This window comes from Lichenostomus cassidix, chromosome 1Aa (genome assembly GCF_008360975.1).
Source record: "Lichenostomus cassidix isolate B80296 chromosome 1Aa, HeHo_3.0, whole genome shotgun sequence".
NCBI lineage: Eukaryota > Metazoa > Chordata > Aves > Passeriformes > Meliphagidae > Lichenostomus > Lichenostomus cassidix.
In genome coordinates this window covers 6,409,726-6,471,217 of record NC_139480.1, presented here as the reverse complement: position 1 = coordinate 6,471,217, position 61,492 = coordinate 6,409,726, and the positions used below count along the sequence as shown (strand labels likewise).

At 43.7% G+C, this 61,492-nt stretch overlaps 3 protein-coding genes across 7 annotated transcripts; 1 reads left to right on the top strand and 2 right to left on the bottom strand.

The window, feature by feature from the left end:
- Positions 1–5,114: 5,114 nt before the first annotated feature.
- Positions 5,115–14,182, top strand: PHYH (phytanoyl-CoA 2-hydroxylase). The gene is made up of 9 exons (XM_085082936.1): positions 5,115–5,273; positions 7,467–7,522; positions 7,645–7,755; positions 7,875–8,040; positions 8,620–8,701; positions 9,688–9,869; positions 10,639–10,788; positions 11,785–11,916; positions 13,138–14,182. The coding sequence occupies exons 1-9, from the start codon at positions 5,175–5,177 to the stop codon at positions 13,189–13,191; spliced, it is 1,032 nt and encodes a 343-aa protein (XP_084939062.1). The 5' UTR covers positions 5,115–5,174; the 3' UTR covers positions 13,192–14,182.
- Positions 14,183–18,286: 4,104 nt separating this feature from the next.
- MCM10 (minichromosome maintenance 10 replication initiation factor) lies at positions 18,287–35,258 on the bottom strand. Of its 2 annotated transcripts, none has more exons than XM_085082863.1 (20): positions 35,177–35,258; positions 34,227–34,279; positions 33,115–33,435; positions 32,301–32,405; positions 31,603–31,737; positions 31,221–31,395; positions 30,359–30,524; positions 29,660–29,827; positions 28,151–28,267; positions 26,900–27,099; positions 25,857–25,957; positions 24,740–24,841; positions 24,524–24,641; positions 23,941–24,166; positions 22,931–23,090; positions 22,134–22,252; positions 21,157–21,270; positions 20,252–20,397; positions 19,999–20,041; positions 18,287–19,621 (listed from the first exon to the last, which is right to left on the bottom strand). In XM_085082863.1, exons 1-20 carry the CDS (start codon positions 35,251–35,253, stop codon positions 19,538–19,540), a joined length of 2,730 nt encoding a protein of 909 aa, XP_084938989.1. In that variant the 5' UTR covers positions 35,254–35,258; the 3' UTR covers positions 18,287–19,537. The 2 variants fall into 2 exon arrangements, with proteins under 2 accessions (XP_084938989.1, XP_084938997.1); XM_085082871.1 differs by lacking the exon at positions 35,177–35,258 and adding an exon at positions 35,132–35,171.
- Positions 35,259–37,018: 1,760 nt separating this feature from the next.
- OPTN (optineurin) lies at positions 37,019–53,523 on the bottom strand. Of its 4 annotated transcripts, none has more exons than XM_085082885.1 (14): positions 53,389–53,523; positions 52,547–52,723; positions 50,670–50,872; positions 48,351–48,506; positions 47,235–47,311; positions 45,057–45,191; positions 43,825–43,906; positions 42,456–42,571; positions 41,637–41,786; positions 40,574–40,667; positions 39,746–39,904; positions 38,950–39,080; positions 38,138–38,217; positions 37,019–37,979 (listed from the first exon to the last, which is right to left on the bottom strand). In XM_085082885.1, exons 2-14 carry the CDS (start codon positions 52,710–52,712, stop codon positions 37,858–37,860), a joined length of 1,671 nt encoding a protein of 556 aa, XP_084939011.1. In that variant the 5' UTR covers positions 52,713–52,723; positions 53,389–53,523; the 3' UTR covers positions 37,019–37,857. The 4 variants fall into 4 exon arrangements, with proteins under 4 accessions (XP_084939011.1, XP_084939031.1, XP_084939043.1 ...); XM_085082905.1 differs by having other exon boundaries at positions 45,057–45,188; XM_085082917.1 differs by having other exon boundaries at positions 48,351–48,503.
- Between the last annotated feature and the right edge of the window lie 7,969 nt (positions 53,524–61,492).

Below are 61,492 nucleotides of genomic sequence, written 5' to 3'. Positions count from 1 at the left end.
AAGTGCTCCTGTGCCTGCTGTCAGCAACAGGAGGGCTCATGGAATGGATGCTGAAGCCCCTCTTTCCCCTGGCATCAGCCACTCTGCTCAGACAGTCCCTGCCATCCTGAACTGCAGTGAACCAGCTCTGGTGAAGCTTCTCCCAGGTTGTGAAATTCGCTCCGTGATATTCAGACCAGGAAGGAGAAGATTTGGATAATCGTTACTGCAGCAAGAATTACAAAGGCTTCTGTCTATGAAAAATGAGTCACTGGGTCATTTCCAGTCTTGTGCATCATGCAAGGTTTAAATTTGCAGTCTTCCTCCTAATGGCATCTCTGGCAAAACTTGGCTCATCTTTTTTCTACTCAGTAGGGTTCTCAACAGACACCTTTTGCAAAGCTAGAATTTTTTTTTTTTATCCCTCCCTTGTGAGTAGCTTAAGCCACAGAGACCCTCATGCTCCTTTTCCTGGAAAAGACATCTGAGAATTGTGGGTTCACCACAAAACCTCAAAGCAGTAACCAAGTTTTTGACTTTGCTTTGAGAAGAAAAAAATAGGTTTTTCACGGCAGTTCTGAAAATAAAGCATCAAAAACGAGTTGTGCAAAAAAAAAATAGTGATTTAATTTTTTTTCCCCTGCTGTTTTGTGATGTTTGTTCTGTTCATTTTCTCTATGGTTGTGGGCAAGACTGAAACTACATAGGCTATTTTAGTTTAAAAAAACCCTTAGTCGATCAAATGGGTGCAGAACAGATGAGTACTTCTGCATGAAAGTGCTTGTTACAAAGATGTGTTGTATGTGAAACTGGCACGGGATGTGTCACTTCCCCTCCGGCAGAAGGTCCTGGGCGGTAGATGCTGGTGGGTTTTTTCACTTGTGATAATGGGTTCATTAGCCAGGTGTGAAACCAACACTTGTCCTTCCCTAGACGTGCTGCGAATGGTGGAAGATTCATCTCCAAGGGAAAGTGTCTGAAGGAGGCTGCTTATCTCTGGACTTTTGGAGGAAGATTTCCTGTCGCGGCCGCTGGAGGCAGCTACAACGAAATTCCCTTCGGGTGAACTGCTTGGAAAGCCTCTCCTGATGCTTCCTGATGGCTGCAATTTACATCCCAAAGCGCTTCCTGGTGCGCCCGCTGAGTGGGTAATGAGTTGGGAAGTCTTCTGTGAGCATCGCTTTTGTATACAAAGTTTCATTATTTGTTTTGCTAAACCAGAGATTGTAGATCACAGTGAGCTGTAGGAGGATATATTGTAAGGGACTGGCAAGTCCTAAGACCCTCGCTTTTTTAAGCAAGACGCTTAGAGATTCCTCTTAAATGAAGGGGTTTTTGAGATCCTGGTGTCAAAAAGGTGCGAGAAAGCAACAGTGCAGTTGTTTTTTGTTGCCATGTCCAGTCATTTATACAAACATCATGTACTTTGTTTGCATACTCAAGAACCTCTGTGCACCAGCTCCTGTCCCTGCTTGTAAAACTCCATTCAAGTTGTGAAAAGAGTGGAGAAAAAAATTATTTCTTTTAAAAGAAAGAATTTAATAACTGGAATGTTCACTAGCCTAATCAATACATTTGATAAGAAGCATATATTCTTGAAAGTTTGTAACAGTGGTTGCTCTTTACCATGTTGTTTTCCCCAGTGTTTTGCTTTCCCCCCTGCATCAGGGAAAAATAGCACTCTTAAAATCTGTGGCAGTATATAAAGCCAGAATAGTTTTGTCCTTTTTGTTAGGTATTATTTTGATTTCGTGTTTTGCTCTAAATTCAGAACTGAACCTTTTCTAACTAGGAGATAATGAAAATTAATGTGACTGCTGCAGTGAGAGGGCAGCAAGCCTGAGTGACCATGGGGGAGTGGGTGGGCACGATGGCTGATACTTAGTGTTTCCCTGATTTTTCACTTAAAGTTGGGTGAACAGTTGGGAAGAGTCACCTGAGTTCACTTCTGCATTCTGAGTACAAGATGTGATTGCAACCCCTGTGACTGGTGCTTGAAAAGGAAAGGTAATAACATACCCTCTTGTTCAGCCCTTTTATAGGTGTTTTTCCCAGATGGGTGGTCATGAGGGAGAATGGGATCTCTTTTGGGAGCTGTGGACATCAATAGGAACAACATGTCCAAGAGGGAGACTTTTCCTTGTCGGCTCACTGGCTGCTGAGGTTGGCTGGCACAGCAAGAGCCAACCACAAAGGAGAATATTGGTTTTTTTTACATTCTTTGCTCAGAGCACTGGTGGATCCAGCTGTCTCTGGAACCCTCAAAGGGATCTGTGTCTATGAGGAGTGGGTGGCCACCCACAGCTCAGAAGTTTGGGACAGCTGAAGAGAAGCCTGGGAGGACAGGGGTTGCCCAAAGTTTGGAATTCAGCAGAGGCCAGGAACTACAGCAAAGCCCAAGGCAGAGAAGTTGAGACCCTTGACCTTTTCCATGTCCTGTACCACTATGCCCCTTAATTTGTTCTCTGTTGAATCCATCTCTCCTTTTCCCTGCTAAGGTATCCACAGAAGGCCTTCTTGACTCCTCTGGTGTGCATTGGTGGTGGATTTTGTTGTTATTGTCTCATCAACATCTGTTTTCCCTGGCATCTCAGTTAAAAAAGCTAATTTTGCTGAGTTGGAGCAGCTGCCACTTCCCACCATAGTAAATTAAGCTTTCAGAAGACCTCATCTTTGGAATTACAGTTCTGATCATAATGTGGATTTTAATAGTCAATTGAGATGCTTATTAAATTATAACACTGTGCATTAGGAACGTTCCTATGCTGCTGGAGGAATCACAATCGTTTCGTTTTTATTAGTTTTGTGATTTAATGAACAGAAAACATTAAAACTAAAAGCCAAATGCAAACCATCTGTATAAAAATGTTCTATAAAATTCAGGAAACTGACAGACATAGCTGTAAAAGTACTTTGCAAAGACACAGCCTCTCTTAAATGCCATCCATTTTAATAAAATGATTAATGCCACCATCAGTTTTCTTAACAAAATTTCTCCCTTGTTTCTTTTCCTGAGTTCATGAGATTCAGCCTGTATTTCACTGATACATATCAATGGATTGGAAATTTTTCTCTGTGTACTGTTTAGATGCAAAGGATGTTTTTTCACGTGTCCACACTTCTGGTTTTAGGGGGTGTGGCTACACCACAGGCAGCCCCGTGTCACTGTGGTGCCAGCAATGCCTGAGATCGATCTTTTGCTGTGTTAAAGTTCGATCCATCAGCAGGAAGGTACAAACCCAGGGCAGTGACCTCAGCCACCCGCTGCTCCTGCCAAGGTAGGCTAGGCGAGGTGCCCTGAATTCTTTAGGGTGTGATAGAACACAACAGGGTGGTCCAGGGAGTTACTGGTATCAGGATTACCAGGCAAGCTCCCCAAGGAAGTGGCCACAGCACCAAGGCTGACAGCGTTCAAGGATCCTTTGGACAATGCTCTCAGGCCAACACTCTTTGGACAACAGGGTGGGATTCTTGGGCTTGTCCTGTGCAGGGCAAGGAGTTGACTGATGGTTCCTCTGGGTCCCTTCCAGCTCAGGGTGTTCTATGGTTCTATATATATTTATGTAAGAGTGTATTATGTGTGTATAGAAGCATCTTAGTTCTCAAACACCTAAATCAGTACAGTCAAAGCACCACTTTTTGTTCATTTTTTTTACGGTGTGAAAGACACCTATGCATTAGATGCTGTCAAACATACCCGTGGAAGAAATATCTACATTGCAAACAGGTCCATGCCAGGATAGGCATGAATAGTATTGTTGTGCTTCATCTTTTTGATGGGGCTTTTACCTAAACTTTGAAACAATGAGATTTATTGAGGTTCCTGTTTCAGCTTGGATTGTGGAAGCAATTGCAGCATAGATCTGAATTATATATAGGCCTTTCAGTGCAGTTATAATTAGGAGTTCAATAATAAACCTATTACTCTAGATGCTTTATTTTTTTCATTCTGTTCCACCTCACTCGAGTTTGATTTGAGGGACTTTTATTAACTGTATGTTTACCTATGACTAAGAGTTTTCCTATGGCTCAGGAGTCAAAGGTCTGATTTTGTTGGCAATGAAGGGCTGGGTGCTGTCACTGCTGCTGTCGTCCCTTCACAGTGCCTCCACTCTTGCCTCTGTGACTACACAAAATCGTTTAGAGTTTTTTCCTGGGTTCCCAAACCTGTTTGTCCCACTTCTGTGAACAGCCTATTTTGTTATGCCCCTGAAGGGAGTGACTCCACCAAGCACATGTGGAACCATAAAAGCCATAAACACGAGACCATAGCAGTTTGTAAACCTGCTGTGGTTTACTTAAATCATTGGGAGAATTGCCACCGAATTTTAAATGGAACCTCATTCCAGGATACAGGGTATGTACAGGAGCCCTTCCTACCATGCCTTGGCTTCTGTTCATCTGCAGCACTGACATGATGCTCAGTGTATTGACAGCTGAGTTTCTGAACCATCAACATGTCGCCCCAGATTCCAGCAAAACCTGCTGCAGAATGGGAGTTAAGCTTCCTGAAGCAGACGCAAGCAGAGTTTTGGTGCACACCCTGTCATCAGGAGGCTGCCTGGAGCTACAGCAGACTTGTGATGGTGTCTCCTTGGGAGCAAGGCCTGGACTGCTCATGAGCAAGGGTTTTATGGACTACCTGGCAGCTGAGAGAGCTATTTTCACACTGAGGCCGCAAAAATCTCTCCAAAGGGATTCATGGAGAGATGAGGTGAGCTCTGATAGTGTCCTTAGAGACAGGAGATAAGGCATCGATCCATGCCGGCCTCAGCCGAGTTCTGTGCCAAGCGCTGCTCTCTGTACGGGGCTGATGAAATCCCTAGTCACTGCTGGCAGAGAACGGGAAGAAGAGGGGAAGCGGGAGGACGAACGTAAAAAATTCCGCTCGGAAAATTCCGAGCTCTCCCCCGGCCGGCCTGGCCTCCCTCAGGCGCTGCCCACCGGGATGCTGCCGGCCCGCGGCTCCCGCCGCTCTGAGGGCGCTGCGGTCCCTCACGGTCACCTCACGGCCTGCCCGCCCGCCCCACCGCGCCTCCCGCCGGGATCCGGGCTCTGAGGGCGCTCGAGTCCGCCCCGGCTTCCCTCAGGCCCTTCCCTCCGCCGTGCCGCAGCTCCCGGCCGGCCCGCGGCTCTGAGCATGCGGCGGCCCAGCTCCGCCCCGGCCGGGACAGCGCCGAGGCCGCCCGGGCGCCATGGAGCGGCTCGGGGAGCGGCTCGGGGAGCGCTCGGCGGCCCGGCTGGACACTATCCTGCGGCACCTCTCTCCGCGGCCGGGAGCAGCCTCGGCTCCTGTATCCTTTCTGCTGTGGGGTCGGGAAGGGGAGGCAGCAGCACCTTGGCGCCCTGTGGGTCGGCGCTCCGCTTCCCCCGGCCCGGCGCTTCGCCCCTCGCTCCCCGCGCCCTTGCGGGTCCGTGGTTTGTCCTGCAGGAACACCAGCCGGGGCAGGACACAGGGAGAGTCCTGCCCTGTGTTGTGGTGTCGAGGGTAGCGCTTCCCTGTCAGCCCTGACGGGATTTTGAGGTCAGCACCCGATCTACCCCAAAAACACTCCCTGAGCTTCAGCCCAGCAAGCCGTGGGGAGCTGGGATGAGCATCTTGGCAGCCCCAAAGCACAACCCCCCAGCACTGCCCAGGGGCTTCCCTGCTGCAGGTTTTCCTCCTAGACGTTCAAAGGGTTAGGGGAGATAAACTCTGCATGACTTAAAAGTTACATAACAGACTTGACTGGTAGAGCAGCAGCAGGAAAAACATCAAGGTTTGGTTTGTGAGTGGGAACTGAGGTGGAAGTGTTGTAGGCTGCCAACATCAGGCAGAGGAAAACAGAGTAGAAGTTTTTGTGTTGATCTGTCCCATGGTTCCAAAAGTTCAGTGGAGACTGCTTGCTGAGAATATTTTTAAAGCTGCTGTCATAAACGTTACTTTAAAAAAAAACCAAAACTGCTGTTTCGCAGAGCAGAATGCTGTGAATTATAATAAATAGAAAAGGATGTGATCAAACAGGATGTAGGAGTCTTCAAATCAATTAAAAATATGACGACAGATGGATTGTTGTTGACTCAGACTGCCATCACAAGTAGGACCACAAAATTAGAAATAAATGCTAGGAAAAACACCCTGGTTATAAAAAAAAAGGAGGTAGGGAGAGGTGCTGCACAAGCTGTTTGTTTTTAAATCCAGATCTTGATGCAAATGGCTTTGGACAAAAACATGACTAAGCTGGGATGGAGCCAGGAAGGTATGTGGATAAAGTAAATGACAGAATCTAATAAGAATAGATTAATTTGATATATTGTACATCAGATCAATGGTTTTGTTTTAAACTCTGCGCCTCTTGGTTTCAGTTGTCCAAGCAACCCAGACTTGAGTGTTGCAAAGTGTCAAGAGCAAAACCAGTGAGAGGAAGAGGCACTGCAAAGCCTGGGAGGAAGGTGCTGAAATGAAGTCTGGCACCTGTTGGGCTTGTCTGCTGTCCCCCCATTTTGGGAAGTGGAGGTGCTGAGGAGGACACCACAGTTGGGGTTTAGTCAGTGCCTGTGTGTCCATCAGCTGTCAGTGGACATTTAGGAGCCTGAATGGTCAGGAGTCCCATTTTCACTGAAGTGGGTCATGAAATGTGGTGTGTGGAGCACTAGTGCCTTCAGCTGAGGAATTCCTTGCTTTGGAACCTGCTGTGGTGGTTGCCAGCTGGTTTCCCCATGTTCTTCTCCTTCTGTCTGTCTTCCATCCAGTTCCCAGCAACTTTTCCTCCTTCTGGCTCATATTTTCCACACATTTTTGCATGTGTTGTTCTTCTCCCACCGTATGTGACTACTGACCAGATAGTATCTAAGGTTCCTGGTGTGGGGACCACAGACACAGCTGCTGTGATGAAACCTATTTCTTATTCCTGAAGCATTTGTGCTTTTATGAGCAGTGGAGGTAAGTCAGTGGCTTTCATAAAACCCTGAAGTGAACATGCTTGTGCAGGCCAGAAGATCTGCATGAAAATGCTCTTTTTTGGTCATGAACTTTAATACCATGCACAAAGCTCTTGTGTAAGTGGCGTCTTTAGTGTGTGGGGTTTAATTGCCCTGTTGATGAGAATGTGTCTCTGCATAAGAGAAAAAAAATGGGTTTTTTTAAACCTGTTGAAATAAATTGAAGTGGAGCACAAGCCCAAAGCTCTCTTCTTTTCCTGCTGTCTCTTTCATTTGGGAGGGACCTGATCTCTGCTGTAACTGGAGAGAAGGTGAGAGTTTGCACCCCCACATTAGAATGTGAAACCTCAGGTTTTCCCCTATTAGTTTATTATTTTAGGGTTTGGGGTTTTTTAATTATTATTTTTAGAATACTTATTGTTTTAGAAGTCAAATAAACAAGAACATGAAGTGAGTGTCCCGTACAGCACCTCCCTTTAACAGCATTGTACAATCTAGGACTCATGCCTGTAGTTAATGTTCTAATCTATTTTGCTTGATTGTATATTCCTTAATTTCCATCCCAGATAAGTGTTCCTACATCAGCCCAAGTCAGTGTTGTTCCTCATTCAGGGAAGTTCTGGTAAGCTCCATCTTCCTTGTAGAGATAAAAGCAAAGCAACCTTCAGAGCTCAGTTCTTTTTTCCCCCAAGCACACATGTTGATCACTAGACACTGTTAATGTGTCCCTGCTCTCCATCCCAGCTACACCCTGGACAACAATCTCCTGACCACTGAGCAGAGGCAGTTCTATGAAGACAATGGGTATTTGGTCATCAAGAAGCTCGTTTCTGATGAGGACATTGAGCGCTTCAGGTACATGGCACTTGCGTGAGGTGCTGGGGGTGGCCTGTGTGCAGCAGCATCCCAAGGGAGCTCTGGGAAGCTGGAGGTCCCTGGATTCTCCCGATGTGGATGTTCCCTTTGCTTTGCAGGAAGGAGTTCACAAGGATCTGTAAAAGAGAGGTGAAGCCACCAGGAGTTATGATTATGAAAGATGAGTCCCTGAGATCACAGTTTGGTCAGTCTGAAAAAGTGGTTAATAAAGTGCAGGACTTCCAGGAGGATGAAGAGCTGTTCAGATACTGCACTCTGCCAGAGGTGAGACAGTAAAATCTCATCAGAAAGGGAGGTGGTGGAGGAGCCTGTATGAATATATCTGACCCTAGAGGTCACCCTGAAGAGCACACAAGTGGGGAAGGAAGATCAACACATCTTTTAAGAGTGTTCTACATGAACTTGGGATGGATGGAGGTCAGGACAGAAGACTTAGAGCAGTGCTGCTCTGTCCCTGGTGTGGAGCCAGTCAGGAAAGTGGCTTGGCCAAGCGGTGTCAGGCTAGAGGGACAGATCAGCAACATGTTCTGAATGTGTTTTGTTCAGGGAAACATTTGTCCCTGGGCAGGTCCATCCTTGCAGCCAGTATTCGTGTGGCAATGGCCATAGCTCTGTGGGAGTTCCCTCCCCATCTTTTCCACCCCTCCCTGCTGCACCATCCTCCCTCTTGGCCTCCTCCCACTATTCCCATTGTGTGCTGTGCCAGATCCTGCCTCCTGTCCTGCATACCTCCTCCTGTACCCTAGTCCTCAGCCAAACATCCAGCTCCCAGTGCTTCCTCAGAAATATTTCCTCTTGTTTTTCATGTTTCTATTTTTTTTTCTAATGTTTTCTTCCCTGTAGGTCCTCAAATATGTTGAGTGCTTCACGGGGCCAAACATCATGGCAATGCACACCATGCTGATTAATAAACTTCCAGATTCTGGTAAGGAAAACTTGGATTAGAGGAAAATAAATAAATTATTGTGTTGCAAGATTAAAACTTAATATTTTAGAATAAATTTAGAATAGATTATGCAAGATTTAAACTCAGTATTTTAGAAAAGCTGTAAAAAATTAAACCCAAATAACTTTCCAAATTTAAAAAGCCATTTTGGTAATAGATTGTTTTCTTTTTACCTTGGCTTAATGAGATAATATGAGAAAACTCAGGAGAGTTTTTGAGGCTGCACAAAGTCTAAATAGTATGGCAAATGATGCAAGTGGAAATATCCTAACTGTATCTATTTAAGGAGCAAAATCAATGGCAAAATAATTATATAAATCATATATAAAAGGCTGTTTTGGTGTGGAGGATGTTTCCATTTCCGTGGGGGGAAAAGAAACAACAAACAAAACTTCAAGAATATTTATTTTTGTTTAGACTTCATGGAAGAGAGCCTCTAGGGTAGAGACTGTTTGGGGAGGCTGCAGTCCATGAATTGAGATTTTTCCCCCCCTTTTTTTAAAGAGAAAGCTAAATAAACATGAGCTGGGTGCAGCACAGATAGGGTTGATTCTGCTTGCATCACAGCAGTACATCCAGTGCCTGCAGACAAGCGAGTTGTTGGAACATCATTGTGCTGGGGAGATTTGTGCAGCACTGTGCAGGTTAAAGTTCTCAAAACTGGAGAGCAGCCAAAATGAATAGTGGAAACTCTTGGTTGGTGGTGGTGAAGGGCCAGCAAAAGGAGCCTTCTGAGAGGTCACAGAGCTAAGCTCCTGGCTTTCACTGTGTCCCTGTGCCATTGCTGACCAAAAAGCCACCACCGTGGTCCATTTTGGGGTGGGGTGGACAGGAGCAGGCACTGAGTACACCAAGTGTGTCCAGTGGGAAGCAGCAGCTCCTTAGGATGTGCTGCAGTGGTTTAACAGGAAGGAAAAGGCTGTGTCACGTTTGATGATGCTGAAGGTTTCTGAACCTGTGTGCAGACAAACAGACTTTCCTGCACCCCATGCATCAGGACCTGCACTATTTCCCGTTCCGGCCTGCCTCCCGCATCGTGTGCGCCTGGACTGCCATGGAGAGAGCTCACCAGGACAATGGCTGCCTGGTCGTGCAGCCAGGGACACACAAGACAACCCTGAAGCCTCATGGTTATCCAGACTGGGAGGTAAGGTGTCGCAGAGGGCTTGGGAAGGGTGTGCAGGAAGGGGCTGTGTTCTGGCTGGGAAGGGCTGTCAGGGTCAAAGCTGAGGTTTTCAGATTTTTTTTTTTTGCATTTATCCAAATACTGGCATTGATTTGGGAGAGAGTTTCTTGGGTGACCTCACTCTGTGTGGCCTAGATAGATTTGCCTCTGTTCCCACCTTCACCTAGAAAATGTCCAGCATGTCATGGCATGTCAGCATAAGCACATGCCACAGTTTTCCACAGCCCTTGCCAAGTCTGAGGGCTCTGCCTCCTCCTGTGAATTTGTTCCTGCCTGGTAGCATGTGTACTGTCCCAAAGAGAAGAAATTTGATAGTAAACAGCTGGATGGAATAAAATATCAAGTGGTATCTTCCTCTTCAGGGTGGGTATTTCCTGGCTTGCCGTAATTGGTGGTGGTTATACTGGGAGCAGAAGGCTGCATTCCAGAAGGGGCATCAGTCCACCCTTGTGGGATTCCCCAGTGCTCTTTTCTGTTCTCTCCAGCTGAGAAATGTTCTTAAATGTCCAAATCCAGCTGCAGAAAATACAGAAAGTATCATTTTTCTGTACCTCAGGCTTGAAGTAGAAGGACTTGTAGGCAACAGTCAGACTTTTGGCTTGGCATATGGAATACTCTGTCCAGGGGAAAGCAGATCCAGAGCTGTCCCTATTGCCCTACTGTGCTCTGAAAATCAGCACTTACTCTAATTTTAGTTGAGTGATTTCAATTAAGCCTTTTTCTTTCCTAGGGTAAAACCAACAAACTTTTCCATGGGCTGCTTGAGGAGGATGAGAAGATTCCCAAGGTTCACCTTGTCATGGAGAAGGGAGACACAGTGTTCTTCCATCCCCTGCTCATTCATGGCTCTGGGATAAACAGGACATCAGGTTTCAGAAAGGTAGGAAAACATCTGTTGATACAGTTTTTTATATTCTTGACTTTAAAAAAAATTATCAAACTATCCTCCTTTCTATTTTTATCCCCCACCCCCTCTGAATCCTTTCCAAGTTCATGAATATGTGGATGAATGTTTTAATGAGCTTTTATCTTCCTAATATGCTTCTGCACTGTCTTGCTTTTTTATTATTTTATTTTTAAACCTGTCTTCTGTGAGAAGAGCATGCTGTGCAGCTGCTTGAGAAAAACAGAACAGGAGTAGAAATTAGATGTTGAATCTATGTTTGAAGCCTGTCTGGCTGTACTTGATTTTCCAATAGTTCCCTTTCAGCTGTCCCAAATATGAGGACCTTCCCTAATTTTCTTTCCTGTCTTCTTGGTGTCCCATCTCTGGATAACAGGAGTCTCCATCATTCATTAAATAATACTTATTTATTAACCCATTTTTCTATAAAATACTTGTTCACATGTCATGATTATTTAACTGACACAGGCACTTTGGAGGCCTTCAGAGGCCTGGTCCTGTCTTAGAAGGGATTCATTCAGGCACTGCAGCACAGGCTGCTCTGTTTATATTTTGGTTTGCTTGTTGTGTGGTCTGTTCTTTCAGCCCCTGTGGCAGTTTATTGTTGGTTTCAAAATAAGTGGGTTGTTGTGACCCTCTGGGTGCAGGAACTAAGAACCTTTATGGAACACACAGGTCTGCTCCAGCCCTGACTTTCCCTATTCCCACTCAAGTTGCAGATATTCTGAGATCAAGTAGTACAGCTCATGCTGAGGGAGTGTGGGAGAGAAGGGAAGGAAGAAGAGCATGTCAGCAGCATGAGTATTTCTCCAAGGGGACATTCTCAGGAGTGCTTGGAAAGGAGGAAGGAATTTGCTGACCTGATCTGTAGGGAAGGAGTGATGTGTCCACAATCTGGAATGCACGAGGTTTTTTTCCAGCAGTTGTCTGTAGTTGAAGTGACAGTGAGTGATGTCCAATTTCCTCACACAGAGCATCAGCTGCCACTTTGCCAGCTCAGACTGTCACTACATTGATGTCAAGAACACGACCCAGGAGCACCTGGAGAAGGAGCTGGAGGAAATGGTGCGCAAGAAATACAATGCAGTTTCTGTGGAGCTCAAGGTAAGACTTGGCTCAGTGTCTCTTGTTACAAACCAGGTCAGTTCCCTTTCCCAAGTCTCTAGTGTGGCAGATTGGTGCTCTTTGCTGTGCCCAGTTTGGCAGATCAGGCTGTACCAAGCAGAGGTGCTTGGCAGGATAAAAGACCTGATGTTCAGAGGATGACTGACAGGCTGTTTTGAGGCATTTTCCCTCATAATGCCTTGCTCTCTGGCAGCCTCTTTACATCCTTTGAGCTCCAGAAGCTCCTCCTGAAGCTCTGCATATAAATAAAAAGATGTGGTCATTTGCCCCGAATCAAAAGTAGAAGACATTGCACTAAATTCAGTGCTTGTGCAGTTTGTATGTCCACAGTTCGTACAGTTTCCCCTCCTAATTGTGGGTGGATTTTCCTTTTAAAACAAGTAGCCACATCTGATTGCAATAACAGACAGAATTTTTTGGTTAAATATAATCCCACATTGGTTGTTTAGACTTGAGGCTAAAGCAGGTGTGTCAGCAGTGATAACATCTGCGCAAAAAAAAAAAAAGTTGGACTAATGGACTCTTGCTGAATAACTGAGACCATTGAGTAAAATAGAAAGCAAATGTAAATTCTTCAGAGATCCACTGAAAGAAAAATAAACCTTGTTAGTGGGGTGAAAATGTTCTGAATTTCTTAATCTGCATCAGTTCCCAAGTGTGTGCAGCCAGTATGAAGGCAGTAAAGTAAATATGTAATAGGCAACATTTTTCTTTTAAAATGCACATTTTACAATATCTGGAGCTTCCTGGAGGACTTTCTTCTTCATGTTTGGGTTTTTTTGTGGTGGTCTGCCTGTTTCCCCCACAGTGTGCCTGGGTGTGGTGGGATGCCTGGCTGTGTTTTGCCAGCCTGATCCTACATATCTGTAAACACTCAGCTTGCCTGGCTTTCAATTCCTGGGGTTATTTAGGTGCATGGTGAAGTCCAAAGGGATGTGTAGTGAGGCTTCTCCTTCTCCTGAGTGGAAGTGAGGTTGTCCATACAAACATCAGACATGTTTCTGTGCTTTTGTGTAGCTTTAAGGATTTTTTTAACCAGAGTTGGAGTTTTCTCCCAGAGGAGTGCCCAGCTCTTATTTCATCTTCACAAGATGATAAGAACTAAGTAATCCTCTCTTTCCATCTCTGTAAACTGGAATCCTGGTCACTGTTTTTTCTGGCCCTCAAAGCTTTTTCTTTTGTTTCATTTTTGTTTTGAAGGATATTTGGAACTTCCGAGCACGGCTTGTGCAGGGGGAAAGAATTAACCTGTAGAAGACCCTGTGAAGATCAGGATGGAAACCATGGGCCTGAGAATGAGCTTCTCTGAGGGAAGAGCACAGACCCTGCCTGGGCAGGCAGAATTCCCTGTGCTTTGTTAACCAAGTAATGGTAACTTAGCCAAATACTGCATCGCAAAATCATTTTATGCTAATTCAGAATAATTGCACTGAGGTTGGACAGTTGATGTACATCAAAGGAAACCTAACCTAGAAAAGCAGATTTGCTGTGTCTTAAAAAATCAAAGAATTAAGGTCTTGAAAGAACACCTTGATTTTCTTGGTGTTTTCATTCTTGTTTCTTAAAAGTTTCTCACATAACACACCTTTAGAATGATGCTATAACATAAGATTTTATGCAAGATTTTACAGCATTTCCAACTCCCTTTCCTATGCAAAAAAAAAACCAAAACCCTAAGAAAAAACAAAACCAAATAAACAAACAAATCAGAGTTTCAGACATGCCCTCAGTGACATGGCAAGTTACTGCTGTAGCTGATGAAGATGTGGGTGTTGGTACCAGCAGAGCCAGCAGTATAAAGAAGTGGATAAAGGGAAAGCAGCAACCACTCACAGAGAAAAATGGGATTTATGGGGGGGAATGTGATTGCTGGTAGAGTTCCTCAAGCATGGCTTGGTGAGGCATTGTGTCTGAGCAGCTCTGGCACAGGTGAAATATGAGTCTGACAGTGTTGGCAGCTACTGGGCCAGCAAAGCAGCCTCCCACTGGCCTTGCAAACTGATCCAAGGCTGTGTGAAGTGAGGGAATCCTCTGAGTCTGGCAGGTCTGGGAAAAGGTGCCTTTTGCTGCCGCCAGGTTGAGGAGGTGTTTGGGTGCTCCCCGGGATGCAGTGGTGGCAAGGTGGAGTGATGCACACTGAAATGATCCTTTTGCCTTTCACAATGTTTTTCCTTGCTTTCTGGAAGATTCTTTTGCGTTCAGATTCTATTTTTTGAAATAAAGAGTGAATCAGAACAAAACTGCACTCAAGGGCTGTGTTGTATCATTTCTGCTGCTCAGAAGCTGGAGGTGGGGCTGTCATTGAACACCCCAGTGCAAAGCATCAACCCTAAGCTCTTTTCCACTCCCCACAATCCACCCAAAAAAAGGTGTCAAAACAGCACCAAAGCCTGTGCTGATGGGCTCTTGTGGCACCTTTTGCCCTGTTTCATGATTCTCTTCCTGCAATATCTCTAGGTTTTTTTGTTTGGTTGTTTATTAAACAGCTTGAGGTTTGAGTACAGTTATTTATTGGTCCTACACCCTTGGTGCTGGAGTGAGGTGTCTGGGCTGTGGTCCCCACCTGGAGACAGACATATTCTCTGGTTTGACCACACCACCAAAACGGCTGACAAGGGAACACTTAGGATTGACCCAGCCCTGCTCAGTGGGCGATTCTGGGTGTCCTGGTTCCTGCATCTCTTCCCATGCCCTCTGTAACCCTGGCACTGATCCAGGTCCTGGGGAGAGCATGCTGAGTGATTTCCAGTGAGTTGGAGATCCCTCTGCTGGCTTTGCTGAGCTCTGGCTCGCAGCCTAGCTGGTGCTTTCCGTGAGATTTTTGAGAACTTGGTGTATTCTGTCTAGTTCACAGCACGGGGTTCAGGGAGAGACTGGTCTGGTGTCACTGGTGCAGCTGGGTTGACTGCAGAGGGAGCTCTGACCACACAGAAGAGCTACAGGTGTCACATTCCCAGTTTCAAGACAGAATTTCTCTTCCTACAGCTGGGAGAGAGGAGAAAAGGAAGACGTTTACCTTTGTTTTTAAAAACTTGTGCATCTCTGCCTATGGATTTAGGCTTAAATTCCCTCTTTGAGAAGAATAAACCCATCAAAGACCTCGGAGATCATCTAAACTCAGCAGTTGTCCCACTTGATGAGAGACTTGTGTCCTCACTCCTTCCTACACCTTGTTTGGTAACAAGGGGCAAGCTGTGCTCACTCTGCTGGGCAGAATGCAGTTGGTTGAAGCTGGATTCTTCCAGCATGTATGTGTGTGGTGTTTCTGGATACCTCCTCTGTAGCAATAATATTTTTGAGAAATAAACTTCCAGCTCCATTAGGCAGAGTTCCAGAGACAGGGAATTGCAGAAGCTGTTGACATGCTTGGGTTGCTGTGTATGTATTTTAGTGAAGCAGCACTTACTCTTTTAGAAAAGTTGCTTGAATCAAACCAAATTAAAAGCAAAATCTATTAAGTTATTTTGATAATAGTGTGTTTTAGTTTAGCTGTGGCTTGGTGGGATATGTTTCTTATAATTTGGTTTGCTGTAGGTACCTACACCACATGGGTGCTCCTACATTGTTCTAAAGCATGTTGCATCTAAAACTTTCTTTCCAGCTAACTTAATGTTCCTGCAGTTCAGATTGGCCATCCTCGGACTATTTTTTTATTTTTTTGGTAACAGCATCCAAGTTTCAAAAAGGAACATGTAAAGATTTTAGACACCTGGCTGCTTATTTGGCCATCTGCAGTTGCACGAAGCCCCAGTGTTTCAGACACTTTTTTTTTGCCTTGACATTTCACATGTGTTGAAAACAAAGGCTTCCTGGAGCTTGGTGAAAGACAATAAACACAGAGATCTTTTGCTTAGAATTTATGTGCTATTTTCCAGGCTAACAGTTCAGAAATGTCAGATTTAGTCTGACTCCTGACCTTGCTGACAGCGGTTGCACACTCAGCACTTTGATGTGAAAACACTGGATAGGTGCCAAAGGAATGATTTTGAATCCTGGCTTTGGCTTGTAGTGCTGTAGATCAAAGTTTTACTTCATTCAAGAGAAATAGGGGAGGAAAGGAAGTTTAATTAACTACATTACCGTTTTTTCAAAGTAGATTTGACTTTATAAGCTGATCTGGGATGCAGATCCTTTTCCAGCAGTCATTTGTAATCAAAAAAGGCAGTGAGTGATGTCCAGTGTCCTCACACAGCTGTCACCTCGCCAGCTTAGAGTGCTACTACAGTGATGTTAATAACATGATCCAAGAGCAGCTGGAGAAAGAAGTAATTTAATTTGGACATGCAAAATATAAAATAGCTTCTGCTCCAGACCTTGCGCGAATCTTAAATCTCTACCTTATCTTGTAACTCACAAGCAATTTGGCCTTTTTGCTGATAAAGCTTCTTGCTGCCTTCCTGTGCTGGAGAAGTTCCTTTACTCAGACAGCCCCTTCACATCCCTGGAAATCAGCCCAGGAGCTCTGCAAATTCCTCCTACAGCTCTACTCATCACCATTCCCACCTCTGTGGTGCCAAAATTGATTTCTTCCCTGTTCTTTGTTATCTTTGCAGTGCAAATGAACCCAGGTAGGACAAGCTTGTGCCAGCAGGTATTTAGGTAAGAGAGGCTGTTATTCAATCCTTCTATAACTGGATTTGCAAGAAGACAGAATTTATAAAACTCAACCTGAGTGTCTTCTCTGCTCACCACATCTAACCACTGAGCCTTTTGGCTTATGCCAAGCAGGGTTTTGTACACTGTAGCTCGTAGCTTTTAATTTAATTTAATTTAGTGTTGCCTGTACTTTTCTATTTGAGACTTTGAAGAGACAGTGACTAAGCTGTTGGGTGTTTTTATAGCCAAACAGATCAGCTCATACCAGGAACAAGCAGGAAACACCATATTCAAAGATGGTGTTTTCTAGGTTTGTTGTTGTTTTGTGGGTTTTTTTAATGTGGGTCGTTTGGAAGAAAGGAGCAAAGGTAGTGCAAGGAACAAGAATCAAGCTTTAAAGTGACCTTTAAAGACCAGGACAGAAAACCTGTGCCTGAGTATCAGCTTCTGAGGAGCAAGATTAATGTGCTTTTTGCCCCCTGTGTGAGGAACTTGTCCCAAATGCTGCATTACAAAAGCATTTCATGCTAATACAAAGTATGTGCAGCAAGGCTGAACAGCTGTTGGACTTCAAAGAAAACCTGACCTACAAAACCAGATTGCTGCAGCCAGTTTAGGTAATCAAAGAAAGATTATGATGACTTATGCATTACTTATTTGTTCTAGTCTCTGTTGATATACTTTTGGGCTGATACTCTATTAATGTAAGGTTATTAGTAATATAATTACAATTAGGTAAAATCATATTTATATAAAAATTTTATGTGTGGTTATGTGTTTAAGTTTTTTAACATCCTTTTTCTGTGCAAAATCAACCAGTGAATCATTTTCAGTATGAGTTTACATGGAAAGTCATTGGTATAGCTGATGGAGACGAGGATTCTATTTTATTTTTGAAATAAAGATTAAATTGTAGCAAAACCAACTGTAGTGGCTGCACTGGATTATTTCTGTGGATCAGAAATTCTGCTGTGGCATGTGTAGCTGAATAACCAAAGTGAACCGTGGAGAGGCAGGTGTTGGGTCTGAGGAAAACATGAGGGTGCTGCAGCTGAGTCACCCAAAAATCCAGAAACTGCTGGTCCTGCAGGTTGTTTGGGCCAAACCCATTTTGGAGACAGCTTTGGGCAAACCACCTGCCAATATTTCTTCATCTCCTCACTGTGACCATCCTGATCCCACCTTCCCTGTTGTTAAGAGCCAAGTATTCAGGAATCAGTAGGGTAGTGCAAACTCTGTCACAAGTATCTCAAAAAGTAGTGAGGCACATAAATTCCAACACATCCACCTCCCCCACTCCTTGTTTACTGCTAGAGCTCAAGCAAGGCAAGTGGTTTTGTTACTTCACCCTATTTTTGCATACACACATTGCTTCCACTGCCATGCAGATACAGGTCTTACACATCCCAGTCCTGGGGGCATTTATGAAGATATAGCATTAACCCTCCTTCGACAATTTAATTTTTGCAGGATCTCCTTTCCTTCGGCCCAAGAGAGAGGAACTGGAGAAAGGCTGAAGTTTTCAATGTGCCAGCTGAAGGCTGATACCAATGTGGAATTTCTTGCTGGTTTTGTGGATTCCAGGTGAGAAACTCCTGTTAAGTCTGAATGGGCAAATTGTGTGAAAGCTGAAGTTACAGACCACAAATCAATTCGCTTTGGTGATTCAGCACTGAGCTTGTGGGCAAACAAAGGTGCTGAGGAAGCAACTCATCCTCTTCCTCAGAGAAATACCATGCAGACCCAGGGACTGTTTTATTTTGCATTCTGTTTATTCTGAATGAGGAATCCATGGGAGATGTTGCCAAGCAAAGTCACAGTGACTGATTTCGTCCCCACTCAGCAAATGGTACCAACACAAGACTGAAAATAATGCAAGAGGCCAAGTGGCACCAATAAAAGCACCAATGAGATGAGGGCTACAGAATGCTGAGGTGAATCTGTCTAGCTGCTTCAAATGAAGTAACTTATTTCCCTTCCAACACCTGTGCAAGCAAACGAGGCATCAATAGTTTGGGATGCCTCACCACTGGGATACACGAGACAGTTGGTGGTAGTTTGAATCACTGAGGTTAGAGTGCTTGTAGGCACTTAAAAATATCCTGTGATTCTACTGGGCATGAGCTACAGGCAGGAAAAGGCTCAGGTTCAGGAAAAGCTGGTTGAAGGCCCCAGGCTTTCTGAAAAATGTCTGTATGGAGACATTTCTCAGGAGCCACCTCTTGGAGGGAGATCTCATCCTGCTTGGTTTGAGACAGCTACTGTTCCTAGTTAAAATGCCAGAAAAAGGACAAAAGCTTTTAAATATAATCACTCAGCTCTTTAAAACGACTCACAAAACGGTGCCAAATTCAGCAAAATGCTTTTTGAAGTGGGAGCTGGAGGTCTGTAGCCACAAGAATTGTAGTGTGGATGGTGCTGGAGGACAGGGAGCTCTGAATTTGCAGCATAAACACTGCTGGCTTGCAATGCCCAAGCCACGGAAGGGTTTTTTAACAGGTGAGCCAAGGAAAAACTCTTTCCTTGGGAGAGGAACATCTTGGGAGAGGGACATCTGTTCCTAAGGATTAAAAGTGAGTATTTTTGAAGATAATGGAGAATGCTCAGTGCCTACAACCCTCTCACACTCCTTTTAGTCCAAGAACTGAAGAATGCGACAGGTTGGCATGAATACATCACAGAATTGATTTCATAAGTGCTTACAGAATTTACAGTCATTCCTGTTCATGATGATGTGTCACTCAGATGTCTGGTGAGGTCATTCTTGTGTTGAACAGAACAGTCATGAATATGCATTTCACATGCAGCCTTATTCAGTCAATTAAGAAAAGATCAAAGTTCAATATCCACGCAGTGGCCTGGTGGACACTTGGTGGATGTCCTTTTTATAAAGAACTGACTCCCCTACTGATTCATCCCTAAAACCTGAATGTTCTTGGTAGTCCAGTATAAATGTGTGTTTCAGACACAGAAATCCATCCTTGTGAAAAAAATCAGCTCCAGGTCACTTAAGACTATTGAGAAACTTCGGTTGTTCCTCTCCTCGTGGTAAAAGTGTTTCTCCACCAATCTTCGGACCTTTTTTCTCCTGCAAATATGAACCATGGAGAAAAGAAGTTAAACATGTGGTAGATGCCTCCCAAACACTTCTCTGACAGAAGCTGTGGTAGGGCTAAATTACTTAATTAAATATGGACATTTGACCTCTAGGGACTGGAATTCTTAACAACTTTGTTCAAAAGCCATTTCCCCACAGTTAAATAAAACAAAGCTTTGAGAACAGAAAGCAAAAGAGTGGAACTCCACTAAAACACAGCCTGCAGGTACCTGTATGTCCCTGACAAAATGCAGAGCTGCTTGGCTTTACTGGGAGATTTTAAGAGCACAGAACCAAAGAGGGGGACAGAAGTACCACAGGAAACAGCTGGAGTGCTGAGGCACTCAGAGCTGCTGGCTCATGCTTACCTTTAGCATGCCATCTCGCTCCCACTTGAAGAGGCCACATGTACTGAAAGATGAAGATGACAGGTGAGGACCACTGTGGTGTGTGTTTGCTGCACAGTAAGAGGAGATCCTAAAGTAGCCCCACACCCAGCCTGTGCTCCTTGGCACAAGATTCCCATTTTAGGGTATGGCTGTGTGCCTCACACCATGTTACTTGTGAAGGGACAGTACCAAAATCTCAGTCACTACTTCATGACCTCAGCTCATTTCTTACCTGCAGGGCTTTTTTGGGAGCCTGTCAAGGGAAATAGCTCTGCTTCCACAAGGACATTTGAAAAATCTCTTGATGGCATCATGCCAGAGGTAGTCGTGGTTATCCTGCACACATGTCTCCAGAGGTTTGAAATAGGTGTAATTACACTGTCAGGGAGGAGAGAGAGCTGTGAGTGCTTCACCAGCATGTGAGACCTGTTCTGCAGGCTGCAACAGCTGAATGTTCAGAGGAAAGCATCCCTGTCCTCTCCCGTCCTGAGGAGCCCAGCAGGTGGATCACCTCTCCAGACTGTGTCACTGCTCTAATGGCATCCTCGCTTTGCCACCACCCTGTGGCCCAACTCCCAGCACATAATGGGGCACACAATGTCCCCTCCCCCAAAATGGGTAGGGAAGGTAGAAAGAGGAAAAGTTCAGCAGGGGCTGAAACTTTGGAAATGGGAAGTAATGCTTCCCTTCCTCTCATTCACGAGGGACAGTCATAAAGCTCCACTCCTCTTCCTGATGGCAAAGTCCCTGGAAATGCAGATAGAGGATTCACACACAGTGTTAATATTCTCAAGGACTTTGCTTATTTTGTCATGAAATATGGGGAACTGAGGGTCCTGGTACAAAGCATTTCATGGAAGAAACTGGAGAAATTCAGGACAGCAATACCCATGGAACCACTGACACAAGCATGGAGCTGAGATGTTCAGCACAGCACTAAAGCCTGCTTTGCCATGTCTCAGTCACTCTGCACAGGCTGCTCTCAGCAATAGGCAGAAGGAACAAAACTGTCTCCATCAATCCCTGCACTGGACCATGGCCAATAGTGACAGATGGGAGTCTGCAGGATAGTCCAGCTCCATTTTGTAGAATCCATGTTCTACTGCCCTGCTGTTACCCTGGCTCCCCTTCACTCACCGTTTTACACGTCACAACTCGGCATTTCACTGCTTTAATGTTCCTCATCTTCTCTTCCAGTTCTTCCTTTTTCACCAGTGGCTGAAAGTATTGCTCTTGCAGTTCAGCCTCAGCCTGTGGGGCACACAAAATCGGTTGTGAGGACACAAAGAGGGGAGAAGCCCCTCCACAAATGGCCTTAGGGCAAGTTATTACCAGGCCTGCTTGAAGCAGCCTGCAGTCTAGGAACACAGAAACATCACATCTGTCTTGCTTCCAACAATTTATGTAGTACACATGCTGGAGTTCACCAGCACTGAAATGAGCCACCTCTGAGATGTACAACTGGGAGGATTTAACAACAGCAGGAAGTACTGAAACAAGCACATAGCCACGAGGACAGTGCACAGAGAGGTTAGGTAGGCAAATTTAATGAATGGAATTGGTTCTTAGCCAAAATATTACTCCCCAGAATACCTTAAAACAACTATGACTTCATGCCAATAAGTGTCTAAGATGAGAGCCCTGGTGCCACTGGAGGTGCTGTATTCCTGGGAACATGCTCAGCAGAGACCCCAGTGTGAGAAACTCAACCTCTCAGCTCTTCAGGGCACCTGCTGGCATTTCACAGCTGACATGAGTCACAGATGAAGGTGGCACAGATGTGACTAAGTAATGAGGGACAAAATACACACGTGGCTCATTAGATTTTAAAGCAGAGGGATTTCTTTGATTTTCTTTGAATCAGGAAGCTTCACTGATTCTTCCAAACAGCAAAAAAACCTGATGGCAACTGGCAACTTGACCTTACCATGCCTATGGCAACAGTGCAGACTTGCAGGCACTGTGCCCTGTGGGCCCAGAGACACCCAGCCCTACTCCTCGGGACAGTTTGGAGCCTATGACATGTTTGGGTGCTTGCTTCTTGCTGAAATCACGAGGAGTTCAGTCAGCTCCCTAGTTCTAAGCCCTCAGTCACAACTGGATGGAGGCCATACCTCTTTCAGGACATCCATGTGCTTGGATTTGGCCTTCAGGATTTTCTGGAACTCTTCTGACTCCAGATAGGCCAGCTGCTCACGCCGTTTCTTTTGGGCAGGCTCCAGTTCATCCATTTCTAGGGAGACACAAAGGCTCAGTCCTACAAAACAAGGCTGTGATCTCTGAACTTGATCACTGCAGGAGATTCTGGAAGTCTCAGGTCTCTCAGGCAGATGTTCAGGTCAAACAGCAGCCTTTCATAGTTTGGGAACATGAAAACAAGTTCAACTATGGCTTGATGTTCAAATAAAAGCATTTTTTAAAATAACATTGGATCTTCTCTCAAAGGACTGTACTAGGAATTTTCACATTACTCCCAGGAGTGCAAGCAGTGTTCCATCACTAACTGATGAAGAAACTTTAAAAGGAATTAAACAATCCATCCAAGATCACACAGTAAATCACCAGCAGGCAAACTCAAGTTCCCACAAAAAATTCAGATACCTTCCCAGGTGGGATTAGTTCTTGGTTTCCCTTGATGAAGTCAGCCATGCACTGCAGATGCTTAAGTGCCGGAAGAAAGGGAACAGAGATGAGGACAGGGAGCTATCAGAGATTACATCTTGATTACATCTCACACTTTCTCTGCAGGGTTAGAGATTTAGCCTTTGCAACAAGTCCTTGAAGTTCCAAACAGACCTAACCTGGCCTCTCTTTAGCACAGCAACTAAGTCCTTAACCCAGCAACTACTGTGCTGTTCAGTAGGACAGAAGCACATTTTTTCTGTTCCAGAAGGTAACAAACAGTACGTACCATTGTCTGCTTCTGCACCTTGTGGCTGAGCAACATTTTTCTCAACTCTTTCAACAATTTCTAGGACATCCTCAGCATCAGTTCGTTTCCTCTTGACACTGTTTGGGTCTGTTTTGGGAAGAATTTGGCCTTTTGCTCGCAGTCGTTTTATTGCAGCCAGCTAGAAAACAGGAAAGAGCAAGGCTAGTATGGGTGACATGTGTGGCTCCCATGCTCCTATTTCCAGAAGTAGCAGAAGAAGGCTGTCAAATGGAGGCGAGAACATCCACTGGCCTGAGCATGGAGCTGGCTGGAGACAGGCCCAACAAAATTGCCAGTTCTGACATACATCTAATTCACCATATTACCCAACCTCTCATGGCTTCCCAAACCATATAATCATTCCTCCAGTGTTACCAGGCCTGGTGTCTCTGCAGCTGAGCTTTACCTGCTTCACAACTCAGTAAGATTTTCAGAGAAATCAAATCACTTGAGATTTCCACATAAATTGATAATATTTTACAACTGATAGAAAATTGCTTACAACTATTCCTTCTCATACTCCCAGAATGCTATGACTTCCTCATTCTAGCTGAATACATTTCTTTGAGAAACAAATGAACAGATTTTTGCCAAGTAAAGATGCAGTCTGTTCTGGCTATAAAAAAAAAATTATCCAAACCCATGACACAACATAGCTAAACCAGTTGCTTACCTACCTGTCAAACAGAAAACACCTGCAATACACTGCACTAGCAATGCCAGAGTTTAGCACTCCAGGGATCTTCAGCACAAATCCCTTGCCTTAAGAGATTGACTATAGATGGTAGCATAGATTTTGGCACTAACAACAGCTATCAGAAGCAGATTTCCTGTGGGTTGGACTATAGGCCAGTGTCATCCCACAAGTCAGAAACTTCACCAACACCAGAACTGAGCTGGGCCACATCTGATCAACAACTCCTCTACTATCACAAACCAGATTTCCCTTAACCTCTCCTTAATACTTCAAATATCCAAAGAGCTGGTACCTTTTTGGCTTCTGCCAAGCTGTCTAGCTTTGGCCTTGGAGGTGGAGACTTGTCAAAGAAGAGGATATCTTCTCCTTCTGAGAAGCCTGTACCTAGCTTGGGCCTTTGAGGAGTTGACATTTTTGCAGCTTTGGGAAACTCTGCCCCAGGCACTGGGGAATGGAGGGAGGTCTGTCTGGAGGAGGATGGTGCAGGAGTGCTGGCTTTACCTGTGTTCTGGAGAAACCTTGTAAGGCAAGAATAATTCATTCAGTTAGGGACACAAGTGAAAGAGATAGAAAGGTTTAAGAAACCAATAGAAGGGGATGCAGACTATGAATTTTCCCTATTTGGCCTTTAATTGCTAAAAGAACCATACAGAAATTTGGGCATTCAGGAGAGGAAAACAAGGCTAGTAAAGAACTTGCTGGGTTGCTGGAATCACAAGTGACTTGAAGAAGTCACCAGGAATGAATGACCAACTGTTTTCAAAGTTAAAATCAGAGAGAGGCATCATACAAAGCTGAGAAGTAGGAAGTGAAAACACAGTTATCCTTAGGGCTACAATAACAGAACCCTTCCTGTGAAAGCCAGTGTGTCTTACCGCCTCTGAATCTCTTCAGACCGCTTTTTTCTGGCCTCCAGCAATTTCTGTTTCTGTTGCTTGAGAAGTGCTGAAGCAGAGATAGACTGGAAATCAGCCCCTTGCTTCTTTTCAGCATCTGGGAAAAAAAACCAAACCAAAATAAAAAGTCACTTTGTTCAGAAGGAAGTAGAGTGATTTTAGGAGTGGGTCTTCCTTCAGTCAAAAGGACAGTACCTGTTTTGGTCCAGTGTTTACAGAGGTTTCGTGCTCCAAAAGTTGGCTGTGTCAGCAGTTCTCTGAATTCTTCAGAACATTGCATGGGTCTCTTTGCTGCACCTGAGTGGAAGAGGCAGTAATACAACAGATTTGGAGTGAGGAAGGGAAGCATGCCTGGTTTTCAGGATGTAGAGTTGTCTAGGTTGGAAAAACCCCTAACAGGTCACCTGAGTACTTTCTGAAGCAAGACCAACCTTTACATTATATTTGGTTGCCCAAGGTCTTGTCCTTTGTCACACACATCTCTATCCCTTCAGAAACTTCATCACTCAGTTCCTCATCAGCCTTGACTGTCTGTGTTACTCCCACTATCCCATTTTTAGGATGCTTGAAAGTCCTGAAGCCTCCACATTTTATCCCTGGAGAATTAAGAGCAGCTAAAAGCTGCTATGGGCATACACTACCTTGTCTGAAACAGAGGCAACTGATGGAACTGAAAGATGTAAATAAGACCTCTAAGTGGCACCTAGAAAACAGTTTGAATAGTCTGTCACCTGCTCTCCAAGGAGCATAAAGAAGGCGTAATATTAAATACTTTACAGAAACAAAAGAGGCAGAGAAGACTGGTGATATCCCAGGGGCTATGAAAGGAGCATGTTTTGACACAGAAGAAAAGCACTAGAAACAGGGTGGGCCCTCAGGAGGTCTCCTGCATTGCAGACCTGACTGATTTAGACTTCGTATTCTTTAGAAGCTTTCAAGGTTGACAGAAGTAATTTATTTTAATTAACTAAAACAAATCCTCTGGTTCAAAGTTCTTAAAACTTCCAATTCCCATTAATCTGGCAAAGATCTTCTGTCACTGTCCAAAGACATAACAGGACACTTAATTTCAGGGCACTGACAAAAAAAAAGACACATGGAACTACACAATTGCTTAGTTACATTTGCCTTGAAACTGTGATCTCAAGAGGAAAGAGGAGTTTTGATCAACTGAGAAAGCTGTCTGCAAAAGACTGTTTCTGCAGAAAAGTGACTGTCAGGTTCATTCAGTGAGTAGCAGGCCCTGGGACACATCTACACATTGAGCTGGAAACACCTAAAGAGTGAAGAGACTACTTGGGTAATTTGTTACCAATTTTCTGCCTGGTTTCCTGGACAATTGCATCAGCTCCTCTCACGACCAGGTTGGAGAGAGTGGTTTGAATCTTCCTTTTTGGCACAGCAGCTGCTGCACTAGAAAGAGGAAAGAAATCCAGAACATCAGTTTTCCCATGCTTAGAGCAAGGACAGAAGCCTGAATACTAGCCCAGTGCTACAGCAAAACTCCAGCCACCCCAAAGAGCCATCTGTCTGTCTTTGGGAGGGATATGGATCTAAATCCAAATTCCAGCATAATGAGGATTTTCCATTTCTCCCTGTGTTGAGATATTTATGTCCTATAGATTATACTAAAAACTAAAAAACTAAACATAGATCATAGGTTTGCTTTGTTCACAGGTAGTTCCAGGGATGGAAAGGAGGTTGGAATTGTTTCATTACTATGGAGTCACACCAGGTATCAGAGAGCAGTAGAGGTAAGAGAATAAAAGCTGTATCCAGCAGGGCTCGATCCAGCTGTGACTTGTCTTTCCACAGCTGTCTTCATGGGATTTGGATAAAAGACCTGGCCCCTGTGAGATGCATACTGATCTTGGTCACTCCTGTTTCCTCATTAAGCCATAGTGACACTGCATTATTTCAGCCAAGGAAGACATGAGGAAATACAGAAAACACTGACTCTGGGATTAAATGCAGTAAGCCACAGCAAAATACAGTTACACCAGAAAATGCTCATCTCAGAGACTTGAATGTTTGGGATCTCGTGATCTCAAAATCCATTAATCTACGGAAACACAAAGCTGCCTGGCTTCACACCACAGTATTAATGCAGAGGTAAAAGCACCCCTTACCATGCCTTAGCACCAGCTGAAAATTTTCCTGTCAAAGAGCAGCTCTGTTATACCCCATGTGGCCAGTGGGATTATGCCAAAAGTGGGGCATTTATTCTAATTTGGTAAATGTAGTTAAGGCAAAGGGTTCTCTAAGTGAATAGACTCTTAGATATAGCTTCAGGCTGCCTTGTACATATGAAGGAAATTCTGTTCAAAAGCAAGGGAAATAAATGGCTTATCTTACACTGAGGCTGCATATGCTGCTGAAGAGACTCCTCCATAGTAAAACCCATCCTGACACAGCCTCTCCTTCAAAGTGGGATTTCTCTGACCAGCTTTCCTGGGAATGCGGCCACCTGAAAAGGTGGACTGCAGATCTGCCCGCTTCGAGCTGAGCTTCTTGTACTGCGATTTTATGTGATAATGACAATATTCACAGTCATTCTGAAAAGAAATGTGAGAAGCCTGTATTAGAACATCAGCAATTACAACTGACTTCATTCCTCTCACCCACACGCACCCTTCTATGGCTAAACTGAAGTAACATCTCTACTGTGGTACTCCAGCATTTGATCAACTAAGAAAATATATGCCCACACTCGAGCAATGAAAAACACAGCTAAAATTACCTGTACTAATCACCGGAAACAAGGAATGCATCAAGGAATTTTAAGGTTATTGCTTGGAGTCAACTCATATCCCACACAGGACCTCTTGCCTAGATTCTGTATTCTTGAGTCTGAACTGTGTGCAATTTTATGGACTGTATGCATAAGCTCCTCCTGGAGTGGGTCTGCAGTCACAACAACATAGAAGCTACAAGTACCTTCTATATTTGTGTTCTTCCCATTCCACATACTTTGGGCTCCTCCCTTGAGTTTTTCATTTCTTAATATTTTCTCTTCCTTCTAAGCACTACTCTACTAACTATAATCCTTCTGACTCAGGGTTCCTTTTAGGTATCACAGCATCATCACAACCGTGAAGTAATATAATCAACAAGTCCTTTAAATTAGTACAAGTCAGTACTGTCCTAAAAGAAGGATCCCAACACCTTTTTCTCTCATCTCCAGTGCCCCATGTTCAGGTAAAAATATTCTAACAGTTACAGGCACACTGGATCGGGGAGCTCATTGAGTTAAAACCATGCAAAAAACCCCAGCCATTCCCAAGAAAAACCTGTTTTGCCCTGGGTGAGTTCTCCAGTACACTGCATGGAACTTGCACTGGAGCAAAGGAGAGTGAAAGGGTGTAGCAGACATGGGTCAAGACCACCTCCTTTCACTGCAGCACCAGCCTTGCACTGAGGGAAATCCCCTGCTGCTGCACAGTGACAGCACAAACTCAGGTCCTCTGGGTTTCATTTCTCACTTTCTCCACCCACTTTAGTTAGTTACAAGTCAAGATCCAGAAACCACTCAAAAAGTCAGAGCATCAGTAGAAAATCAGCACCCAGATTTTCACCAACGCCTTAGGAATGTCCTGAGATACAGACCAGGTTGACAATCTGTGCACAAGGATCACCATTCTTCTTCCTGGCTTTGCAGGTGCCCATATCTAGAGCTTCTCCCATGAGGAGGATCTTCTGGGGATGGTCAACAGACAAACACACCTAGACAGAAATCAGAACACACCTTAAGGCCTGGATGGGCCTCTTTCTAGATGTTATTTGTTTGTCTCCAGTCTGGTTTGGTACCTCTGGTACTAACAACACAGTCTTAAAAGGCAGGCCTAGCTTAAAAAAGCCACGGGTCCTATTCAGGTTGAGAAAAGGCTCAGAGAAAAAGAAAAAAAAGTGAATTTATTTCTCACAAAGAGATGAAAGACATTTGAGTTCTATGCTCAGAGCCTCAGGAAACCGAAAAATGCCTAAGGCAGATCTAGTTGTGCTGTAAATGGAGCTGTACAGCTGCTTGGCTCTGATGCCACCATGACCCCCACATCCAGCAGGGGATGGGAGGAAGAGCTGTACCAGGGCTCTCTGTCCCTCTCCAAATGTCTTGGTCTAATCAAAACTGAGTGCAAGAACAGTGTCTACTTCACACAACCAAAGATACCAGGAATTATGCCTGTAGCCAAGGGACAGTTTCAGAAGTCAGTTTTAATGTAGAAATAAATGAGAACATTTTAGCTAAGCAGAGCCATTCTTGACAGTTAAACTTAGCCCTCCTATTAAATCTGGTGTGCCTTTCTGCTCACCAATGGGACTGTCGACTGCTTATTCACGCTAATTTAAGCAATTATATAGCTTAAAAGACAATTAATGAGATCCTTAATTTTTCTATTTGGAGAATTTAAAATGCAGAACACTACATGATTGGCTATTTAGACTGAAATTCCCCTTGACAGAAGTAACTGGAAACATGTTCCATTCCAGTGCAATTAAAAAGATATTAATTTATTAGCAAAATGAAGCCATCTTAAATGTTTTCATACATACAGAGAAGTAATTCATCATGTTCTGCATTTATAAATAATCGAATTAACAAGTGAACTATTATGTATCAACCGACATACATTTACATAATACATTGTTTGTTTAATAAATCAAATATTGCCACTTCTCAGTTGTGATTTTTGAACCAGAAACATTTTGCAATCGTATCTCATGCTTGAATTAGAAGAGTGAAATGAGCTTCTCCACCTTTTTTAGCTTTGAGAGACCTCTAGGCTAAAATAGGTGTTGCACGGAAATAGCTGAATAAACTGAAATGAAAACACATTCCCTATATTTGTGGAAGAGTCAACTGCTACTGAGAGCAGATTAAACACTGGAATAAAATATGGGTTTAAATGCTTAACAGGACTTGTTGAAGTTCAGTTTTTCAGGAGGCCAGGAGCAAATAGACACCATGCAACTACCTGAATGCAATTCAAACTGTTGCACAGACTGCTGCAATTTCAACCTTAAGATGTGTTGTAAAGATAAATCTCATCCAAATATGAAAAGGTTCAGCTATGGGTTTTTATCTACAGCTGATGGGCAAGTGAAAAGTCCTCTCACCTCGTTTGAGCCTTCTTTAGGTTTCATAGGGTTGGCATTGAGCAGCCCAATGACCATGCCTTGGTCTGTCTTCCAGTGCTCCTTGTGGACTTCACCAAACAGGAAGAGCGAGACGCACTCATTGAGATCCCGTAGGTCGTTCAGCCGCCAGATGCTGAAGGTCCTGCCCTGGAATAGATATTCCCTTTCCTTTCAGCTTTGGTGCAGCAGCACTGACTGCATCCCCTCTTGCTGATTCTTTTAAAGAGCTATTCTGATTTCCCCCTCTCCAAGGTTTCATGATTTAGAAAAACACAATTTGTAATCTCTGCCTAAGTACAGGTTAGATACAGTATCTCCAGCCATCCATGCTGCCACTTCTGGGGTTCTTACAGGCTAAAACAGTACAGTAATTCTGCTACCACCAACCTTTCTGGCATTAAAGCTGGACAGCACACTTGCTTGTTGAATTAAGAGGTTTTTACCCCACTGAACACTGAACACACCAAACCACAGCATATCCAGATCTGTTTCATCAATGACTTTCTACAGGACATGTACAATACTTCATGAAACCAGACAAGCTAAAATCTTAAATACAGAAGTTTCCCATTAACTACATGCAGTTGGCTGATTAAGCTGAAGACCTAGGCAAGTTTCTCAGGAAAGATCATCAGCATTTCATTTGAATTGGGCAAGGAATATAGTAAAGTTACTTACATTATTTGCACTCTGAGGAGTGACCTTCTTCACTATGACTCCAAATGTTACCCAGTCTATTTCCTCCAGATTTTCAGTAGCAAGTTTAGTCTTCAGCTGGGACAGTCGGATGAGCTTCCTGTTAGCCATTTTCCTGTTCATTTCAACTGAAGACACTCGGGGTTTTCTACATCCAATGAAAGCAGGTAAAAGAGAACACATCCTTTGGCATTAATGGACAATCAAAACTATCCAGCATTTTCCAAGACTACATCTTGCTGCAAAACACCTCTTGAGCACCTCTGAACAAAACCCCTTGTTCAGAAAACTTGTTCAGAATGCTACTGATCACACTGGTTTTTGTCCAAATAGCTGCACTGAAACTCAGCCCCAAGCCTGCATTAACTCTGCTCATTTCAGAATAACCAAGAATGGCTGACTGAGCTGGGAATACCGCTTGGGTTCTGGTGAGGACTCTGTGAGGATTCAGAGTCCTCTTGTGGCCACACTGAGTATGGGGATGGTGAGTGGTTCCTGAGGCTTCTGTGTAGAGCAAAAACTGCCTCAACTGGAGCTCAGCTGGGCTTTGCACATGCCCACTGCTTCCAGGCTCCACCAGGGGGATACCCCAGGGAAGGCAGTGCAAATAAAATCAGAGCTTTTCTCTTAGAAAAGAACAGAGGTGAAAACAGAAACATGGTACTTAAACCAAAAGTCAACGTTACCTAATTACTGATCAACCAGCCAGTGCTGTGGCTTTGTGTTGCATCCCCAGATGACAAGTGACTAATCTGACATGGTTAAACCACATATATACATCGCTTTTTCTCTGCCATTACTGGAGGGGTTGTCCCCAGGCAGAGCTCAGAGCTGGGCTGCTGACCTTAATCTCAGTCCTGAGAAGGTTTCCACAGACACTGGCTGAGTGGTTGCACTGGAGCATGCAGGCACGTGAGAAGTCTTCTCTCTGGTCACCTTATTGGGTGTGTTCCCTACAGCAGACTTGACAGGCTGGAATGCCAGACTGAGGACTTGCTGTGGAGGAGGAATCTTGTTCTCTTTAACAGAAAAAAAAAAAGGCATAGCTCCCATTAGAAAGAATGCAATAATTAACTGTAATAAGCTCTCTGCCACTGTGACCAGACCACTCGTGGTGTGCTGGCTAGTGTAACACTGTCCTGGATGTGATCACACCGCTGCTGGGAACCACAACCTTTTGACAAATGCCCAGTGTGTTCCAGGGAAAGGCAGACTGAGAATGGTACCTGCTGAGGATGCTTTTGATTTCTGGATTCCTCGCTTGGCTGGTGGTAAAGGATTGCCCAGCTGGGCTGAGAAGCACGGTGACTCTTGCAGCTTTGGAACTTTCCTTTCCTTTAAGGGTGGACAGGGAGATTTACCTGGCCAGGGAAACAAAAAACTATGAGACCTTGGGATCTGGACTCAGACTCTAAGCACTGCTCCAAACTACATAATTCCTGAATAACAAATCCAAGTCAGTGCCCCACATGGAAACCCTTCAGCAAAGTTGCCAGCATCTGAAATGCAACAGCTGGAAAAGCCCCAATGACTCTTCCCCATGACAACTTAAAACTTCAGATATCACTGCAACCTCAAAGCTGTGGCAAGTGGAAACATCCCTCTGCTTTGCAATTTTTCCATGAAGTTTCCTTACTACATCCAACACAGCTGTGTTTACTGGGTGTACAACATCAGCCAGTAAGAAGGGACACTTCCAGAAAAGTTTGGAGCACTTAGTCATGAAAGCTGTCCAATGTGGAATTAATCCATGATGCAGAGACCAAAACTGATTTAATCTGTAGCTGTAAGAAACAACCTGTGTGGGAATACACCAGACCACCATTCCTCCTTGCCACTTAGCGGTCACTTCAGCATAAGTCTTGTCTATAAATTCATGTTGGTAAGTAAATAAATCATAAATCCATTTAGTTAGTCTCATTACCAGGGGTTTTCTTCTCAGCACCTGAACTGCATTGCTGCCCAAGAGCAGTCTTCTGCAACTGCTCTTGTAACGTCTTCATCTGTTCTTGCAATTTTCTCAGCTCAGCTGGGAAAGAAAGGAGAAAAAAAGGATAGTAATGAAGACAGCAGGAAGCCATTGGAAATAGGGATTTATGAGATCTTTGGAAGTCTGGCAATTTTACTGCATCATAGAAACTTAGAAAATGAAGACTTAAGTCATAATGCAGATTTACTTGATTGTACACAGCTCACAGTGAAGGCAAACTTTTCCATACAGCCTGGTGCTGGCTCTTCTCATAAAAAAAATACTTTACTTAGTTGTGGTATGTTCTTTCCCATGTATAATACAACCTTCCTACTAACTACAGGAAAATTTAAATGGCTGATGATTGCACTCCTTAGTATAAAGAGGTGCTTCTGATATAATCAAATACACAACTTGGACACAGGAAACGTAAAGCCAGTTCTGCTTCCACACTGACTGGTATGGCAGAACCTGCTGGCAATAAGCCCTGAGGAGGAAGGCACAGGTACACAGGCATCCTTCCCTATCCTGCTCAGCACAGCTAGTTACTCCCCCTGGCTTACTTAGGTCCTCTGTTTTTCTTTTGGGAAAACAGGTTTGGTGAGTTTGGCCACTGAGCCTTGAAAACTGAACTTAGAAACTTTCACAAGGTCATCCCGTATTCCCTCTCCAGCCCCATCAAGAGGCAGCAGTCCCTATCTCCTGCCTGTTAGCCCTCTAGACACAAAATATATCCAACAAAACAGATCAAAGATGCTGTTACAGAAACCTTGCAGTTCTTCATTGGTTTTCTCCTTTGCCTGACTGGGAGCTGAAGAAGTGACAGCTTTCTCTGCCTGCTCTTCTTCCAGCAGGTCATCCACATCTCCAAACAGTGTAGCCACGTTCTCCTTCTGCTCATCAATCATGCTATCCTCAGCATCAACCTCCTCAGTGTAGGATGCATCATCTTCTGCATCAAAGAGCTCATCGTATTCATCTGGTTCTCCCCCCTCATCCTCTGGAGCATCTTCCTCCTCAGGAGAATTCCTCTCCTCAGCTGCTTCATTTTCTTCCAGGAGGGAAGCCAACAGATCCAAGTCATCATCAGCTAAGGCAAAAATTAAATTCAGAGTTATTGCTGTCCAGTTAGTGGAAAGCTGCCAAGGAATAAAACATCCAAGACACACTGATTCCAAGCTAATGACAACTGAAACTAAATCAGAGCAGCAAGTGGCATTTTTTAAAAAACCACGTCAGCTTTGGCTAAATGCATCTAGAGCAGCTTCCTCCTGTGAGGTCAGATGGAAATGTTGCAGACACTCTCAGCTTGTGATACAGGCTGGCAAGTCAGCAGAAAACTTGCCAGCTACTCAGCACTGGCTTTTCCTCCTATGCAGCTCCTTGCACTGCAGCTGCTGTAACACAGGAAAGCCTGGAACCTGTAAAGATGCAGCCAACAGAGACACCCATGTGGCTTTGGCCAATGGAGGGAAAAGAGGGAGATGCAAGGCAGGCAACAAAGCATATTCTCAGTAGTTTGCTCATGGAAGAACATGGAGAACAAAGAAATAGGAACAAAGGGACAAATAATGGAGAAAAGACAAGAACACAGGGATGAAGGGGGCAGACAGAGCAGAACTGAAATTCTGAATAAACCAAGAAACTGATTTGGCCTTTGCTGCTGAGGAAAACACCAAACAAGGGAAGGCACAGAGCAGCCTCACAGGAAAGTGACAAGATGGAAAGCAACAGGCAACCTCAAAGACCTCTGCAAATAAACTCAGTGGAATGTAAATTCCTTTGCTAAAAGGCTTACCAGGTTTTCTGAACACTTGAACTCACTAAATAACACACTGATAAGAAAACAAGTTTCCTACTAAGAGTATTTTCTTTCCTTACCATCCATAGTTTCACCAGGATTTCTTGAAGAACCCCTCAAGGCAAAATATTCTGTTTCGGGGACAACAAAAGCGATACTGTTAAAGTACATATACCTCATGTAGAAATACATATTATGTTGAGGCTCCTTATTTAACAACTTGCAATCCACCAGCTTGGTTTTGTTTACAGCTGCAGAGGAGGACTGCACTAAGTTTAAAACCCTCACATACATTTCCACCTCACCAGCCCTGTACCATAACCGCAATTAGCATTTAACTAGTTATTAAAGCCTAACAGTTGTTATTCTCAAAAGCGTACATTCTGCGTTTCTCGCAGCTTCTCCATGTCACCGAGAAGGGTCCGAGGAAAACAATCCCAGGGAAGCTCGGGTAAGGAAGACGGGAACTCCACTGAGGTCAAATGAGTCACAAACCTAAACTCGAACTGTGCTCACAGGTCTTCCTGCTGCAGAGACTTTTGTTTCGCCCATAAATTTTGACAGCTCTCTCTTGCTCCGCAATATTAATTTTCAGCAAAACTGCAGAACTCGCACGAGCAGGCAAGGCCAGTGAGCACCGCGGACCCCGCGCTTTTCCCTTCACGGTTCCTTTCGCCGCTCGGCCGCCTCCCCTACCCAGTGGAACCCCGACCTCCTCCGGGGCTCCCTCCCCCGCGGCTGCCCGATCCCTGGCCCAGGCTCCATCCCTTGGGATCACTCACTCCCGATCCTCCCGATCCCTGGCCCAGGCTCCATCTCTTGGGATCACTCACTCCCGATCCCCCCGATCCCTGGCCCAGGCTCCATCTCTTGGGATCACTCACTCCCGATCCCCCCGATCCCTGGCCCAGGCTCCATTCCTTGGGATCACTCACTCCCTATCGCCCCATCCCTGGCCCAGGCTCCATCCCCTGGGATCACTCACTCCCGGTGCTCCGTTCCCCCTGATTCCCTCACACACTCCGCTCACCGCCGCGCGCGCTTCCAACTGCCCGCCAAATCTTCGACCGGCTCCGCTCCCTTCCCGCGCATGCGCGCAAGCGCCATATTTAGTACTGGCAGCAGCGGCGCGCCCGGCGCCATGTTGGCTGTGGGCGAGCGGAGCGGAGGGGAGGGGTGGATGCCCCTGAGAGGCGGGGAGCGCTGGCGGCGTGGGCATTACAGAGTCCCAGAATCGATGAGATTGGGAAAGTCCTATCGAGTGCAACCTATGACCGATCACCACCATGTCAACTAGACCGTGGTACTGAGCGTCACGTCCCGGCAACACCCCCTTGGTGACTCCGCCACCTGCCTGCGCAGCCCATTCCAACGTCGAATCACCCTTTATGTGAAGAAATTCCTTCCAAAGTCCAGCCTAAACCTGCTCTGGTGCAGTTTGAGGCCATGTTCTCTCGTCCTCTCGCTGGTTGCCTGGGAGCAGAGCTATGACCCCCACCTGGCTGCACTCTCCAGTCGGGGTTACCGAGAGCCTTCAGGTGATTCTCCTTTTCTGCGGGCTGAGCCCCCAGCTCCCTCAGCTGCTCCCCATAGCACTTGTATTCCAGACCCTTCACCATCTCTGTTTCCCATCTCTGGACATGCTCCAGCAGCTCAATGGCCTTCCTGAACTGAGGTACCCAGAACTGGACACAGCATTTGAGGTGCGGCAACACCAGTGCCCAGCACAGAGGGAAGGACATCCCTGGTCCCGCTGGACTCACTATTCCTGATAAAGGCTTTGGATGAGCCCATTTAATTACAGAGTTGACCGTGTCTGGCCAGAGTGGCTTCAGGGAGGAGTCATAGCAGGCGCCATCCTCATCTGGATAACCTAAATAATGTCAACACTTGCATTACACCAGCAAATTCAATCCCAGTTATTCGGTTCACATGTAGTGGACCAAAGTTTGTAGTCTGGTTCAGTATTTCTTTGGTACAACTCTAATTCTGTAAAAAATATTTCTGAGGAGGTACAGGCTGATTGCTGGACTGCAGGTAGTGAGAACAACACAAAAATAATCGTTTCTGTTGCATGAACAGGTTTCAGAGTACTGTGGCTTTATTCTTTGGAGCTCCTTGCCCCTCCTAATCTGTACTACTAGACCTACTCTATTATCTTTCTATGAAGACCTACTTCAGCTAATGCCCATGGTTTCCTGTTAGTATTCCTGTGCTAAGATCCCCTCTCTCTGAAACCTCCACCAATGATTTATTTTGACCTGACAAATGCGTAAATAATTCCTCCTTCGGCCTCTCACATTGATTTTCTGTGTTTTCATTAATGTTAATACTTCTCAGATGAAATCAGCTCTATTATCATTCTGTTAGTTTGCTTCTGGCCTAGTAGCATTTCCATCAGATTTTGATCATTGCAGAATCCGTAACTGTCACAAAACTCCCGTAATAAAATTGGATTCAGGGTAAAAAAAGCCCATAAATCCTACTGTCACAAGACACCAATTAAAAGCCAGTAAGATTGCATCTGTTGGGACTACTTGTAATTGATGAAGAAGGTTGCAAACAGGCTGATGAATAACTCTTCACAAGAGGCAGCTCTTGTGTTACATGAAATTATGGATGAAGCTGTATATGAGCTATAACAGAAAACAAGAATCCAGAGTCTACAAATGATAATTAGAACAGTGACGACAAGCAAAGTAAAAAACTTACTCAAATTACAGGGGCAAAAAAGATTTTTTTGTTGTGATAAAAACACCTGGGAGGGCAATAAAAGAACCAATCCAGTATGATTCTTCCTACACAAGCTTTTCAGACATACGGAATTTACAATCCTGTTTCAGTCTCCCCAGTATTCACAGGCATAGATAAATTTATAATTGTAATAGATTTATTTTGATAAGTGAAAATCCACTATACTCTTTTTAAATTAGGTTACATCCATCTCAGTGCTTTCTACCACAATACTGTACAGGTTCAAATGCTTTTATTACAATAAAGAAAAATTAAGACAACATCTTAAAAATTAACAGTTCTATAAAACCAAGTGACTTGAGTACACCAGGAGCTACGTATGTCAGATCTAGCTGATCTGTTTTAAACCTTACCCATATCTGGCTAAAGCAAGAAGTTACATAAGCCATCAAAAATTTAACATCAGATTAGTATGGTCACAAGGGCAGCAACAAAATTGCCATCTGGAGAAAGAACAGGGCTCACTTCAGATGCTCAATGAACGCAGCACTATTCCATTTTGCTGAAAGCCGCCTCACACAGCTTTTTTATTCCTTTCCTGATATATAGTATATGAGAGATGAAGTATTTACAGGCTCACAGTACTTTGAGTTGATCAGCAAATATCTCATCTCTCTTCCAACTTCAGTAATTCAGCCCCATTCTGCAGAGTAGCCATAGAGCAGAGCACTGCAGGGGAATGTTCCTGAAAGGTTTCATAGCAGCAGACACACTGCGAGTTCTGTAGCACATCCATGTTGTTAATCTATGAAAACGCCTTCCCTAAAGCAGATTACAACAAGATTAGTGACTACAGGGCAGGGGAAGAGTTTTACCCTTTTCCCATTGAATTAATGAGAAAACCCCTGAAAACCTCCTTCATAGGACATAAGAGCTGAGCATTATTTGAGCAAGAAGGATAAAAACCCAGTGTTTGGCAGGTGAAATTCCAGAAGATGAAGCATTGGAGGGCATCACTCAGTTAATGCAGTCCATAACATGAATCTGAAGTGTGTCCAAATCAGGTAGAATTTCTGCACATTTAGGACATGAATAAATTGAAATATTCTGCTCCTCTGGCCAGTCTTGACTACTAGTTCCTGCAAGCAGAGAAGATAAATGATTATGTGTTAAATTACCTGATTTTGCTCTCTGCAGCTACCAGCTGCCAGAATAGCCACAGCAAAGCTGCCTGCAGCCAAGCAAAGCTGGTTTAACCTGAACCTGCCCCGACAGCTGGAGAAAGTGCTTGCAGTACCTCTTTGGACAAGGTGAGGTGAGTGCTCCCGATCCGGCATCCTGGCTCCGTGGCGACTCTGCATCTCTGCCAGAGAGGTTCTGCAAAGAATAAACAAGTCAAGGGCTCTGCAAACAGACTCCTGGCAATTGGTCATGCATTTAGTTCACAACTGCTGCTCAGAAACAGGACCTACAAATGCTGCTGCTTTGTGAGATCATGCCAGGGGCCTGCTGAAATCAGGGTCATGCCACTGACACCAGCAGCAGGATTTGGGTAGCCACACACCTAGGGATCTAGGGCATGCTTCTCTGGAAAGCCCCAAGGACTCTCAGCTGTTCAGGGAAAACTGCAAATTTGATTAAAGCAGAACAGCAAGGTATACCAGAAAAAGGGCTCAGTGTACAGGTAATGTGAAATGTAACTTGATTCAACCACCACAGGACTCAGAACTGTGTACTCACTACTGCCTCCCAGAGAAGCAGCAGATATCCCTGGCACACACACAGCTATATTAGCTGCAGATTCACTGCTAAAATTGAGGCCAGAATCCAAAGAAACTCACATGGATCAACAGGGAGAATTTACCAAGCATGCATCATCCGAAATGAAAACTTGTTAAGGCACCCAGCTAAGAACTAACACACTTTACAGTGATTCTACCAGAAAATTAAAATGAGTAGTCAGCCAATTCACTTTTTTTCTCTTTTAAATTCAAATTAAACAAGAAATGTCTGCAAAGGTATTTGCTTTTCTACTGAGATGCTCATGATACAATGATGGTCAACTCCAGTACACAGAGCAACAGGACAGTTCAGCCAAAGTGTTCTCACCGGCCAAGATCTTCAAGGTTTTGCTGGTCTTTTAGCAGGTATGCCAGCTGGACAGCCAACTGCTCCTTCTCCTCATGGATCTTCTCTCTTGCTGCCCGCTCAGCATGGAAATCAGAACAATAAACCTCCATCTGATCAGAGAAATGAAATCAAGCTGAAAATTTGTAACTTTGACTGAACCATATTTGTATATTACATGTCAAAATCACAAATCTGTATCATAATCTGCATCTACTCAAAACACCCACACACTGCAAAGCCAAGACCTGCACTTCTCACACGGTGAAGATGACTTAACAGTTTCTGGATTCTCTAAAAGATTCTTCAAATGGCTTACTTGGAACACAATTAATGCCTCTGCTGTACAGACAAGCAGTGAGGAGGTGACTTGACTGATTACACTGACAAATCTGTGGCTCAGACAGTGGAACCAGGCCAAGAAGCCAGTTCTATGCCTTAAATGTGAGGCAAACCCTTTTAGTTACTTAACACATGCTGGTTTGAGTAAAACCATCCCTAAAATATATGCAGTGATTCTTAAGCCAGTGGTTCTAAATACACATCTACTCCCAACTTCTGTTTGTTGTGCCAGACTCTAGCATACACAGTTCCTCCTGCAGAGCCCTAGAATATAGTGGGTAAAGGCTCTGCAGGGATCTGCAATGCAAGCCAATTAAGGGAATTATGCTTTGAAGTTGAGAAAACATATTCAGTATTCCAGACTGAGACATTAAATACTTTCTGGTTTCTGAATATTGGATCGGGAAGTAGCCAGTTTGTGAAGAAGAGCTCATACCTGAGCACGGAGCACAGACATAGTTTCAAGGTCCTCCTCTTGCTTAGCAATTAACTGCTTCATTTCATCTATCTGGAGCTGCTTTGCAGCAAGGGCTTGTTCTGCCAACTCCACCTTTTTTGTCAGTTGTTCCACCACAGCTTTATCCACTCTGTCCAGCTGCAAAGAACTGTGATTATGAGATGAATTTCAAATATGACCCCCCTCAAAGTGAATGTTTGCTTCTTACTCCTCCTGTCCTTGGAGAAGATTCCAATTTTGGTCACCAAAGGAACTTGGACTAAGAAAGCACTGGTGACTGATATATTACCTTAAAGGTTAGCTTTGAGCTTTCAAACTACACTGTATCAAATTAAAAGGCAACTCCCTAGTCGACACTGTAAAAGATGTTTTCCTAGTTTCTGAAACCACACAGAACAATCTGGCACTTCCATGGTGGTTCAGTTATTAACAAGACCTCACTGTGGCAGGCGTTCTATTTAAGAATACAAAAATATTTAGAGAATTTCCTTCCAAAATTTTTATAAATGATGCTGCAGGAACACTGGTGTGCCTTTGTGTATCACTTTTGTCTAAAGACTGGACTCTATGCTGTACTGCAGATTAGACCTTACCCAGGAAACACCATGGAAGTACTGATGTATGGATGAAGTTTTCCGTAACTGACAGCACAGGATCTATTTTTATCAGAGCAGTGCTACTGTGTTGCATATCATTACGTAGAAGGGATGACAATTGTTTCCTGCCCAAATTTGATCCTAGAGGTGTTCTTCCGTCCGTTCCAGCTCACCCCTAATTGATTACTATTTCTTCTTGTGATGAGTTTACCTCTTTGAGTTTCATTTCATCAATTTTTTTCATTGCCTCAGTGAGTTCAGGAAGGAGTTTGCTATATGAATCCTGCAGGTTACTGTATCTTGTCCTGTTTATGACAAAAGAGATGAAAGTTTGAAACATTTCTTTGAAATCTAAATAATGTTAGAACTTAAAAAAAGCCACTACCAGCTCCTTGCAAATCAGTCTGTATTTCTGGTGAACAAAAGTCATGCTCCATGTCTCAACATCTCTCTTCCAATGAGTTGTGTGCTCCTCTATCCATGGATTGAGTGCAAATGAATGTCCTTACTGATCATCTGCACTTCATATTGAAGAATCCATCACTTAGTATTTTTATATGAAGCTCACAAATTCTGTTCAAAATGCAACACCTCTCTCAGGAAGACATCCAAGTCTTGACTCAGACTTCAAGTGAAGGAGCATTCATCAGAAGAACCAGACACAGACTCCAAAGATAATGAGCAGCTTCTGCAGCAGCTGAAGACGTGTCCTTCAGGAAGTTCAGCCTTTCTGAATAGCTTGGACTGACATTTTCACACTCCTTACATGGAGTGCCCATGAAAGGGAGCAGGGAGCCAAAGCAAACAGCCTCTCTTTACCTCAGCTTCACCGCACACTTGACTCTCCTAGTGCAAACATACTGTAGGGATTGCAGACCTCTTCATTAATGTCACTTTCCCAGCACTGTCACCACCTGACTTGTCCCTGCCCACCACAACGTGTCCACATTTACCCCTGCTAGTCAGTGGCACAGCTGTTGTCACTTCTCTGCCTCCTCCACTTGTATATTACACCTGGCTCTATTCCACCTTTGACTTTATGATTAAAGGAAGATACAAGTCAGAGTTCACAGCTCAAGTATTCCTAAGTGAGGGGTTCAGTAGATGAAAGAATAGAGACTTCTACTTCATAATCTACAAACATAACATAGTTTCAAAGGGTGCAGAACACAAAAGCAGTACTTCAGTTTTAATTCCCCTTTGTCCAGGTTCCCCTGGACTTTGCTTCCTCACTGAGAATACCTCCCTGGAATACACAACCAAGTCATACTCACTTTTCTTCATGTGTCTTGGCTTGTTCCAGCTTGACCTCTGCCTGCATGCTCTCCACCTGAAGTTCTAGCTTCTTGATGGTGTATATTAGCTGCTGCTTCTCCTCCAATTCCGATGCAGCAGCCAAGCTTTTTCTTTCCAGTACCTGACACCTGACAGAACAAGAAAAAAAGGTTGATCTCTCACGTTCACTCTCTCCTGCTGGATTTTGCCCATTAGGCATATAGCAAAAAGAGTATTTGTGTGGTTCACTTTAAAAGCTTATTTTGATGAAGAACATAGAAAGAAAAAAATCAATCTATACACAACCATCAGAAAACAAGGCTACCGAAACCAACACTTACTTTCTTACTATTATGAATCTCAAAGAACTGGAATTTGACAGGAAGCTAAGCAAAAAAAGTGAGGGTCTTGTTACCAGTTTTATAACCTACACAATTTTCTTCAAAAGCTCAGAAAGCTCATGTGAAAATGTCATAACCAGGTCCCTTGGCTTTTTCTCCTAAAGCCAGAATAGGGATTGATTATATGAAGGAGAAAACAGAAAAGATTTGCCTTTATATCATGAAGGGTTAAACCCCAAATCTTACAATTCAAGGCACTGAGGTTCTGTTTGTAGAACTAGGTTGGCAGCTCAGATTTTCTGACAATTGCTGTATTTCTGCACTTCTCCACTTATAAAGGAACATTCTTTTACAGCACTTCTATGAAGCAGTTTTTTAAGTTGATATTTGTAGAGCTGGTGAGTTTTCCAAGGTGGGAGCTGTCATACCAGTGTGTACTGGGTGTCATGACAGAACTTTTGCTCTTCTGAGCCTTACTTTTCTTGAAGTTTCTTCTGAATCAATTCTGCTTCTTTTAACTTCTCATGGGCTTCCTGAAGCTCTTTAAACAGAGCACAAACTTGCAGATTCAGGGTTTCTACTTCACTACCAACCTTTCAGAGAAAAAATAATGAAAATTACATATGGACAATTCAAGGTAGTAAAGTTGTGGCTCTAGAGAAAGTCTCACTCTAGAGAAAACAGCCTAAATCAGCCTGCACAGTTACACTCTATACTCAGTAATAAGGCCCCATCTACAAGGCTTTACAATTATTCCACACTGCCCCCCGCTCCATTGTTCCACTAAAAATCTACATTTCACCACAGGGGCAGGTAACGAGCTCTGCTGAGAAGAGCCTCTGAAAAAACCCAACAGAGTACATGGAAATGGCTGCCAGGACAAGCACAAGTGCTGACCTTAGTATCAGCACTTCAACAAGGAGCATTGGGCTCAGGGTGTAACTCAGGCAAAGTTGAGATAAGAGCAATGGAAAGCATTAATTAACAAAGACATCATCTGCTTTCTCTAGGAAGGGCACCTCTTGGCCTGACTGCAGCTGGTCTTGTTTAACCAATCCAGCCCTGCCCTAAAATACTTGTCCTGACCTTCAGAAGGGTACAGATCTCCAGCAGGTACCATAGCATATTTCCATGCAGCACTTGAGATAGCTCACACACCTCACACACAAGCACTCTTTGTTGCTTGTATTATGTATTTGCATAGAACCAGCATGGATCTCCATGGCTATGGGATTGCATGCTTGCCTTACACAGAGGCTTTACAGTTGCAAATGTCTGACTCTGGAGCTGAATCCCAACTCCAACATTCTTTCAAACCCTTAATTGAAAATATCAGGACAAAGGTTTTGCCTGGAACTAAGTCTGAATCCAATATAGTTATGCCCCACCATTGTAACCCATCTCACTAAAAATATGAACAAAGCTAAAGCAGATGCCATAGCAGCTCCACATTTGAAGTCTGTTTTACAGTATGCTGTCACTGGATTCTGATCCAAAAGCTGACCTAGGCAGGAGTGAGGAAATTCACCCAGTCTAGAGTATTTCTGGAGCTAGAAATTACTGTATTTCTCTCAGTTTACTGGGCATGGCCAGGGCAATGAGGTATAACTGCAGTTATGCCAAGCCTCCCTAATTCTTGCCCAACAATTCCACTCCTTTGTAGTGGCTGACATAACTTGGAACCACCCCTAACATATCTATTGGAGAGTTCAAAGTTCCCTTCCATTTCCTGTACAGGACAATTCCCCCGGGTCCCTGAGTGCAAGTGGAAATCTAGACTCTCAGGTTGCTGACCTCAACAAGTCAGCTGTACATCGTTAAATCTTAGCTCAGGGCAGGTACTTACAGCTTCTGAACTCTCTTCTTCCTGCTCAGTTTGTGTCCCACTCTCCAGGCAGTTTCTGGTTTCCTTCTCCAGTTTTGACAGTCTGGAAGACAGGAGTCAATGACAATGGATTTGGTTATGTTTCAGGTGAGATTGTGACCATACAAGGATTTCATGCAAGTGATGTACTCTCTTTGTAACATCACAGCACAAAAAAAAAGAAAAAAAAAAAAAAAAAATCCACAAGGCAGAATGGAAAGAACAGGCATGCAGGAAGGCCTGCACAATCATGAGGGTTCTTGAAGAATACAGGACACTGTACATTTAATTAAAATGGGTGTGTAAGTCTGCAGGTGTGGTGAAGCTCATGACATTCAGACCAAAGGCACTGATCTTTGGTAGAGTCCAAAACTGCCAACTCTTTGGAAATAAGTCAGTCTGTTCACTGAATCCTGCGATTAATATTGCCTCTGTTTTCCTGTGGTATTTTCAGGGGCTAAGGTTTCTAAGAATTGTTTGGTTATGGTTCATTACCTCTTCTAGGAAGACCACATAGAAGCAATTACGGTGACACCAACCTTTCATAGTAGATAATGCCTAGGAAGTCTTACTCTGTCTCTCTGAAGTGGGATCTTCACAGAGCACAGCTACAGCTTGGGGATTTGCCACTCCTGAAAAGTCATGCTGATTATACCCACAGAACTGAGCTGAGACACACCTTCACACAGGCCTCACTGTGAAGACTCTCTCTCTTAGACAAGTTTGGAATTAAACTTATTTTAGATATTTCTAAGAAGCTTTTGCAAGCTCACACACTGCTAAATATAGCCTGCAAATGTCACGAAGAGGACTGTAATCCAGTTTTAGACATAGTGATTTGGTTAAGGCCCCACACAGAAATGATTCACACAAAACCAAGTAACTGTGGAGGAGTGAATGGAGAGAATACCATCAACTAGTCATCATATCTTTCTGAATAACCCAGTGATAGTTCAAACGCAGGAGGAAATGGGTAATTTTCCTTGATCTGTGGTGCTTCAGGAAATAATAAAATCTCTTTTGCCCGTGAAAGACAACCTGTGGTTTATCCCTATAAGGACTACCACAAAATGTTATTACAGCTGAGTGCTCAGGAAACTCCCCATCCAAATCACACTGACATTTCAGCTTGTTGCTGATCATCCACAGACTTGGTAACTGCAGCAGCCCTGAAAGAAAACAGCTCCAGATGTTACAGTGCACCTACTTCATACCTCTCTTTGTGATCCTGAAGTTCCTTCTCAAGTTTTTCCCTCTTCTGAGTTTCGTTTCTAAGGGAGCAGAGCAGCTGGCTCACAGTTAGCTCCTCAGACTCCAAATTCTTAGATTCATCTGCAGATGTGCTCCTGCTTCAAACCAAAACAAATGTAAATAACCACAGCTACCCTTTTACAGGAGCACTCCCTTATAGTGAATGCTGGGATCCAGTCTGAGAGGCCACCATTTCACACAGTGCTGGAGACCAGTGCTCGGAGAAAAGGGCTCATTCCCAGTTCCCAAGAGCCAAAACCACTAACCACAGCCCCTGTGTGTGCAAATGAAGGGCTCAGGCAGTCCCCTTCCAGCTGGGGGAACTTAAGCAAAATGCAGTCATGACAATACAAAACCCAATACACTTACTCTGACCTATTTTGCAGCCCTTTCTGCAAAGTGCTGCTGTTCCTACAAACAACTATTTTTTTGCAATAAAATATGGAACATTTCTTATCTCTGCCTCACTCCTTCACAGGAAAAGAATGCATGTACCACTAAATACAGCCATCAGAAATCACTTTATTTTTCAGAAAAAAAACTCTTTAAAGTTTCACCTTCCTCACATTCTATACTTCTTTTCAAAATCACATTATATTAACTGTAAAGAGAATCAGATCAAATACAAAACTCAAAAAAGTAGGATGTAAAAATACTGAATTCCATTACCTCCATTTTTATGTACATCTAGACAGAAAGTCAAAATTCCCAAACTATATGGTAAGACAGGCAGGTTATACTGCACATTTCAGAGTCTCAGCTGTAAAACAGCATGTGCTTAAAACTTTGCTTTTGTAGTTCAGAAAAGAAAGCAAAGCAGAGTCTTCTGTGTGCTCCTGAGAGCAAGAAACCTCTGGTGAGCAAAATTCAATACCCAAAAGACAGTGTTCAGCCAGGATATTTTAAGCAAATAACTTTTATCAGGGGATTTTTAGTGCAGGTCTACTCTTACAGAAATAAATCCATCCTGAGTGGATCACATTTCTTTGAACCTGTTAACAGCACCCGTCTAAAGTTTCAGTGCTGGACAAAGACACGTGGTGACACTGGAAATATTTTAAGAGGTACGTATGCCCCCTGTTCTTTTAGATATGGCCCAGATACTCTTCCAAAGGTAAGCAAGTTCCACAGCGAATGCCTTTGCATACTCAGTGCTCTCACAAGCCACAACTAGCAACAAGCTTAATAGTTGCAGCCTGGTCTGTGGTCAGCAGCTCTCTCAGTTTTGTCCACATTTGTAACACCTTTTTTTTTTTCCTCCTTCAACTTCTTATCTGCATGCTGAAGGACACGTTTCTATGACATTACACTGAAACACTGCTCTCCCTTGCAGCGACACAGGAAGTGACAACTTGTATATGGAGCACAGCTTTCTGGCCTGTTCTGTCCTTAGCATTTTCCATAGCCTTCCCTTTCAAAAGCAAAGGCACATCGTAAGTAAGAGTTCAGCCAAAACCATTTAGCTGCTACACTGGGCAGGATCCAAAATGGAAAGTTTAACAGTATCAGATGTCTATGTCCACAAGGAGTAAGGTTCAGCCAGGGGCAAGAAAGTCCCTTGTGTCCTAGAGCTGATGTAAAGATCAAATTTTGAAAAGTAACCTGAACAGAATGCTGGTATCTTAAACCCAGTAACCTGAAAAGCAAGGGCTCTGTTATTGCACTGTGTGTCTACCCCATCACAGATACACTTCAAACCAACCACACACAAATTGGGTCAGATCTGAAAGACTACAAGATCTCTGACTCTTACCAACATCAGTATAATTGGGCAGAGGACAGATACTCTATCAGATGGTCTCTACTGAGAAGAAAAGATGTCCCTGCAGCTTCTATTCTTTGTCTTTTCTGTTTGGCCTCCCTTAAAAGCCTGAAGAGTTGGCAAGTCAGAATGTCCATAAATGCCTGGCCAACTGGCCAGAATATGCATTCCCTCTTGTCAGCTAGTGAAAATTGGAAGGAAAAATGTCAGAGAGCTGAGGGTCTTACCATGTACTACGAAGGTAGAGCTACTGCAATGGAGGGGTGCAAAGAAAAAGAGGATTTACAGCGCACTTCTCATAGAAAGAAGTTCCCTTACATTGAAAATGAAACCCAAGGCAAAAGTCTGAGTCACACGCATCACACAAGAACCTACGTACATGTAGACAGCAGCATTACTGGGCATTTCACCACTATTCTCTTGATGTTCCTTTGCAGTTCTATTTATTTCCCCTTCCTAGGAAAGAAAAAAACCACTATTAGCTTGGTATTTGGACTAAGCAGGACAGAGTTTTATTTATTTGAGGAATGAAGAAAAACAGGGAAAATTGCTATCGTAGCAATACAGATAAATAAAACTCCTACAGGTCATATTCATATTTGGAAATTCTTAATGTAAATACTTCACATTCCTTTCCCTGTATCTCTTCCGGCTTGATTAGAGAAGAGGAACAACAATGAGGTTTGCCCTTCTCCATTTATCAGCAACTTCCACAGCCACTCTCCCCTGTGAAGATGACTGGGCACCACACAGCAAATCAATGGCACTGTAGGTGACTTTCAATATAAGCCTAGAAGTCACTCCCCTGCCTCCTAAAAAAACCCACTCTTCTTCCCTACTATAAAGCCCACTCCTTGATCTTTGTAGCCCAAAGGCAAATCCTTCTAGCAAAAAAAAAAAAAAAGGAGAATGCATCTCTGAGTTTTCTCTAACAACTCCAAACAAGTTTTAATTACATTATTTTGGTTTCTTGTTGCGCATCTACTTTCCAAAAAGGGGATATGGGGGACAGAGGGATAGCAGATGCCTCCATTTTCACATTTCAGTTTGTCTGTGAAGATTTTCCAGATATAAGAACCATAAAAAAGTGTATTTTTATGCCTCTAGGGAATACTCTATTGCAGAGTTTTGCACTTAATTTTGTCTGCCTGCATCTCTACTTATCTGTGAGTAGGAAGTAAGCCCCATTCTCAAAAGAAAATGCCCCCAGTGTACGCATAGGTGTTGCCCCTTAAAAAAACATAGTGCTGATGTTCCCAGAAATTCCAACTAAGACAAGACTTAACATTTTGAACTAATGCAATAGAGGCTATCTATGAAATTAATTTACACAGAGCTGTAAACTGGAAGGACAAAAATTAATTCCAAGTCCTTTACCGCTATATCTTGTAATACACAAGTGCTCCATGGCAGGTAACGTGAGATACCAGAGAATCACAAAATTTTTTAGGCTGGTACTGCATGTTACTATGCTCCTTTTATTCCCTTTACTTACATTCATCCCAATCTCCACAAAGGAATCCTCTGCTGAGATGTTCAGCTTGACCTGCAGCTCTGAAATGATGGCGAGCAGATCTGCCTTCTCAGCCTGGAGCCGCTGCACCTGGGACTTCAGCTGCTTCACTTCCTTCTCGGGAGCCATGCAGCCCTCCTGGGATAAACACACCCTGCATTAGCCAACCAAAAGGGAACACCAGCCAAGGAGCACAGGGCCTGAACATAACAGTGTCCTACATCCCTTCTTCTCTGCTCAGGCTTGCCTGGAAACCCCACTGTACAGACACCGAAACTATGTTTTGGTTCACCAACCAGCAGGAAGTCTAAAGAGTGAAACCAAGTTAATGAAACACTGGGTATCATGCTGCTGGTAAACATGGGACTGGTTCTATGAATGTACGGATAATTAGGATGTAAATTTTTGCCTGAATCTATGCCTTTTGCTACCATATAGGGTATCAGCCAGCCTCCAGAATTATTTCATTTTTTCATCCATATCCTTATTCCTCTTTTCTCAAATCTAACCACAGTTCAAGGAAGAAAAGACCAGTGGGCAATGAGCTTTTCTACATATCCCATTCTTAGCCTTTCCCCACCGTCTAGCTTTTTTGTACCCCATTTCCACGTATAAATCTCTCCCTGATTCCCTGACCTTCACACAAAATCCTAGATCCCTTCCACAAAGTTTCTGCTCCTCAAAGATTCTCCCCAGACTTCTTTCCTTCCAATTATGACCATATCCTTCACCTTCTGCCTTTTCCCTTTTAGTACACTCAAACCCTCTCTTAAGCCTCTGCATAAGCAGGAACACTCATTTTTTCCTCTCCTTTAAATGCCTCTCCCCATTATGAAACTTTCCCTGTGAGTTTGTTTCTTCTTCATTTTGTAATCTGAGCCTTCCACCTCCTGATAATGCCTTTGTTATATCACGTACCATCAACGCAAATTCTGGACAACTCCTGGAATCTGAATTGCACTCTGTGCTATGATTATGCCGTATCTCCAAACTATCTCTACGTTGATGTTGACAGTGTCTCTCATCCCACAATACCACTCTCCCCCTCTGACCTGCTGCTGCCTCTGATTTTGTGCTTTTACTGAAAGAAGATGTATTTAGAGTCAGGTCCAGTGAAGGAGAGAGATTTTAGATTTCTTGAGGAGGTTGGAAAGCTCTGGCAACAGCATACTTTAAGCATTCAAAGTACAAGAAGTTCTACAACAGGTAGGAAGCTTATAAATCCTCCACTTTCCCTTAAAAATATTCCAGATGTATGAAATTCTGAGTGATTTATGAAATTCTGAATTTTCTTGACAATCCTTAAACACAACTTTTTGTATGTAAAGATTATGTAAGTAATATTTACACAATCACACTGTTTAAACATGACCTTCCTCTCTCTTGCATCTTCTGAGCTTATTGGCCAATTTTGATTTACATGCTGAAACATTTCTTACAGAGTCCCATAAAACAGTCTGGAGAGGAAGGGAAAGTGACTCTGTTGAGAAAAAGGTAAATACACTCATCCTTCATCAGACAACAGAGAATCCACACGGGCCCTGGAGGTACCAGACACCAGAATGCATCAGTTTGGCTCTGCATGGAATTTCTTGTTAAGTAACTTTTCACATGACCATGTGGGACACAAAGCAAGTTTTGTTTTGATAAGCTTTGCCCACAGATGCCTTCAGTACCACCTGCAAAATGTTGCCTGGCTACTGTGCAACCACCTGCAACATTAAAAACTATGTGTAACAGAGCCAATGGCAGGACACAGAAAGCTCAGATAGACTCAAATGGAGCAGCAAAAACACAGATCTAATCTGACCTCAGTAAATGAGCTTTCATAAAAGAGAACTGATATAATAAAAATAGACAGCACGTAATTTTTTTTTTGCTTGTTTACATGTCAGCTTCTCCCTGAAAACATGCTCCTGGAAACACAATACAAAAAGCAATTAAATGATCATGAGAGAGATAATTTAACAAGTAAAGGGAAGGATAAAGTCAAGAGATATCCAAGAATAAATGAAAAATTAGCAAGTAATGCTAATTCTTATTTATTTTGTAAAAAAGTTTAATTATTATTGTTTATTAAATGTTAAAAAAAATGTAAAATATCTCAGGTGTGCCGTAATTTTCTGTAACTACACTTTGAAGGCCTCAGGTCAAGACCATTTGTTAGAGCTAAGGATAAAAATGGAGATGTTAACTAATCTCCAAACCTGCCAGTGTGATGAATCCTAGAATCACAGAAGGGACTGAATGCTCCAGACTTTCAGTTCAAAAGCATGTCAATCCAACCAATTCCTTATTTACCATTTCAGCTCCTTCTTCTCTTTCCTTTAAGCTCTGAAGTTGCTGCTGTAGCTGTTCATTTTCAATGCATTTGGCCTCCAAGCACTGCTTTGCCTCCTTAAACTTTAACTCATAAAATTCTCGCTCTTCTTTCTGCTTCTCTCTCCAGGTGGAAAGCTCTTCATATCGGTCCTTCATAGCTTGGTTGTGCAACTTCATGGCTTCTAAATGGTAGCCAGAGACAAGACATTGAATCACATTAATATTCCACCCATGAAACAGCAATTTCCACTACACTGAGCTCAGCGTTCTTCAGTATCAAATGGGTTGGCAATAATTGGGTCTGCAATGTGAGCCTCTGTCTCGCATACCTTAAATACCAAACCAAAACTAAATGTACCATAGTCCCTTAGCACTATAATAAAGAGCATTAAATCCACTGCTGAGATCATATGCCCACACTCACTGGCTTCTTGACTTTTTCCTAAACCAAGAAGCCAGAAGCATTGCTCACAAGAAGTAGTTGGTATCTTGCTGTATGTGGTATTTACACAATCAGCCCAAATAAAACTGCTGAACTGAGCTTCTGATATGGAGAGCTGGCAGGGAAAACACCCTAGAGTAGTAAATTACTGCATGGAAACAGATGCTATCAAATCAAATGTCTCAAATATGCCCAACAAGGCTCTCTTCCAACATTTGGTTAAGATTTGATTGCAAGCATTGAAAACATATACCAAACAACTTACAGCAAAATCAGTTCCCTGTATGTAACAAAGTCAGTATGTAACAATATCAGTCTTACTATTGTAAAATGTTTACAAGATGTTTAGGCAGAGTCAATGAAATTATTTTAGACATGCTTTTTTTATAGCAAATAACTCAAAGCCAGTTGCTTAAAAATCCTTTATACTTGTATTTTCCAGTAACTTCCATTTTGTCCTGATGTCATATTATCAACTGCCCACAAATCCTTCAGGTTATGAGGAAAAAAGTCTGGAGAATGATTCTGCAAATTATGAGTTACAGCAGCTGTAAATATGTCCCAGAACATTATCTTATATGATACAGGACCTTTTAGCAAAATACCAGAGGTACTTCTACAAACAACTTTCCCACTAGATACCCATAAGACAGAGAATTTGGACCAGGTCCAAAAATGATTCAGGAAGAATTTAAACACTTGTGTAAAATCACAATACAGGAGATATGTGACTTCATGCTTTGCTGTCATCCAAACAGTGAAACACCTCTGTCTCTTACACAGAAAATTCACAGAGCCCCTGGGTTTTGCTCTAACCATTTACAGAAAAAAATAACTGACACCTAAATTCCTGGGATCCAGAAACAAATCTGCCTCACTTGAAAGACTCAAATCATTAGGAATTTGCAGGGAAAGCTATTGGTTTCTCCCAGATGTACCCTGCCATAGCTACCACTCCTTTGTGAAGCACTAAAGGTACAGTACCCACCCCTCCTGATACATCTTTGGTAAAATGTTTGTAATGGAGCCAACAGTTCTACAATACAACCCAAAAAATGCTTCTAGAGGTTGATGAGCAAAAAGCACATTATAGGAAGAGATTTTTCACCTCACCTTCTAAAATACAGAATGCTATACTGCTTATATATAAAAGTCTAAAGCAAGTAAGTCACCCTTACATTGGACTATTCTCCCCCTAATCTACCAAACCAATTAAATTTCATGTGTCCTACCAAATACCCTATTGATGTCTCTTATCAAACTAGCATTGTCACTTGCAGAGTTGTTTATACAGTGAATGCTACCCAGCAAGGGCAAATAAGCACAGAATTCACACTCATAGGACAGAACAAACCCTTCAGAAGAGACTCGGCGCTCTAGCATTTCAAGACTAGCTCACGTGCACATTATTCACCTTTTAACTCATTGTTCTCAGTGATTAGTTCTTTCATCTGCTGCACCATCTCTTCTGGGGTGTAGGTGTTAAGGGCTGGGGCACCCACGCTGTCCACTCCATTTTCCATTTTACTCTTGGAATGCTCTCCATTTTCAGCAGGACGGCCCTTCACCTTGCCGGACATCTCTGAAGCAGCTATTAAAAGGTTTGCCAAGAGAAAACTCTCTATTTCTTGCCCAATTATAAAGAAAGCATAATCACTCATATTACACTCATTTTATTAAGACACGTAAGCCACATGCCTTGTCACGGCACACAGGCACCTTCAATTCCTCCGACCCCACTACACCAGGGTATCCGTGAGTCTACATTAATACCCCATGAGCCTAAAACACATGATCCTCAAGACGTCTTTCGGGCTAACCAACAATTGCTCAGGAGCCCATTCCCCTGGGAACGAAACGAGACTCCCACCTCACCCACTCCCTTCCCAGCCCTGACAGTATTCGGGCCCCGCCGCCAGCCCGGCCCTGTCAGCGCCCCGGCTGTGCCTCGCACGCCGAGCACCCATTTCCGCTGATTTTTAACTTTCATTTTCGTTTTCTTGTCCCCTTTTACGGTTCTCTGGCACACCCCGCCGCAGTGCCGGGGAGGCTGCGGCTCCCGCACCCTCCTCCGAGACACGGCCACTCCGTCCCCGGGCCAGAGCGGCCCCCGGGAGCCGCAAAACGGCGTTTCCCCGCCTTGTCCTTCCTTCCTGCAGGCCCACCCCGGATCCGCCGAGTCACCGGGCGAGCCCGGCCCTGGCGGCCGCCGTCCCCCCGCTCCGGGCTGGCCTCAGGGACCCCGGCCCCGCTCACCCCTCACGGCGCGCCCATGGCGGCGGCGGCCCCGCTCAGCTGACGGACGGACTGCCCGCCCTCCCCCGCCGTCCACGCCTCCACCACCTCCTCCTCCTCCTCCTCCTCCGCGGGGACTTCCCAGCTCCGCACCTCCCACCTCCCGGGCCCACAGCGTTCGCTTCCCCTACGGTCTGGCGGCTCCAGCGCCGAGGTTTGCCGGCCCGGCGGGAGCGGCAGCCAAGTCCCCTGTCGAGCAGCAAAGTCGTGTGGGGAGCACTGCCCCGCAGGGGTAGAATCCTGCGGGTCGATGAGTTTGGAAAAGACCTCTGAGATCGTCGAGTCCAGCCTATCGCCGAGCCCCACCTTGTCAGCCAGACCATGGCACTGAGTGCCACATCCAGGCTTTCCTTGAACACCTCCAGGGACGGCGACTCCACCACCTCCCTGTGTAGCCCATTCCAACATCGAATCACCCTTTATGTGAAGAAATTCATTTCAATGTCCAGCCTAAATCTCCCCTGGTGCAGCTTGAGCCCATGTCCTCTCGTTCTGTCGCTGGTTGTCTGGGAGCAGAGCTTTGACCCCCAGCTGGATACAGCCTCCTGTCAGGGAATTGTGGAGAGCAATAAGGTCTTGAGCCTCCTCGTCTCCAGGACAAACACCCCCAGCTCCCTCAGCTGCCCCTCACAGGACTCGTGCTCCAAACCCTTCCCCGGCTCCATTGCCCTTCTCTGGAACCCTCCAGCACCTCAATGTCCTTCCTGAATTGAGTGACCCAGAACTGAGCACAGAACTCGAGGTGGGGCCACACCAGTGCCCAGTACAAGGGGGAGAAATGGCTTCTCCTGGCAGGAGGCCTAAAAGAGGATCAAGGGGTGGGTGTGAAGTGAACAAAAGGGAACGTTATTGCACAGGGCATTTTAGTGATTTTTGCCACAGGATCAAATCAATTAGGTTTGCCATGCTGTGGGGATGTAGTCCATTAAAGGCTGTCAAACGACATGGCTGGATGTGGTATCTGGTCCTGGAAGCCTTTAAATGCCAGATTCCAGGGATGGGGTTAGCTGGGGTCGTTCACCCTGCACAGCTCCAGAGCTTTGTGACTGTGCTTAGCAGGATGCAGGCCTAGGAGTACCTCAGCTGCCTGTTCTTAAGTAATAAAGCCAACCATGATGTTTTGGTTCCTTAATTTTCAGTGTGAAAATGCCATTGTAGCTAAAATGTCCTTTTCTGATATGAAAAATACCAATCTTTCATTAAATAAACCCATGGCTCGAAATTAAGCTCTTTTGATTTGAAAATGCTGCAATGCCATCTCCTAGGAGTTGGGAACTGTCTGCTGTTTAATAAAATCATGCCTTTCCACTGGCTGGTCTCCCCAGCTGCCCTCCAAGTGCCATAGCAAGGGATTCCCCAGCATGAGGGAGAGTAGTAAGGTGCCTGATGGATGGTGGATGGTGGACACTGGCAGGGAACAGTCCTTTTACAGGTTCAGCATTTAAAGAGGGTGCAGCTTACAAATCTCCCAAGAAATAGAGCCAGCAATTATTTGGGGCCACCCACGTGGCAAAGAACAGGTCTGATAGCAGATTTATGCATGCTGAGCCCATAATCCATGTGCTTTCTGCCTACACTGCTAGTGAACAGAGTCTGTCTCCTTGTAGGTACAGAGACATATTCTCTGCATGAGGTAGTGTGATCTTGGAATTACTGTCGTCTCCCATCGCTGCATCTGTGACTGGATGTTAGACAGGGGTGTATGGGAGTTACAGGGGCAATAAAGGTACCTTCTGTGAGACTGAGGAACAGAATTGCTAGCAGTTCATCATGGCTTTTTCTTTGAGCTCTGAGCTAAATTCTTGCAGACAGCAAGACCTTATGGCATGTGTGGCAAGGAAAATAAAATTTTACTTGTTAGAGGAGTTTAAAGAAACATTTGGCATTTTTTTTTACGCTCCTGATAGCTGTTTGTTCCCTCAGTAATCCCAGGTCTGATTTTAGTACCCAGAATTAATTTTTGGAAACAGATCTTATTTAAACCACAAATACTCAAGTTCTGGGGGAGCAATTTAGCATTTCAGTGTGTGCTTCACTGCCAGTAAGATTTACATTATCTAACAGTTCTTTGAAGGGATCTGAATGCAAGTATAGTCCTTGCTTGCAGTTGTGAAATGGAGGTGGGTTGCCTAGAAGCAGAAGTGATGTATCTGATTCTAATTGGAATGAAACACTTTGCTTTTTAAAAGCCAAAGAAAAATTAGAGTCTTTGTAGATATGGAAAGAAATATCTAAAAAGGCGTTGTATAAAATAAAAAAATGAGACAATTTGATTTATTTACATGAAAGAAAAAATGGCTTCTGTCTAAGGAAGATGAAAATGTTTGCACAAAACTCCTGTTGCACAGCAGCCTTGTGGGAATACAAGGGATAAAGTAATTGTTTGGGCCTACCTGTTTTATTCAGATTTTTTTTTCACCAGTTTCTCATGTGATGAATCCTTTTGTCCATTCTGCAGGTTACAGGTGACACACAGAAATGGAATATGTGGGCTCTTTGTAGGAAGGAGATCTGTTCTAGCTCTCCTGGTGAGTGGTCTGAACTGCTGGGCTGAGTTAGGAGTAGCCCGTCTATCTATGCTGTACTGCACAGATAGTAAATATTTGGAGATAAGAGGTATAAAAGTGTCCAGCTTTCCCCAGACCACTGCACAACATTTGTTTGCAAAAACAGACGTAGGTCAGCTCTGGGTCTGAGGCCTCAGACTCAGTAAAGTTACTTAATAATTTCCTTGTGGCAGATGAGCCATGGAAACAGTCTTTGCATACAGCCTTACTCCCTAGCAAATGTGGGATAAATCAATTTAGCTTAGTCTGAAACTATGCAGGTTTGTGCTGAATTATCATGTTGGTCTGGGCTAACAGCTTAAATACTGTTTTTGCAGTTGTCTGGGAGCTGAGTCCTGAGAATCAGCCAAGGCTTGAACTTTGGAAAGCTTTGATAGAATGAACACCTCTCTATGAATATCTCTACATATATACACTCAGGGCTTATGATTTATCCATTTTTCTGTCTGTCATGGGTTATGTGGAACTCATGTGCCTCTGACTCTCTTATGTTAGCTTTACTCCTCCTGTCTTTCTAGTGTCAGCGTTGCCTTCATGCGTATATCTGTTGCTGCAGCAGCTGCTGGAAACTCCTGATTTTGGCCAGGATCCCACTGATAATGTACAGACATAGCCCAAACACTGACTTCTCTTTCAGGACACAAGAATATGCACTGTACTGGTCTGCATTGCTTCCTCTGAGCTGCTCAGGTGCCTAAAGAGGCTTTGCTTTATTCTGCCACAGAGCTAACTGCAGGGCTGTGGAAGAACTACTAACCTTGATTAATACCTGGGCTTCTTGCCAGCATAAATGCTGGAGTGTTTGCTGTGACTTCAGATTTGCTGATTAAGCTTAATTTTCAACTGACAGGTATTTTGAAAACACCATAAAGATATGTTCTTTGCAGGCTTCAAGCAGATTAAGTGGGGGAGAGGGGCTGTTATAAAGCACATCCAACTTCTGCAGTCAGCAGTACTGTGTGATGAATGTCACCATAACCTAGAGAGAAGTAAGATAATGAAATGCATTCATTTCTTCCAACAATTAAGAGCTACCGTGGCCTGGAGAGGGCTCAGAGCCAGCTGGTAAAATTTACATTAAGAAGTGTCAGGCCTTAGATTATCATCTACAGTAAAACAGCTACAAAGAGCATGAAAGTCAGACATATGATCTGAATGTTTATCTGCCATTGACAGATGGTATGATATGTTAAATCTGGGATCATCATGGATTTTTGATTATCAATCCAGTATTGAACCTATTTCTATTGATGCTGTTCTTACCTTCCAAGAGAAAATCATCAACAAGGAGGTCCAGGCAGCCAAACCATGACAGAAATAAAACAGTAGAAAAAAAGTGACCCAAGATCCTGTTTTCAGTCTAATAACCCTGCTGTGTGCAAGATACGTGAAGCAAAGCTAGTGCTAAAGAATGCATCTAACTAACTGCTTTGGGCCTGTTCTGTGAGTTTAATCCAGTGTTGTGTACCTCTTTCCCTTCCTCTTGGATAACTGCAGTTATATAACACTCCTGTGCAATGACACAGGAGAGTAAAGAAGCTCTAGTGCAACTTTTCGATGATCCAATGCAGAGACTGCTGGTATGTAGGGAAATTGTAATGTCATGGTTTTATTTTTCAGATTTTTGTTTCCTCAGATAAGTTTCAGTTTGATTGTGCCAAGTTGCTGGAATTCCTCCCCAGCAGCTCTGATTTCTTTCTCGAAACCAGCTCGTTCTGTCACCAGTCAAAAATATTATCTGTAGGTTTTTTTCCAATAAATTTAGTGATTTGAGTCAAACTAGCAAAAATATCCTACTTATCCTCAGTGTAGCAAGAGCGGCAGTCATGAAAAGTATTCTACACTATTTCCTCTAGGTACCTGGCCCTGCATTAGGAGCTCTGATGACAAAGTAATTTTCTGCCTGTCAGTAAGGTACACTTTTTGCAGAGAAGAAGGGCAAAATGTTAACCACAAGTAGTCTGGTGGTTTTGTGATTCTCTCTTTGTCAGTACAGATGAACTGACTCATGACTGTGGAATAAGTACCACAGACAGCACTGTAGGATCCTTGTTCAGGCTGTCTTCTCCTTTTGTGACCACTCAGCAGACACTGGTGTCAACTCAGGATGCAGCACATTTCACTCAACAGCTGCCGTGCCAAAAATAAGATGGATAAATGTGCAGAAAAGCTAAAAGCCAAACTGACCACCGTCCTTGTTTTCTCTTTCCAATAGATGGCAGCAATTCTCTTTCCAGATCATCATTAGTTGAACAGGTCAGGCGCTCCAGAGTACCAGAAGAGTTTAAAAACACAGGCATCTTTGCCCTTTTCTTTTGCTCTTTCTGAGTGTGAAATTTGCACCAAGAAGGCAGCAGACTGAGAAAATGCCTGAAGCTCTTGGAATGTGGCACTGCTGCCAAGTACAGCTGTGCCAGGAAAACACAGGCAGATCAACGAGGAAATGTGACCCAGGACTCAGAGATGGGGGAAGGAGGTTTACTTTTGCCTAAGGATGGTCAGAAGCAAAAGTGGGACTATTTTAGGGTATAATTGGGAAGGAATTGGAGAGCCATGGAGGAGGGGAATGGAGTGTGAGGATTCCAGGTCAGATGGAGAAGTCTTGGAGAGCCAAGGAGCAATGACAGTGCACCTTGTGGAGGAAGAATCACACATAGTGGACTGTCCAGCACAGCAGACTCCCCCTTGGAAGAAGTGACTTCTTAATGTTTATATAAGTCTTCAGGAGAAAATGAAACCAGAATGGAGCTGAGGAGGCCTCTATCCAGAGAGCACTGTGGCAAAAATCTCTTGCAGATAGGATTGTTTTCTTTATCCTGAAATGCACCTGTGTTTGTCATTAGAAGAGGACAGCTCCGTACCACCATATGGGCCATGGGGAGAGATGAGCCAGGCTCCCATCACACATTATGACCTAAAGAAAGCATTGCTTCCTGGCTGCAGAGAGATGGTCAAAATAAAAATATTTGGGTATAACTTTATTTTAAATGTAAAAAAGCATGATATTTTTTAAAAACACTATTTTAAAAGGCATAGCTCTCAACTATAGCCTGGAGGCAAATGAGTTCTTCATTAATTTTTCCACTTAAAACCTTTTAAAAAATCTCCTTCTAACGTTTTCTGTCATACACCTCCCTTATTTTGTTTTTACCTCAAATGTCTTGCTAGGATTTTTGGTTGAAGAGATCTTTGACTCCACAAGCTGCTTTCCTGCTAAATGTGGAAAATGTCACTCTGGTGGGTTGTGTAATTGCACTCATCACTACTTCCCTTTTTACACAATCTGGAGGAGGGAAATAATGCTACCCTAGTGAACTGAGCTGCACTGGCATTTTTGATGGGATGCAGCAAAGACAAACCACTTAGCGCACAGTTCCAGAACACTATGGAGGTTGTTATAGTACAGAGTTTCCCAGTAAGAGACACCAGATCACACTCCTGATAGGAGAAAACTGGGTGTATTTCTAGGGCATCCTCTGGGTCTGCAAGTCATGAACCCTCAGCCGTACTCCACAGGGTGTGGGACCATATCCTCATCTTGTTCTTGAGATACTGTGGCTTTTACTGGGTGGAAATAAAGCTTGCAAGCACATCTCATAAATTGCAGTATTTCCATGATCATTTAAGGGATATTCTCGTATTGCAGCCTTGGCTTATCTCTGTGATGACTGTAGGAATACCCCAGCACACCCAGGAACATAGCTCCTGCAAGGAGGCTTGGAGTGCAGTTTGTATGGTGTTTGAGACAGCAGTGCCATTGAAAGAAGTGCAGGTGGAGACATACAGACAACCAGATCAGAGTGAACCAGGCAAGAGGTTTCTAACCTGGATCAGTTCTTACCTAAACAGTTTCCCTTGTGCTGTCTCAACACAATTTCAGCTGAAGGTTGTGGAGAAGTAGCCTTTAGATCTCTTGGAAGAGGTCCAGAGGAAGGCCATGAAAATTAACAAAGGGCTGGAGCATTTCTCCTGTGAAGAAAAGCTGAAAGAGTTGGAGTTGTTCAGCCTGGAGAGCCCTTATTGAGGCTTTTCAGTATTTGAAGGTGGTATGTAAGAAAGATGGAGACTTTTTAACAGGACCAGTAGTGACAGGATAAAGGATGACATTTTTAAACTGAAAGAGGGTAGGTTTAGATTGCACACAAGAGTAATTTTTTTTTAATGGAGGGTGGTGAAACACTGGCCCAAGTCAACGAGAAAAGCTATGAATGCCCCATTCCTGGAAGTATTCAAGGCCAGGTTGGATAGGGCTTTGAGAAGCCTGATCTAGCAGAAGGTGTTCCTGACCTGGCACTGGAAAGTGGTGAATACTGGAAAGAATTTTTTTTGCAAGGAAAAGGAGAGAAGGAGAATTTTTCAGAGGTTATTCGAGGCAGTAAACTCAGACTGAAATTTTGTCAGAAAACAAACTGCTTTTCAGACAGCTGAGGGCGCTCAGCACTTCTTAAGTGAGGTTGATGTTTTGCAGGTTTGGGCTTTAAGTTACAAGGCTAAAATGCTCAAATCAAAGTGCTGCTGATGAGCAAAGCCTGGGCAGGGGCTCAGGCTCCAGCATTGCCAATAGCTGAAAAATGAAAGACCCAGAACTGGTTAAGTAACTGCTTATGTGCTTCAGTACATGTAATGCCTTAGTTTTAATGGCACCTTGAAAGAACTCTTTGATCACTGATTTCTCCTTCTGAAGCAGCAGGGTTTTGTTTATTTATTACAATTTCAAGTAGCACTATAAATGTAGAACTGGAGAAAAATGTTAGACTCATACACCTGGATATTTATATTCTGGTCATCTTCTGTCAGCTTTCTCTTCATCCTGGTTTTATCCTTGTCATTGGGATCTGCTTCTTGGCATGACACACCTTTGCCAGAATCACCACCTATATCTGTTCACAATTTCCTAAGAAATGGCCTCTCTTGTGGTGGAATCTGCATTTTGGGCATGTCTGCTCAGGTCTGGAAAAAAGACACACTGTCATTTTAGGGATTTTAATATAAATCAGATTTCTCTGGATTCTCATTTATCTTGCATTGATTTCTCTAGCTTATTCAAGCTTCTTAAAATCATTCTGTGGTTTTTGTTTATTCACCACTTTTTATTAGCAAATCCTTAATTCCTTAGTGCTTCTAAAGCTTCTTAGGACACGAAAAAATGCTCCTGATTTGTTAACTCTTATTATTACCTCTAGTAGTATGAAAAAAATCATGAAACACACTTAATATGTACACTTAGTAAAGTCAAGTAATTACTGCAACTAAATTCTTGCTTAATTGGATACCTCATGTCTTTAGAAGACAGATTAATCTACTTGTTGTGGCAGTCATTTCTGTAATTTTTTCAGCTCTAAAGGGACATCTGGGCTTAGAAACGTAAGGATTTTTGTGTCAGTCAATTGCTTTGTTTTCATCCACATAAACTTTGATTTACATTTTCAAGCACTCGTAATTAAATTAAAGGATCTGTGACTTGTAAGGCCATTTGACATTGGGCATCTGACTCATCT

What these genes read in the sequence shown, in the direction of transcription:
- OPTN (XM_085082885.1), bottom strand. Translation starts at nt 52,712, where the DNA reads ATGTCCGGCAAGGTGAAGGGCCGTCCTGCTGAAAATGGAGAGCATTCC. An exon ending in CTTCAGGATCACAAAGAGAG is followed by an intron (nt 43,907 to 45,056) that starts GTATGAAGTAGG and finishes CCTGTCTTCCAG; the next exon opens with ACTGTCAAAACTGGAGAAGG. An exon ending in AACCTTGAAGATCTTGGCCG is followed by an intron (nt 38,218 to 38,949) that starts GTGAGAACACTT and finishes TATTCTTTGCAG; the next exon opens with AACCTCTCTGGCAGAGATGC.
- PHYH (XM_085082936.1), top strand. Translation starts at nt 5,175, where the DNA reads ATGGAGCGGCTCGGGGAGCGGCTCGGGGAGCGCTCGGCGGCCCGGCTG. An exon ending in GAGGACATTGAGCGCTTCAG is followed by an intron (nt 7,756 to 7,874) that starts GTACATGGCACT and finishes TTTGCTTTGCAG; the next exon opens with GAAGGAGTTCACAAGGATCT. An exon ending in GGACATCAGGTTTCAGAAAG is followed by an intron (nt 10,789 to 11,784) that starts GTAGGAAAACAT and finishes TTCCTCACACAG; the next exon opens with AGCATCAGCTGCCACTTTGC.
- MCM10 (XM_085082863.1), bottom strand. Translation starts at nt 35,253, where the DNA reads ATGGCGCTTGCGCGCATGCGCGGGAAGGGAGCGGAGCCGGTCGAAGAT. An exon ending in TCCTGGTGAAACTATGGATG is followed by an intron (nt 33,436 to 34,226) that starts GTAAGGAAAGAA and finishes TTTTTGCCTTAG; the next exon opens with CTGATGATGACTTGGATCTG. An exon ending in GCAGCATATGCAGCCTCAGT is followed by an intron (nt 25,958 to 26,899) that starts GTAAGATAAGCC and finishes TCCTCTTTCTAG; the next exon opens with TGCAGCAGCTGCTGTGCCAA.